This window comes from Phyllobates terribilis, unplaced genomic scaffold, assembly GCF_046119375.1.
Source record: "Phyllobates terribilis strain yellow unplaced genomic scaffold, ASM4611937v1 Scaffold_1__5_contigs__length_1240528914, whole genome shotgun sequence".
Lineage (NCBI taxonomy): Eukaryota > Metazoa > Chordata > Amphibia > Anura > Dendrobatidae > Phyllobates > Phyllobates terribilis.
Window position 1 is genome coordinate 831,115,039 of NW_027362761.1, and position 72,089 is coordinate 831,187,127.

Consider the following 72,089-nt stretch of genomic DNA (forward strand, 5'->3'; position numbering starts at 1 on the left):
ACAGACTCTGCAGTCTGCACTCCTGATACAGACTCTGCCTGCTGCACTCCTGATACAGACTCTGCCATCTGCATTCCTGATACAGACTCTGCCTGCTGCACTCCTGATACAGACTCTGCCTGCTGCACTCCTGATGCAGACTCTGCCTGTTGCATTCTGATACAGACTCTGCTTGCTGCATTCTGATACAGACTCTGCTTGCTGCACTCTGATACAGACTCTGCTTGCTGCACTCCTGATACACACTCTGTCTGCTGCACTCCTGATACACACTCTGCCTGCTGCATTCCTGATACACACTCTGCTTGCAGCACTCCTTATACACTCTTTGCCTGCAGCAATTTGATAAAGACTCCGTCTGCTGCACTCCTGATGCCGACTCTGCCTGCTGCACTCCTGATACAGACTCTGCCTATTGCACTCCTGATAGAGACTCTGACTGCTGCTCTCCTGATACACACTCTGCCTGCTGCACTCTGATATAGACTCTGCCTACTGCACTCTGATACAGACTCTGCCTGCTGCACTCCTGATACAGACTCTGCCTGCTGCACTCCTGATACAGACTCTGCACTCTGCACTCCTGATACAGACTCTGCCTGCTGCACTCCTGATGCAGACTCTGCCATCTGCACTCCTGATACAGACTCTGCCTGCTGCACTCCTGATACAGACTCTGCCTGTTGCATTCTGACACAGACTGCTTGCTGCATTCTGATACAGACTCTGCTTGCTGCACTCTGATACAGACTCTGCTTGCTGCACTCCTGATACACACTCTGTCTGCTGCACTCCTGATACACGCTCTGCCTGCTGCATTCCTGATACACACTCTGCTTGCAGCACTCCTTATACACTCTTTGCCTGCAGCAATTTGATAAAGGCTCCGTCTGCTGCACTCCTGATGCAGACCCTGTGTGCTGCACTCCTGATACAGACTCTGCCTATTGCACTCCTGATAGAGACTCTGACTGCTGCTCTCCTGATACACACTCTGCCTTCTGCACTCCTGATACAGACTCTGCCATCTGCACTCCTGATACAGACTCTGCCATCTGCACTCCTGATACAGACTCTGCCTGCTGCACTCCTGATACAGACTCTGCCTGCTGCACTCCTGATACAGACTCTGCCTGCTGCACTCCTGATACAGACTCTGCCTGCTGCACTCCTGATACAGACTCTGCTTGCTGCACTCCTGATACAGACTCTGCCTATTGCACTCCTGATAGAGACTCTGACTGCTGCTCTCCTGATACACACTCTGCCTGTAGCACTCTGATACAGACTCTGCCTCCTGCACTCTGATACAAACTCTGCCAGCTGCACTCCTGATACAGACTCTGCCTGCTGCTCTCCTGTTACAGACTCTGCCTGCTGCACTCTGATACAAACTCTGCCTGCTGCACTCTGCTAGAATCTGCCTACTGCACTCTGCTAGACTCTGCCTGCTGCACTCTGATAGAGACTCTGCCTACTGCACTCTGATACAGACTCTGCCTGCTGCACTCCTGATACAGACTCTGCCTGCTGCACTCCTGATACAGACTCTGCCTGCTGCACTCCTGATACAGACTCTGCACTCTGCACTCCTGATGCAGACTCTGCCTGCTGCACTCCTGATACAGACTCTGCCATCTGCACTCCTGATACAGACTCTGCCTGCTGCACTCCTGATACAGACTCTGCCTGCTGCACTCCTGATACAGACTCTGCCTGCTGCACTCCTGATGCAGACTCTGCCTGTTGCATTCTGATACAGACTCTGCTTGCTGCATTCTGATACAGACTCTGCTTGCTGCACTCTGATACAGACTCTGCTTGCTGCACTCCTGATACACACTCTGTCTGCTGCACTCCTGATACATACTCTGCCTGCTGCATTCCTGATACACACTCTGCTTGCAGCACTCTTTATACACTCTTTGCCTGCAGCAATTTGATAAAGACTCCGTCTGCTGCACTCCTGATGCAGACTCTGTGTGCTGCACTCCTGATACAGACTCTGCCTATTGCACTCCTGATAGAGACTCTGACTGCTGCTCGCCTGATACACACTCTGCCTTCTGCACTCCTGATACACACTCTGCCATCTGCACTCCTGATACAGACTCTGCCATCTGCACTCCTGATACAGACTCTGCCTGCTGCACTCCTGATACAGACTCTGCCTGCTGCACTCCTGATACAGACTCTGCCTGCTGCACTCCTGATACAGACTCTGCCTGCTGCACTCCTGGTACAGACTCTGCTTGCTGCACTCCTGAGACAGACTCTGCCTGCTGCACTCCTGATACAGACTCTGCCTGCTGCACTCCTGATACAAACTCTGCTTGCTGCACTCCTGATACAGACTCTGCCTGCTGCACTCTGATACAAACTCTGCCTGCTGCACTCTGATACAAACTCTGCCTGCTGCACTCCTGATACAGACTCTGCCTGCTGCACTCCTGATACAGACTCTGCCTGCTGCACTCCTGATACAGACTCTGCCTGCTGCACTCTGATACAGACTCTGCTTGCTGCACTCTTGATACACACTCTGCCTGCTGCACTCCTGATACAGACTCTGCCTGCTGTACTCCTGATACACAATCTGCTTGCTGCACTCCTGATACACACTTTGCTTGCAGCACTCTGATAAAGACTCCGCCTGCTGCACTCCTGATGCAGAATCTGCGTGCTGCACTCCTGATACAGACTCTGCCTATTGCACTCCTGATACAGACTCTGACTGCTGTTCTCCTGATACACACTCTGCCTGCAGCACTCTGATACAGACTCTGCCTCCTGCACTCTGATACAAACTCTGTCAGTTGCACTCCTGATACAGACTCTGCCTGCTACACTCCTGTTACAGACTCTGCCTGCTGCACTCTGATACAAACTCTGCCTGCTGCACTCTGCTAGACTCTGCCTGCTGCACTCTGATATAGACTCTGCCTACTGCACTCTGATACAGACTCTGCCTGCTGCACTCCTGATACAGACTCTGCCTGCTGCACTCCTGATACAGACTCTGCCTGCTGCACTCCTGATACAGACTCTGCCTGCTGCACTCCTGATACAGACTCTGCCTGCTGCACTCCTGATACAGACTCTGCCATCTGCACTCCTGATAGAGACTCTGCCTGCTGCACTCCTGATACAGACTCTGCCTGCTGCACTCCTGATGCAGACTCTGCCTGTTGCATTCTGATACAGACTCTGCTTGCTGCATTCTGATACAGACTCTGCTTGCTGCACTCTGATACAGACTCTGCTTGCTGCACTCCTGATACACACTCTGTCTGCTGCACTCCTGATACACACTCTGCCTGCTGCATTCCTGATACACACTCTGCTTGCAGCACTCCTTATACACTCTTTGCCTGCAGCAATTTGATAAAGACTCCGTCTGCTGCACTCCTGATGCCGACTCTGCCTGCTGCACTCCTGATACAGACTCTGCCTATTGCACTCCTGATAGAGACTCTGACTGCTGCTCTCCTGATACACACTCTGCCTGCTGCACTCTGATATAGACTCTGCCTACTGCACTCTGATACAGACTCTGCCTGCTGCACTCCTGATACAGACTCTGCCTGCTGCACTCCTGATACAGACTCTGCCTGCTGCACTCCTGATACAGACTCTGCACTCTGCACTCCTGATAAAGACTCTGCCTGCTGCACTCCTGATGCAGACTCTGCCATCTGCATTCCTGATACAGACTCTGCCTGCTGCACTCCTGATACAGACTCTGCCTGTTGCATTCTGATACAGACTCTGCTTGCTGCATTCTGATACAGACTCTGCTTGCTGCACTCTGATACAGACTCTGCTTGCTGCACTCCTGATACACACTCTGTCTGCTGCACTCCTGATGCACACTCTGCCTGCTGCATTCCTGATACACACTCTGCTTGCAGCACTCCTTATACACTCTTTGCCTGCAGCAATTTGATAAAGGCTCCGTCTGCTGCACTCCTGATGCAGACCCTGTGTGCTGCACTCCTGATACAGACTCTGCCTATTGCACTCCTGATAGAGACTCTGACTGCTGCTCTCCTGATACACACTCTGCCTTCTGCACTCCTGATACAGACTCTGCCATCTGCACTCCTGATACAGACTCTGCCATCTGCACTCCTGATACAGACTCTGCCTGCTGCACTCCTGATACAGACTCTGCCTGCTGCACTCCTGATACAGACTCTGCCTGCTGCACTCCTGATACAGACTCTGCCTGCTGCACTCCTGATACAGACTATGTTTGCTGCACTCCTGATACAGACTCTGCCTATTGCACTCCTGATAGAGACTCTGACTGCTGCTCTCCTGATACAGACTCTGCCTGCTGCACTCCTGTTACAGACTCTGCCTGCTGCACTCTGATACAAACTCTGCCTGCTGCTCTCTGCTAGACTCTGCCTGCTGCACTCTGCTAGACTCTGCCTGCTGCACTCTGATATAGACTCTGCCTACTGCACTCTGATACAGACTCTGCCTGCTGCACTCCTGATACAGACTCTGCCGGCTGCACTCCTGATACAGACTCTGCCTGCTGCACTCCTGATACAGACTCTGCCATCTGCACTCCTGATGCAGACTCTGCCTACTGCACTCCTGATACAGACTCTGCCATCTGCACTCCTGATACAGACTCTGCCTGCTGCACTCCTGATACAGACTCTGCCTGCTGCACTCCTGATGCAGACTCTGCCTGTTGCATTCTGATACAGACTCTGCTTGCTGCATTCTGATACAGACTCTGCTTGCTGCACTCTGATACAGACTCTGCTTGCTGCACTCCTGATACACACTCTGTCTGCTGCATTCCTGATACATACTCTGCCTGCTGCATTCCTGATACACACTCTGCTTGCAGCCCTCCTTATACACTCTTTGCCTGCAGCAATTTGATAAAGACTCCGTCTGCTGCACTCCTGATGCAGACTCTGTGTGCTGCACTCCTGATACAGACTCTGCCTATTGCACTCCTGATAGAGACTCTGACTGCTGCTCTCCTGATACACACTCTGCCTTCTGCACTCCTGATACAGACTCTGCCATCTGCACTCCTGATACAGACTCTGCCATCTGCACTCCTGATACAGACTCTGCCTGCTGCACTCCTGATACAGACTCTGCCTGCTGCACTCCTGATACAGACTCTGCCTGCTGCACTCCTGATACAGACTCTGCTTGCTGCACTCCTGATACAGACTCTGCCTGCTGCACTCCTGATACAGACTCTGCCTGCTGCACTCCTGATACAAACTCTGCTTGCTGCACTCCTGATACAGACTCTGCCTGCTGCACTCTGATACAAACTCTGCCTGCTGCACTCTGATACAAACTCTGCCTGCTGCACTCCTGATACAGACTCTGCCTGCTGCACTCCTGATGCAGACTCTGCCATCTGCACTCCTGATACAGACTCTGCCTGCTGCACTCCTGATACAGACTCTGCCTGTTGCATTCTGATACAGACTCTGCTTGCTGCATTCTGATACAGACTCTGCTTGCTGCACTCTGATACAGACTCTGCTTGCTGCACTCCTGATACACACTCTGTCTGCTGCACTCCTGATGCACACTCTGCCTGCTGCATTCCTGATACACACTCTGCTTGCCGCACTCCTTATACACTCTTTGCCTGCAGCAATTTGATAAAGGCTCCGTCTGCTGCACTCCTGATGCAGACCCTGTGTGCTGCACTCCTGATGCAGACTCTGCCTGTTGCATTCTGATACAGACTCTGCTTGCTGCATTCTGATACAGACTCTGCTTGCTGCACTCTGATACAGACTCTGCTTGCTGCACTCCTGATACACACTCTGTCTGCTGAATTCCTGATACATACTCTGCCTGCTGCATTCCTGATACACACTCTGCTTGCAGCACTCCTTATACACTCTTTGCCTGCAGCAATTTGATAAAGACTCCGTCTGCTGCACTCCTGATGCAGACTCTGTGTGCTGCACTCCTGATACAGACTCTGCCTATTGCACTCCTGATAGAGACTCTGACTGCTGCTCTCCTGATACACACTCTGCCTTCTGCACTCCTGATACAGACTCTGCCATCTGCACTCCTGATACAGACTCTGCCATCTGCACTCCTGATACAGACTCTGCCTGCTGCACTCCTGATACAGACTCTGCCTGCTGCACTCCTGATACAGACTCTGCCTGCTGCACTCCTGATACAGACTCTGCCTGCTGCACTCCTGATACAGACTCTGCTTGCTGCACTCCTGATACAGACTCTGCCTGCTGCACTCCTGATACAGTCTCTGCCTGCTGCACTCCTGATACAAACTCTGCTTGCTGCACTCCTGATACAGACTCTGCCTGCTGCACTCTGATACAAACTCTACCTGCTGCACTCTGATACAAACTCTGCCTGCTGCACTCCTGATACGGACTCTGCCTGCTGCACTCCTGATACAGACTCTGCCTGCTGCACTCCTGATACAGACTCTGCCTGCTGCACTCTGATACAGACTCTGCTTGCTGCACTCTTGATACACACTCTGCCTGCTGCACTCCTGATACAGACTCTGCCTGCTGTACTCCTGATACACAATCTGCTTGCTGCACTCCTGATACACACTTTGCTTGCAGCACTCTGATAAAGACTCCGCCTGCTGCACTCCTGATGCAGAATCTGCATGCTGCACTCCTGATACAGACTCTGCCTATTGCACTCCTGATACAGACTCTGACTGCTGTTCTCCTGATACACACTCTGCCTGCAGCACTCTGATACAGACTCTGCCTCCTGCACTCTGATACAAACTCTGCCAGCTGCACTCCTGATACAGACTCTGCCTGCTGCACTCCTGTTACAGACTCTGCCTGCTGCACTCTGATACAAACTCTGCCTGCTGCACTCTGCTAGACTCTGCCTGCTGCACTCTGATATAGACTCTGCCTACTGCACTCTGATACAGACTCTGCCTGCTGCACTCCTGATACAGACTCTGCCTGCTGCACTCCTGATACAGACTCTGCCTGCTGCACTCCTGATACAGACTCTGCACTCTGCACTCCTGATACAGACACTGCCTGCTGCACTCCTGATACAGACTCTGCCATCTGCACTCCTGATACAGACTCTGCCTGCTGCACTCCTGATACAGACTCTGCCTGCTGCACTCCTGATGCAGACTCTGCCTGTTGCATTCTGATACAGACTCTGCTTGCTGCATTCTGATACAGACTCTGCTTGCTGCACTCTGATACAGACTCTGCTTGCTGCACTCCTGATACACACTCTGTCTGCTGCACTCCTGATACACACTCTGCCTGCTGCATTCCTGATACACACTCTGCTTGCAGCACTCCTTATACACTCTTTGCCTGCAGCAATTTGATAAAGACTCCGTCTGCTGCACTCCTGATGCCGACTCTGCCTGCTGCACTCCTGATACAGACTCTGCCTATTGCACTCCTGATAGAGACTCTGACTGCTGCTCTCCTGATACACACTCTGCCTGCTGCACTCTGATACAGACTCTGCCTGCTGCACTCCTGATACAGACTCTGCCAGCTGCACTCATGATACAGACTCTGTCTGCTACTGTCCTGATACAGACTCTGCTTGCAGCACTCCTGATATAGACCCTGTTTGCAGCACTCCCGATACCGACTCTGACTGCTGCACTCCCGATACAGACTCTGCCTGCTGCACTCTGATACAGAGTCTTCCTGCTGCACTCCCTATACAGACTCTTCCTGCTGCACTCTGATACAGACTCTGCCTGCTGCACTCTGATACACACTCGGTGTCAGGCAAAATGTATTTTTATCCTAGTTTTAAAAATGTTGAAAGGACAGCCAGAGATGTCTTAAATCTCCACCCCCTGTTCACTTGGAAGGGACCTTCATAGAACTCTACTCTCGCTTCCCCCAAACAAGGAATTTTTATAACCGCCATAAACCTCAGCCGAGAGCAAGCATACTGGTCTACACTGGATTTCCCCTCCAAAGTCCTATTGTGTAACCAGACAAATTTTAATGTCGAGTTTAATAACGCACATGACTGTCACAAACAAATGGACCACATTTTTGGGATGCTCACCTTTTTCCAGTTATGATGGTGTATCTTTCATAACTGGGAAACCACCACAAACCTAGAAAATGGGTCCTGAGCTTCTGAACGTCATAGAAATATCATATTTGATATCAATCTTCGTGAATATTGGTGACGGCAAACATGATGTATCCATCTTGGATGAGGGCCCCCCCATACCAAGATATGAAAGATGAAGGATTTTTATGTCTTGTGCAGCTGGGTGGGTTCACAAAACCGAGCCCCCATGTGAGGTAAACAACATGGGTGTGTCCTATTGTTTTGCCTCCTTACTAAAAACCAAAACGTCCATTTTGGCGTATTCCAATCCAGGGACGTCAGACGTAAGCACTCCTCGCTGCGTGGAAGAATCACACCTAATTTTCGGGGAGCCGTCCCCCCCACAGAATCTGAGACCATCACCTCATGGTGCAGGTTTTACTATTATTTACCCCTTTTATTTTAATAACTGTTTTATGCATATATGTAAATTGTCTCTTTTATAATATCTTTTATATCTTTTGTAAACACTGCCAACTTTCGGGAGTAAATTATTATTATTTACCAGCTTTGTTCTTTTTGTCCTATGTCGAGCAAACACGTTCCTCACCCGCTAATTCATGTTACCTAACGGGTACCCGATCCACCTGTTAAGAGATCGGTGGTGGCAGCATACAGTGTATTTATGTGATATTGTGGTTGAGGGTGGCTGGATTGAGGGATATATACATTCCTGGAAGGAACTGGTGGTATATATATGTCCTGTTACATCACGTGCCACAATAGTCAACATAAATGAGAGCAGCTGAGCCCTGTTGCTTATCCTCTGTCAATACCATGTTTGACCAGCAGGATAAGGGGGCTGCAAGGTCTGACCAAATTGTCCTGACACTCGGCCTTCAGCACTCTCATACAGACTCTGCCTGCTGCACACTGATACAGACTCTGCTTGCTGCACTCCTGATACAGACTCTGCCTGGTTCTCTCTGATACAAACTCTGTCTGCTGAACTCCTGATACACACTCGGCCTGCTGCACTCCTGATACAGTCTCTGCCTGCTCCACTCTGATACAGACTCTGGCTGCTGCACTCTGATACAGACTCTGCCTGCTGCACTCTAATACAGACTCTGCCTGCTGCACTCTGCTGCTGCACTCCTTATACAGACTCTGCCTGCTGCACTCCTTATACAGACTCTGCCTGCTTCTCTCTGATACAGACTCTGCCTGGTGCACTCTGATACAGACTCTGCACCATCTAGTCTGTCATACCGGGTCCTGCTGCTGCGCGTCCGTTGGTCTGTCCTGGAGTGGCACCTGGCTTTCATCGGGAACCAAGTCTAACCTCACCATCAGAGGCTCTAGTGAACAGTCCGGTGCTCGCTTAGTCATGCCCCTCCAGGCCCTCTGGGGACCATGGCACAGTGGTTTCACAAACCACGTCCGTGACAGTGCACCCTCGCAGGCAGGGTCCTCTCTCCTGTTGTACCAGTCAGTGACCCCTTTTGACATGTAAAGCGCAACTGAATAAATGTCGCTGTCACTGTAATAATAATTATAGTACTTGTACCCTGGGTCAATTGATGGCACTTGCCTGGTGTCTACACCTAATTTGATGTGTTTTGGCAGCTTTTGGTCCCATTTCTAGGTGTTGTATATGCATTTTTTTGGTCCCCCCATTGACTCCTATGGGTCTCGGAAATTTTCGACGAACATTCGGCGAATAAATTCGGCGAATATCAATTTGTTTGGCAAACTTTTCCGAATCGAACATTGAAATGTTCGCTCATGCCTAGTTATGACAGCATGTTTGAGTTACCATATTTTTCAGACTATAAGACTCACTGGACCATAAGATGCACCTAGGAAAATAGGAAAAAAAAATTGAAGTAAAAGGGTCAAGTTGCACTGTTATGGGAGAGGGAATCTGCTGCTGACACTTTTATAGGGGTAACTATCGGCCGGTGAGTCCGACCGGAAACTATCGGCCGGTGAGTCTGACGTCCGTTGTGGGCAAAATTTTTGAAGGCTTTATTAATGAGGCAATCATGGAGCATCTTGATGCTAATAATCTATTAACCCCGAACCAACATGGATTCATGAGGAATCGCTCCTGCCAAACAAACCTGATTGACTTCTACGAGGAGGTTAGCTCTCGAGTAGATCAGGGGGAACCAGTGGATGTCGTGTATCTCGACTTCTCAAAAGCGTTCGATAGCGTGCCACATAATAGGTTGGTATACAAAATGAGAATGATGGGGCTGGGCGAAAATGTCTGCAAGTGGGCAGCTAACTGGCTAAAGGATAGAAGGCAGAGGGTGGTTATAAATGGAATATACTCAGATTGGGTAAGCGTCACTAGTGGGGTACCACAGGGGTCTGTACTAGGCCCAATGTTATTTAATATCTTTATTAACGACATAGTCAACGGGATAAATAGTAAAATATCAATATTTGCAGATGACACAAAGTTATGTAAAACAATTAATACAAAAGAGGATAGTGAAGACCTACAGAGGGATTTGGATAAGCTGGGTAGGTGGAGCATTAAATGGCAAATGAGGTTTAACGAGGAGAAATGTAAGGTCATACATATGGGAAGGAAAAATGGAAGTCACCAGTACTCACTGAATGGGAAATCATTGGGGAATTCAGAGATGGAGAAGGACTTGGGCATCTTGATTGATAGCAAACTAAATTGGAGTGCCCAAAGTCAGGCCGCTGCTGTAAGGGCAAACAGGGTAATGGGATGTATCAGAAGAGGTATAGCTGTAAAGGATGAGAACATTGTTCTTCCACTGTACAAAGCACTGGTCAGACCACACTTGGAATACTGTGCTCAGTTATGGGCCCCAATATATAGAAAGGATATAAATGAGCTTGAAAAGGTACAAAGGAGGGCAACAAAATTAATAAGGGGAATGGAGGGACTGCAATACCCAGAGAGGTTGGCAAAACTAGGACTATTCAGCCTGGAAAAGAGAAGGTTGAGGGGGGACATAATAAATGTGTACAAATATGTTAGGGGACAGTATAGAGACCTTGCCCGGGATTTGTTCAAAAGGAGGGATATTACGGTAACAAGAGGGCATTCACTAAGACTGGAAGAGAAAAGGTTTCAGCACCAGCATAGGAAGGGGTTCTTTACGGTAAGAGCAGTGAGAATATGGAATTCACTGAGTGAGGAGACGGTAATGTCGGATTCACTAAACCAGTTCAAGCGGGGACTGGATGCTTTTCTAGATACCAGGCAGATTTCTGCATATACTTAAAAATAGAATAAAATAGTAGGTTGATACAGGGATTTATTCTGACTGCTGGTTTCAGAGTCGGGAGGGAATTTTTCCTCAGGTGAAGATTGGCTAAATCATTTGAGGTTTTTGCCCTCCTCTGGATCAACTTTAGCAATTACAGAACTAACAGGTCGAACTTGATGGACGCAAGTCTTTATTCGGCTTTACTAACTATGTAACTATGTAACTATGTAATGTCCCCCAATTCTTTACTAATATCACCCCTTTTCCTGTTATACGTGGCCTTTATCCCCATCCTGGCATACGTGGTACCCTCATCCCCATCCTGGTATGCATGGCACCCCAATCCCCTTACTGGTATGCATGGCACCCCTAATCCCCACCCTGGTATGCATGGCACCCCTCATCCCCATCCTGGTATGCATGGCACCCCTCATCCCCATCCTTTTATGCATGGTACCCCTCATCCCCATCCTGATATACATGGCACCCCTCATCCTGGTATACATGGCACCCCACAACCTGGTATGCATGGAGACCCCCATCCTGGTATGCATGGCACCCCTCATCCTCATCCTGGTATGCATGGCACCCCTCATCCTGGTATGCATGGCACCACTCATCCTGGTAGGCATGGCACCCCTCATCCTGGTATGCATGGCACCCCTCATCCATGTATGCATGGCACCCCTCATCCCTCAAACTAGTATGCATGGCACCCCTCATCCTGGTATGCATTTCACCCTTCATCTCTCATCCTGGTATGCATGGCACCCTTCATCCCTCATCCTGGTATGCATTGCAGCCCTCATCCTGGTATGCATGGCACCCCTCATCCTGGTATGCATGGCACCCCCATCCTAGTATGCATGTCATCCCCATCCCCATCACGCTGCACACAAAAAATAAAGGATCCTATTCACCTCCCCTCTGCTCCAGTGCTGCATTCTCTTCTGCTGGCAGCAGATCTCACCATGTGAGCAGCTCATGATGTCACTGCCATGTTCCTTTCACACGGTAAGATGAGCTGCCGGAATAGTCACTGCTCACCACGCCGGGACTATTGGCGCGGGGAGTAGTCACTATTCATTCTCCTTAATAGCGGGCGCAGACTGTAGCCGCTGCCACAGGCTCCTGCAGCTGTTCGGCGATCATGTGTCCGCTAATAAAGAGCATGAATATTCACTACGCTCCACTCCCATGGGCGTGGAGTGAATATTCATGCTCTTTAATAACGGGCACACGTGACCGCCGAGCTGCTGCAGGAGCCGCGGCTGATGATGACACTGTGCGCCCGTTATTAAGGATAATGAATAGTCACTATTCCCTACGCCCATGGGAGTGGGGAGCAGTGAATATTAATTTTCTTTAGCAGCAGACACAGTGTAGGCTGCAGCAGGTGGCTCCTGTGCTCTGCGCCTCTGCCGCTGCCACTCCCCCCACAACAGCAACAGTATAGTACATTCAGACAGTAAGATGCACCCCCCACTTTCCTCAAAAATTTTGGTCCGAAAAATACGGTAGATGGGAAATATTCCGGAAGAAAGAGAGAGATTAAATATTTTAGTCAATTTGGCAGTGACATCTGGGAAAAGGGACTGAAGAAGATGCGAGGGAACAAGGTCATTTTTGCAGGTTGTAGGGCGAGAAGAAGTGAGGAGCCTAGTAACTAATTCTTCTGTGACAGGTTCAAAGGTGGATAGTGGACTTGTGGTGCGGGAAAGAAGGGGATCCAAGCTGTGAGCGAATTGCATGAAAATGTCCTGATGGATATGGTTGATTTTTTTTTGGAAATAAGTGACCAGATTGGAAGTGCCGAGGTTGTTGACGGGGGCCTGTACTTTATGGCTAAGGAGGGAGTTTAAAATTTTGAATGAGGGTGGAAAAGTAGGTTTATTTAACCAAATGGAGAGCAGAGTTTTAAGTTTTGAGCATGAACTGATATTGGATGAAGTGGATATTGATGAAAGTGATTTTCTCCACTGACTGTCGGCACACCTAGAGCACCGCTGGAGAAAACATTTGCAGTGTGTGCCAGGGTTGCCGTCATCTTTGTCAGATTGTTCTGCATGTAGCATGTGCTGCTTCATCCAGGGCACTTTACAATGTCTTCTTATAATATGACAATGTTAAGTCTGGACAGGAGAGGGAGGAGATTAGAGCACGACTTTAGATTGTTCATAAGCTGCTAGATAATGATGGCACATAGATTTCTGTATGTGCAGTAAGTGGGAATGTCCTTAGTGGGGCAACAGTTCTTGACAGAGAAAGAAAAGAAGATTATGCTCAGAGAGCAGGAGAGGGGAGTTAGCATAGTCGTACACTAAGCAAAGTCTTCATGCGTAAATGAACTAGTAAGCTGTTAAAGGCCTAGAGAGGAGGTTACAGAAATAAGATGAGTAGCAGATGCAAAGAGTGGACCACTGGGGATGTTAAAGTCCCTTATGATGAGAGTGGGAATGTCACAGGATTGAAAGTGTGGAAGCCAGGTTGCAAAGTGATCCAGGAACTGGTTGGGTTTGCCAGGAGGGCGATACACAACCACCACTCACAGGGAGAAGCGTTTGAGGACTCTAACGATATGGACTTCTAAGGAAGGAAACATAAATTAGAATACTGGGCGATAACATGCACACTGTGATGAAAGGAGCAGAAAAACACCTCAATCCTTGTCTGCTCTCAGGTTTGGGGGTATGTGAAAATGTAGCCCACCATACTGCTGGATTCAGGTTTCAGTCAATCTTTTGTATTCTCCATATGACATACTGTATAATTAGGAGCTGAGGGCAAATGGAATGCTTAGGTAAAGAATATTGTTAATTATTTAGATCATATACAGTAGATGGATAATTGCACCTGCGTCTCTAGTTAAAATTAATTATGTATGAGGATTACTAGTTAAGTAAACCTATATATATCAATTATGCATTTGCTAAATAGTTCAATGCAACAGTTTTGCATGTTCATGCATTTATGGCATTTTAGCATACATTATACGCCACAAAATATGAAAAATTACAATAAGTACTTATGGACATGCAGTCAGTGCTTTCTTTATATACCACTTTTTGGGGGAACACAATTTGTAAATCATGTTCATTTAGAATTGGGCATTCAAATTAACATTTTTTATTCAGAAAATATTAATATTAATCAGAAAATATTGCTCTGAATGGTTGGACTTTCATGCTCTTGTTAAAGATCTTACCTCACGTGTTTATAACATGTCATAAATGCGTTGACAGATTTTATGCATAGACATGAAATTGGCTAGAAATTTGAGCAAGTGCCTAACTTTAACAGGCAGTAGAAGGGGAAATTCCGCACATCCTTCAGTAGGTAAGATAAAAAAGTTATTTTATTGTAGATCCATTAAAAAATGACAAAAACTGATGCATTTGGAGTGGTGAACCGCTCTTAATCATAGCATAAAGCTAAACTTTAACAGCTTGCCAGGCCATGAATTTAAAGGATCAAATGGTACAAAGCCATTTTTCTAGACCCAGAACATCTTTGGGATGAGGAATCACATATCAAGGTTCTTTTCCATGCAGGGATTGAAATATTTGTCCCTATATATCAGTGAAATTTAAAAATCCAGTTGTTGGTAGGTCTTTTCCACTTTGTCAATTTATCAATGATCAAAATGTTATTTACGCTATGGTATGCTCATTTCCCAAGGTGCAGTATATGTAGGCCAGACCCCTCAAGACTTGACAAAACAAATACAGAAACACTTTTCTACTATTTCTTTATCAAAATTCAAAATGAGACCTTCAGAAAGGGGATAAAACCATTACCATGTTGGCTCCACATTTTCTAAATGCTTATGATGGCAAACTACATAGAGTTGAGGTATTTGGATTGTTTCAGTTGAAGATTTGGAACACAATTTCTAAATGATGTTTATTTAAAAAACAGAGCTGTAATGTAATTGATTGGAGAAGGGCCCAAAGTAAAATATTTTGGTGTACGCCAAATCCTACACCTGGGACATGGACTCCACATGACCCACATTCTCATACACATAAAAGAGAGTTGGGCAGCATGGTGGCTCAGTGGTTACCACTGCTGCTTTGCAGAGCTTGGATCCTGGGTTCAAATCCCACCAAGGAAAATCTATGCATGTAGTCCATTCCAAAAACATACTCATAGGTAATTTAGATTGTGATGATAGTGCTTTTAAAGTTCTGATTAATTAATTGTCTGTGAGCAAATATAAGTCTCAGAGTAATAGAAACAACCCAGCCATTGACTTGCTTGAACTTTTAAAGGTAGAGCCTCATGCATATGTGGCATACTCTCCACCTTTCTGGACAGCCATCAGGTGACTACAATTTCTAAAAGTGGTGAAATCTTAGATATGAGCAATGTATACAGTACCCATATAAATCATGATTAACAGGAGTAAAACTGGAAAATGCTTCACAGGGAGAGTAGGTGGTAAAAGCCCCATAGAATCTCAAAGTGGTGGAGGCTCCTATGCATGTGGCCCACATATCTTCTCTATATTGGGATTTGTGAGAAGATCCTAAAAAGTCAGATTTTTTAGAAGATCCTCATTACAATGAATGTTACCATTTGCAATAAAAAATAAATAGCCTCTTTTAAACTTGACTTGCTAATTCAACTGAGCAAGTCCCCAAAATGACAGATGAAGAGATCACATGAAAGTGAGAACCAAAGTTTAGAATTAATTATTAAAAGCAATTTCCACCGTTTTAATGTTAATGGACATATACAATGAGTATGCAAAAAGTTTGCTTCCTACACTTCGTCCATTTCGAAGAGTTACAATGACCAAAGCCAAGCATAAATAAAGGAGGACAATGATGTTTATGAATGATGATAAACTGTATATTTTTGTAATTGAGATGAAGTACAACAGACCATCACTGATAAACCTAAGTCCCAATCCCAATGACTTTTAAATACAAGATACACAGTGGTCATTTATAAACCTGTACAAATAACAAGTGGCTCCCTTATAAATCTTACTAGATGTGTATATTAAAGGCTTCCTCCCTCATTATGGTGGTGGCTCCTGTGCATGTGGCCCATGTGGCCGCCTTTTATCTTGCTTTGTTACAATGGGCATTTATTTGTACTATAGACATCTCCTTGCTTTTAAAATTGTGACTAAGAGTGGCTCAATTCTCTGGATCACAAAAAAGGTCCAAAACAGAACATTCTCTGTCATTCTGTGATATCACTATGCCCTAATAGAAAAAAATAGACAGGTGTTGTCTTTGTGAGACAACCACTTTAACATCCAAATGATAGTGGATAACTTACTGATCACTGGTTATCAAATCACGGCGACTCTCGGCAATCCCGAGAACGACTCTTAGAACCCTGGAACTGGTCTTTGCAGAGTCCCATCTTGAATGAAGCAGTACTTGACACCCACTCCATTTGCTTTCTATGCAAGGGAGTACTCGGCTATTTCATGCAGTCCCACAGACAACAAATGAAGCTGAAGTTCAGTGTGTGCACTTCTGCTCCATTCAACATGCAGGCATCCAGAGCATGTTATCAGCATCACTGGGAGTCTGATCACTGGTACCCCAGTGATAAGTAACCTATTTACTATCCTATGTGTAGAGAATAATTTTCAAATCTGGAAATATCCCTTTAAGTAAAGTCAGAATTACTGTACATATTAATGATAGTTTAACTCACTTAGTGGACCCATAATCTCATGAATGAAAAAACTTTCCCCTTGTTTAGGAAAATGGCGCCAGAGTGAAATCCACTTTTAAAGCAATTTTGTAAGATTAGAAGAAAGGTATGTTTTCATTATAGACAAAATGCCACTCTTGTCCATGGGCGGTGTCTCATTTTGCATTTGCTTAAATGACACTGAGCTGCAACACCAGACAAACACAATTGACAAAAGTGCTATTCTATTGTTTTTCTCTCACACAACCACCATGAAAGGTAACCTTAGTTTTTTTTTTCATAAATCAATGGAACATATGAAAATAAGCAACTTTGTAATATATCTTATCAGAGAAATCTGCCTTCTCCGTCAGGACTGATTTTTCATTTTCAAAATTCTCAATTCCCAGGTACAATCTGTATTCAATGAAGATAGATTGTTACATTACTGAGATAGGAGATGACAGTTGGTGCTGATAAGATTCTATGAAGATGGGAGGGGATGAGGGAGGATCTCTGCCTCTAGCGATCATTAGCAACTGCTATCTGCTATCTCAGTAATGTAAAAATCTACCTTCGCTGAATACAGATTTTACCTGGAAACTGAGAATTTTGAAAATGAAAAATCAGTTTTGGGGTGGAAGAAGCAGATTTCTCTGACAAGCTGTATTACAAATATGCTTATTTCATGTGTATTTTTGATTTATGAAATAAAAATTAAAACTGCAGTTACGCTTTAAGTTTTAGAGTGTAGAGCCAATATACATTAGTGAAGCAGAAGCAAATAATAATCTTGTAATTAAAATTCATATATGTGTATTTTGTGTTTTATCTTTAAAGCTTCTTATAATCTTAAGTTTATGTCTTCTAGAAGATGCAGGCGGATGTGCCGGGTAGTTTAATAACTTTGTTAATACAAGAAATTTGCTGTCTTTTCTGGTCTGTATTTCCTATGCAAATGAATGCTGAAAATTCATCTCAAGGTTAATGTGATGACTTATTGGTGAAGTGGAGGATAAAATAAAAAAATTGAAGGAGGAACATTTAAGTAAATAATTCAGATAACAATGTGTGCATGATAATAAGTTAAGTATTCCTCTATAATCACAGGTTTCCAAGAATTTTTATGAGATAATATTGAAGTATGTAATATCATGGGATTTAAAGCACTGCTGCGAATATTTTGCATTTGTAGCTATGACTTTTATATTTATAGTTTTTAAGACCTTTTCATTTTTATTGAGCCTTGATTTTAAAAAGCTATCATGTTTTGATGTATGTTGCACACTTGACACAATATATCCATAGTATAATAGCCTTCTCTTTTTTGACACAAAAGTATTGAAAAAGTAACCGTCATTTAGATTTTAATCTAATTCATCAGTAATATACTTGAAAATAAGCAACTTTGTAATATATCATATAAGAGAAATCTGTTTCTTTCTCCTTTAGGACGGATTTTCACATTTTTTAAATTCTCAATTCTTGGGTAAAATCTGTGTTCCGTGAAGACAGATTTTTACATTAATAAGATAGGAGATATCAATTACAACTATTAAGATTCTATGTGGATGGGAGGGTGGAAGAGGAAGAAGGAGCTTTGCCTTTGGCGTTTATCTTTTCCCCCTCCTACCTTCTGTATAGAATCTTATCAGTAGCACCTTCCATATCATATCTGACTAATGTAAAAATTGGTCTTCACGAAAAACAGATTTTAACTATGAATTAAGAATTTTAAAAATGAATAATCTGTCCTGGTGGACAAATAAGCAGATTTCTCTGATAAGTTAGTTATATTACAAAGTTGCTTATTTTCATGAGTACTATTGATTTAAATTAAATTGACAGTTACTCTTTAACATTTCATAGATTTTTCTAGCTAACACGGCACTACGTTGTTTTTTTTTCCTGTAGACCAAAACATGAATGAAAAGTATTGATAAACTGTAGATTAAACCAGCTCACCCTAATTTCAGCTCTCCAAAGTTCCTTACCATGGAGACACCGCTCTTGCTTGTGGCGGTATGCAAACACAGAAAATGAACTTGAAGTCTTCAGCCAGTTTAGATAAAAATAATTACAATATCCTTTTATCAACATATTAACATTGTTCCAGGTAAAAATCCAATTCCATCAATGCATTATCCTACGCATTTCAGACATAACTTAGTCCTAGTCATCCATGACTATGATAATGCATTGATGGAATTGGATTTTTATCTAAACCAGAAGGATTCAAGATAATTTTTTTGTGTTTGAAACATATTGAGCCTCAAATAGGTTAAAAAAACAAGAACAAAACAACAAACAAGCCCATAAGCAATATAACCTAAAAAACAAAATCACCTCAGAAAGGCAGTTAAAGGTGGCCCACTTCTGAATAATCATGTGTCTGGAGTTATTTCTGGAAAGATTTATTACCTTGCTCAAGAACAATGTGGAGGGCACCATTAGTAAAAGCAATCAGTCCCATCACAAGGTGCAACCAACTTAGAAAAAGAGAAACATAAGTGTAAACAAATAAGAAAAGATAGGAGTTATAGGCATGGTGCACACTTCAATAAATATATTTTTTAATTACATGATTGATTAAACATAAATAAAGACCACAAAGAAATATTTTCAAAATTGAAATATGCCACAAGACACACACACACAAAGTGGTCACTTAAATGGGGTACACCCTAAAATTTCCTACTAATAATAAAACACAAAATGAAAGGAGCAATTTATGCATGCCAAAAATTATATGAACCCCGTTAATCATTAGACAGACAATTTATACCAAGAAAAAAGGCTCTATTATCAAATAATATTTTAATAGTCAAGTTACCAATATAGAGAAAGATTGTGCAACCAAAACAAAGGTGTAACCTGAGAATAAGGCACAGCATACATGGAACCCACAAATGGGAGATTTGCTGAAAGGTAACAGTACAGCTAAAACTCCACCTAAATCCCCATTCACTTTAGTGGTTTCATTAGCGGTGGTGTGTTGTAATCAAAGTTACATATTTATACAATTTGTGGTCAGTAATTAGCGAATCAAAATGTACCTAATTACATATGCAAAAAATACCCGAAAAAAATAAATATACATGTAAATCGGTGTTCTTATAGTGGACCTGAGTGTGCGTTTTAACATATACAGTCATGGCCAAAAGTTTTGAGAATGACACCAAAATTATATTTTCACATGATCTGCTGGCCTCTGGTTTTTATTAGTGTTTGTCTGATGTTTATATCACATACAGAAATATAATTGCAATCATATTATGAGTACCAATAGGTTATATTGACAGTTAGAATGAGTTAATGCAGCAAGTCAATATTTGCAGTGTTGTCCCTTCTTCTTCAAGACCTCTGTAATTCTCCCTGGCATGCTCTCAATCAACTTTTGGACCAAATCCTGACTGATAGCAGTCCATTCTTGCATAATCAATGCTTGCATTTTGCCAGAATTTGTTGGTTTTTGTTTGTCCACCCGTCTCTTGATGATTGACCACAAGTTCTCAATGGGATTAAGATCTCAGGAGTTTCCAGGCAATGGACCCAAAATCTCTATGTTTTGTTCCATGAGCCATTTAGTTATCACCTTTGCTTTATGGCAAGGTGCTCCATCATGCTGGAAAAGGCATTGTTGGGCGCCAAACTGCTCTTGGACGGTTGGGAGAAGTTGCTCTTGGAGGACATTCTGGTACCATTCTTTATTCATGGCTGTGTTTTTAGGCAAGAATGTGAGTGAGCCGATTCCCTTGGCTGAGAAGCAACCCCACACATGAATGGTTTCAGGATGCTTTACAGTTGGCATGAGACAAGACTGGTGGTAGCGCTCACCTCTTCTTCTCCGAATAAGCTGTTTTCCAGATGTCCCAAACAATCGAAAAGGGGATTCATCAGAGAAAATGACCTTGCCCCAGTCCTCAGCAGTCCACTCCCTGTACCTTTTGCAGAATATCAGTCGGTCCCTGATGTTTTTTCTGGAGAGAAGTGGCTTCTTTGCTGCCCTCCTTGAAACCAGCTCTTGCTCAAAGAGTCTCCGCCTCACAGTGCATGCAGAAGCACTCACACCAGCCTGCTGCCATTCCTGAGCAAGCTCGGCACTGCTGGTAGTCCGATCCCGCAGCTGAAACAGTTTTAAGATACAGTCCTGGCGCTTGCTGGTCTTTCTTGGGCGCCCTGGAGCCTTTTTGACAACAATGGAAGCTCTCTCGTTGAAGTTCTTTATGATGCGATAGATTGTTGACTGAGGTGCAATCTTTGTAGCTGCGATACTCTTCCCTGTTAGGCCATTTTTGTGCAGTGCAATGATGGCTGCACGTGTTTCTTTAGAGATAACCATGGTTAACTGAAGAGAAACAATGATACCAAGAACCAGCCTCCTTTTAAAGTGTCCAGTGATGTCATTCTTACTTAATCATGACTGATTGATCGCCAGCCCTGTCCTCATCAACACCCACACCTGTGTTAATGGATCAATCACTAAAATGGTGTTAGCTGCTCCTTTTAAGGCAGGACTGCAATGATGTTGAAATGTGTTTTGGGGGTTAAAGTTCATTTTCTGGGCAAATATTGACTTTGCAAGTACAGTAATTGCTGTTAAGCTGATCACTCTTTGACATTCAGGAGTATATGCAAATTGCCATTACAAAAAATGAAGCAGTAAACTTTGGAAAAATTACTATTTGTCTCATTCTCAATACTTTTGGCCATGACTGTATAAGCATGTGTTCCAACAGACGTGAAAATAAAGAAAAAAATGTGTCATATCCGGTATCTCACTGCAGAAACAAGAGCACATGTGCCCACAACATAATGAAGCCAATAGTAACATAGTAACATAGTAACATAGTTTGTAAAGCCGAATAAAGACTTGCGTCCATCAAGTTCGACCTGTTAGTTCTGTAATTGCTAAAGTTGATCCAGAGGAGGGCAAAAACCCCAAATGATTTAGCCAATCTTCACCTGAGGAAAAATTCCCTCCCGACTCTGAAACCAGCAGTCAGAATAAATCCCTGTATCAACCTACTATTTTATTTTATTTTTAAGTATACGCTGAAATCTGCCTGGTATCTAGAAGTGCATCCAGTCCCCGCTTGAACTGGTGTAGTGAATCCGACATTACCGTCTTCTCACTCAGTGAATTCCATATTCTCACTGCTCTTACCGTAAAGAACCCCTTCCTATGCTGGTGCTGAAACCTTTTCTCTTCCAGTCTTAGTGAATGCCCTCTTGTTACCGTAATATCCCTCCTTTTGAACAAATCCCTGGCAAGATCTCTATTCTGTCCCCTAACATATTTGTACACATTTATTATGTCCCCCCTCAACCTTCTCTTTTCCAGGTTGAATAGTCCTAGTTTTGCCAACCTCTCTGGGTATTGCAGTCCCTCCATTCCCTTTATTAATTTTGTTGCCCTTCTTTGTACCTTTTCAAGCTCATTTATATCCTTTCTATATATTGGGGCCCATAACTGAGCACAGTATTCCAAGTGTGGTCTGACCAGTGCTTTGTACAGTGGAAGAACAATGTTCTCATCCTTTGCAGCTATACCTCTTCTGATACATCCCATTACCCTGTTTGCCCTTACAGCAGCGGCCTGACTTTGGGCACTCCAATTTAGTTTGCTATCAATCAAGATGCCCAAGTCCTTCTCCATCTCTGAATTCCCCAATGATTTCCCATTCAGTGAGTACTGGTGACTTCCATTTTTCCTTCCCATATGTATGACCTTACATTTCTCCTCGTTAAACCTCATTTGCCATTTAATGCTACCCAGCTTATCCAAATCCCTCTGTAGGTCTGCACTGTCCTCTTTTGTATTAATTGTTTTACATAACTTTGTGTCATCTGCAAATATTGATATTTTACTATTTATCCCGTTGACTATGTCGTTAATAAAGATATTAAATAACATTGGGCCTAGTACAGACCCCTGTGGTACCCCACTAGTGATGCTTACCCATTCTGAGTATATTCCATTTATAACTACCCTCTGCCTTCTATCATTTAGCCAGTTAGCTACCCACTTGCAAACATTTTCCCCCAGCCCCATCATTCTCATTTTGTATACCAACCTATTATGTGGCACGCTATCGAACGCTTTTGAGAAGTCGAGATACACGACATCCACTGGTTCCCCCTGATCTACTCGAGAGCTAACCTCCTAGTAGAAGTCAATCAGGTTTGTTTGGCAGGAGCGATTCCTCATGAATCCATGTTGGTTCGGGATTAAAAGATTATTAGCATCAAGATGCTCTGTAATTGCCTCTTTAATGAAGCTTTCAAAAATTTTGCCCACAACGGACGTCAGACTCACCGGCCGATAGTTTCCGGCGTCACTTTTCGCTCCCTTTTTGAATATTGGCACTACATTCGCCTGTGGCCAATCAAGTGGCACAGACCCAGTCTCAACAGAGTCCTTAAATATAAGATATAATGGTCTGTCTATCACATTACTTAGTTCCCTTAGTACCCGTGGGTGTATGCCATCAGGTCCTGGTGATTTGTTTATGTTAATGTTACTGAGGTGTTTCTGTACCTCAACTTGGGTTAGATTAGTCATACTTAATGGAGGATTAAGCTTGTCACTTCTCATTTCTCCTGTTAGTTCTATTTCCTTTGTGAAAGTTGTCGAAAAAAAATTATTTAATAGATTAGCTTTATCCTCATCTTTCTCTATGATTTTGCCTTCATCACTTTTTATCGGTCCAATATTATCCGATTTAATCCTTTTACTATTTATATATGTAAAGAACAGTTTGGATTTGATCTACTTTCCCTAGCAATACGTCTCTCTGTTTCCTCCTTCACTATTTTTATTTGTTTTTTACAGGTTCTAGTTTTTTCCTTGTAACACATTAGTGCCTCCTTACTGTTTTCCTGTTTTAATCTCTTGAATGCCTCTTTTTTGCTATTTAACGCCCCTTTTACGTTCTTGTTCAACCATATTGGTTTCCTCTTATTTCGGGCCCTTTTATTCCCATACGGTATATACCTCTCGCTCTGAGTATTCAGAATTCTTTTGAAGGTTTCCCATTTACTATTCGTATCCCTTTGATTAAGAACTTTGTCCCAGTCTATAAGTTGAAGGTTTTCTTTCAGCTGATCAAACTTCGCCCTCCTAAAGTCTAATGTTTTTGTTGTTCCCTTATTGATAACCCTACTGAAGGGCATTTTGAAATTGATAATATTATGATCGCTATTACCTAGGTGCCCCCCTATCTGTACCTAGTATGTTAGCGAAGCACATTTAACATAATAAAGTCCATCAGAATTAACCTATTTATAAACAGTATGCATAATCAAATACCTATAGTGACATGTAAGCACAAAGAATCAGATATGGAGCAGCACATATGATTTGGTATGTTTATGATGTGCATTCCAACAAATTGTGCAACAAAAACCTAAAGAGATGAACTGGAATATAAGTTGGTATGCATGCAGCGTGTTGGCACATGTTCACTCTGGCCACTACCAGAACCAGCTTCCTAGGAAAGTCCAGTAAGGACGTACAGCCCGTTTTAGTTTTTAGAGTTGTAGCTGAGAGAGGCCAGGGGGAGGAGAGTTGAGTCCACTTTGGAAGCAGGAGTGAACAGGATCTAGAGAGTTTAACAGTTCCAGCAGCGCCGAGCCCAGAGTCTTTGTTCCTGGGGAGGTCATGACATCAGGAAGTGTGGAACAAGTCCATCAACCAAGTGAGGGCCCATAGCCTCCCCATGTAGCAGCCCATCTCCCGAAAGCCAGATCATCCATCTAAACAGGTAAGTGACTCGTAATAACTGCTTTATACCTTTTGTACCCATGCTTTAGCGCTTGCAACTCTGACCACTGTGTATGTTTAACGCTTATGTAAATAGTGTACTGTTTAGTGTGCCCTTACGGCGATTAAACATATAATTTAACCTTGGGCTGTTCTTTTAACTCGATCCACAAATCTTATGCCTGTTGTTCGGTCCAACGAACATGCTACTGGGCTTGTTTCTGGACTGATATAGTCCATTATATCAAATACAAACTGATGGCAGCTCTCCCAGGCCGATTAGGCTCTGCTTCACTGGAGTTAGTGAACGGAGCCTCTCATCCTGTCAGGGTTGTGGGAAAGTGTGCTGCCACATCAGTGACTGAGTGGCCACCTCTACTCACTCCCTGGTGCCTTCCTGTGCCCGTGTGAACAGAGGATGTCTGTGCATAATGTACTAACCTGATCTTGCGCGTCCCTCAGGTGGGTGCGGAGCGTCACGTAGGTGCAGAGGGCAGGTCCGTACCACGTGCTCCATCTGACGTAACTGACGTCAGGCGGGAGGTGGGGTGTGGATCCATCACGAGCGGCAGCAAACACAGCGAGATTCTGCGGGGTCTCCCTGCTGCCGTTTCTTCACATCGGTGGCAGCGGTGGGATTCTGCGGGGTCCCTCTGCTGCCATTACTTCACATTGGTGGCAAGCGGTGTGGGATCGAGATAATAGTGTGTGTGAGTGTGAAACGCATACTCACAGACTTTAAAGACTGCCAGAAGTAGCTTTTGCTGCTGGGGTCTTAAGATCAGCTCAGCACTAGACAGTCAGAGTGCAAATACTGTAAGGTGTGTGGGTGCATCAGGTTGCAGTTCCTTGTCAGTGACCATAGAGTGCAAGGATGGCCAGTGGCACCAGAGGCAAAACTAAGGAGATGTCCAATGCTACGAGTGGTGTTGAGGTGGTGGAAGACGATGTCGCTCTTAGAGAAGGGGAGTCCCGCCCAGGCACCCCAGGGAGAGAGTCTCTAGCGATTGGTCCTGCAGTGGGCCACCCACACCAGTCCATCCCCCAGCCAGGCAGGATCTGACCCCTTCATACAAGTCGCCCTGGCACATCTCCAGGTGGGGGACAGGTTACACCTACGAGACCCTTCTAGCAGCATATCGCGAGGCAGCAGCAGAACGTCAATGGGAGTGTGAGCACCAGGAAAAAGTGCTTCAGCTCCAGCTCCAACTGCTGGCCCCAGACAGTCGCAAGTCCCTGGAGATCCGAGTCCCAACGCTATGGGCGGAGGCCTTTCCCCTGCTGGACAAAGGAGGGGACTAGGACATTTTCTTATTGGCATTTGAAAGAACCTACCAGCAGTACCATCTGCCTGAGGACCAGTGGGTCCGGTTTTTGGAAAATCTTTGGGTGCCTGCCCAGTGAGTCCACCCTGAGCTATGAGGACATCAAGCAGGCCCTGGTCTGGCAATACAACCTGACCCCTGAGTCATACTGGAAGAAGCTCCGGAGTTTGCAGTGGGGTCCTGCAGACAGCTGGGTCGATCACCTGCGAGCCTTACTGAGAGACGTTGATCAATGGACCATGGGACTGGAGCTCACCACCATCCAGCAGCTGAAGGAGCTCATCGCGACTGAGCAGTTTCTGTGGAACTGCCCGGAGGACATCCCGGTAGGGGAACCCCGACTGTGTCACCTTTGCAGACAGCCGGGCCACTTCAAAGCCATGTGTCCCCAGCACCAGAAGGGCCCGTACCCATCCCAGAAACCGTCCACTCTCTTGTGTGTGAGTGAGGATGGTGGGAGATCCCTTGACAACCTTCAGACTGTCACCAAAGGCCACGCCAGGGCCATGGGACTGAGAGACACCAGCGCTGAGATGACCCTTGTGCGGCTGAACTGGTGTCACCCCAGGATTTGATACATTGTAAAGTCCCAAGTGTATTTGGACTGGGGCGCCGGGAGGGGAGTGCGGGAGGTGGGGGTAACTCCGAACATTCCCGCGAGTGTTTTACTTGGTAGAGACTTGGGGCGGCTAGTGTCCCACTATGTGGCCACTGAACCCCCAAGGCCTAACTCTCCAGACAATGTCATGTCCACCCCTATTGCTGCTAATGTTATTAACAAGCCTACTGATAGGGATGTGGAGGTGGGTGATGTACTGTGTCCCTCTCCCCTGGGGGGGGGGATTAATCAAGTCGGCTGTGATAAGGCCCTAGAGTGTGGCCAGCCTTCAGGCTGGAAGAGTTTGTCCTGTGAGGTTGTCACATAGGGAACAGACAGGGGGCAAACAGCTGCGGAGGAGGAGCATGCCATGGAGGGAGGGGCAGTCCCAGGAGAGGTAGAGCTCCCAGGTAAGGCCGCATGGCAGGGTTCTCCCACAACCGGGATGTCAGAGGGCTAGAGTAGTCCGTTTAGACCGGAGGCTTGGTCAGAAGCGGAGAAGAAGAAGGCGCTACCCATAGTCACAGTGGCCGTGGCTGCTGTCAGGCGCGGTGGTGGCACCCGGGCCCCAGGGGCACCTCAGAAGTCCAACGGCTTCTCCACTTCCAACCAAGTGGCTGCCGGGTCAGATGGAGGCCAGGAAACAGGTCCTGGGGAACTGACAGAAGACATGGTCATCTAAAAAGCTGCAGGACATTGTAGGTTTCTAATCTTCGTCAGAAAAATCTCTTTCAAATGTGTAAGCCATGAAGCAAGCGTCTGGTTTCAGGCAGCATTAGAGACTGACAACAGCCTGAAAGCTCTTAAGGAACAGGTGGCACAGCCTCCCTCGGATCTGGGACCCAGGGCGGTTGTATGGGGTAACGGTCCAGCGAGGTTCACCGGAGGTGTGGCCCAGGGACCGACTGTTAGTGGTACCCTATCCGTTCAGGGCGGAGTTGTTGCGGATGGCCCATGAGATTCCGATGGCTGGACATTTAGGGATCAATAGGACCAAGGCCAGGTTAGCCCAGCATTTCTACTGGCCAAGGATGGGAGCCGAGGTGACTTCCTACTGCCTGTCATGTGACACCTATCAGAGGGTGGGGAAGGTGGGGTGGCGCCCCAAAGCCCCACTGGTAACTCTGCCCATCATCGAAAAGCCTTTCAGAAGGGTGGCTGTGGATTTTATGGCCCAGTGGCCACTCCCAAAAGCTCCGGGGAACGCTTCATACTGACGGTTGTAGACTATGCCACCCGGTACCAGGAAGCAGTAGCCTTGTCATCTATTCGGGCCGACAAGGTGGCCACCGCCTTACTGGGGATCTTCTCCCGAGTGGGTTTTCCCCAGGAAATGCTCACCGACCGGGGAAACCAGTTCATGTCACAGCTGATGGAGTCCCTCTGTAAGCAAATACAGGTGCAACATCTGGTGACCAGCCCATACCACCCACAGACCAACGGCCTGTGTGAACGGTTCAATGGCACCCTGAAGCAGATGCTTAAGATGTTGGTTGACTCCAATGGGCATGACTGGGAGCGGTACCCTCCCACACCTGCTATTTGCCTACCGGGAGGTTCCACAGGCCTCAACGGGGTTCTCCCCCTTTGAGCTCCTGCACGACCAGCGTGCACAGGGCCCTCTGGCTCTGCTGAAGGAGGTCTGGGAAGAGGACTTAGCCACCCCTGGAGTGTTGATCATCGAATAGGTTGTGCGCTTTCGTGACAAAATGCAGGCCTTGGCACAGCTGGTGCACAACAATATGACGCAAGCCCAGGCCGAGCAGAAGCGATGGTACGACCAGTAGGCTTGTGAGAGGACCTACCAGATGGGTCAAAAGGTGTGGGTACTAGTCCCCATACCCCAGGACAAGCTTCAGGCAGCCTGGGAAGGCCCATACCTCATGCACCAGCAGCTCAATGCCGTGACGTACCTGGTCACCCTGGACCTCGCCCAGGGAAGGCAGAAGGCCACCACGTGAACATGATGAAGGCACATCATGAGCAGGAGGCCTGCGCCCTTCCATGTGCAACCTGCTAGAGGGGGGAGAGGCGGAGACCCCCCAGACATGCTCGCCCAGGCCAGGGCAGGCGGGACCATCGAGGACGTGGAGGTTTGTCACCAGCTGTTGTCGGACCAACAATCCCAGCTATGGGCAACCTTGCACCCCTTCCGGGATTTGTTCAGCAACAAGCCTGGAAGGACAGAGTCGGCCATTCATCACATGGACACCAGGGATCACCCCCCAATCTGGAGTTCAGCATATCGGGTCTCCCTGGAAGTACAGCAGCACATGCATCAGGAGATTGACGAGATGCTAAAGCTGGGAGTCATCCAACCCTCCAGCAGTGCTTCGGTTTTGTCTGTGGTTCTCATCCCAAAGAAGGACCTGACAACCCGGTTTTGCATGGACTACAGGGGGCTCAATGCTGTCACAGTCACCGATGCGTACCCAATGCCGCGCATCGATGACCTGCTCGATCAGTTGCCAAGTACCTGACCATCATAGATCTAAGCCAGGGTTATTGGCAGATTCCCCTGACCCCCGAGGCATGGGAACGCTCTGCTTTTATCACCCCATTTGGACTGTACGAGTCCACGGTGATGCCATTCAGCATGAAGAATGCCCCTGCCACTTTTCAGCGGTTGGTCAACAGGCAACTCAAGCGACTCGAAGGGTACGCGGCCGCGTACCTAGATGACATTGCCATCTTCAGTCCCACCTGGGATGATCACCTAGAGCATCTGGTGCAGGTGCTCGGGGGATCGAACGGGCAGGCTTGACTATTAAGCCGGAAAAGTGCCAGCTGGGTATGAGTGAGGTCCACTACCTGGGACACTGGGTAGGTGGGGGAGCTCTGAAGTTTGAGCCCGGGAAGGTGGATGCCATCGCATCCTGGCCCACCCCCAGGACAAAGAAACAGGTGATGTCCTTCCTGGGCACGGCCGGGTACTGTAGGAGGTTCGTCCCTCACTATAGTAGCCTGGCAAGGCCCTGACGAACCTCACCAACAAGAAGCTGCCCTCCGCATTCGATTGGACAAACGACTGCGAGACAGCTTTTTGGGTGCTGAAGATCGCCCTTTATAGCTTTCCGGTACTACAGGCAGCTGACTTCACGCGGCCGTTTGTAGCACAGACCGACACCAGTGACTTTGGCCTCGGTGCGGTGCTCAGACAGGTCAACACTACAGGCCATGAACACCCCGTTTTGTAACTGAGCCGGAAGCTCCTGCCGAGGGAGGTGGCCTATTCCACGATGGCGAAGGAATGTCTGGCAATTGTGTGTGCCCTGCAGCATCAACAGCCATACTTGTAAGAATGCCTATTCACTGTGGAAACAGACTACAATCCCCTCAGCTGGTTACACACCGTGTCCGGAACGAATGGGAGGTTTCTGCCCTGGAGCTTCGCGCTCCAGCAGTAGCACTTCGCCATTCGCCACAAAAAGGGAAGTGAACATGGCAATGCCGACGGCTTATCCCGACAAGGGGAAATTGCAGACGGGCACGCGGGGGTTGGTGCTACCCCTTAGCAAACTCTAAAGGGGGGAGGTGTGAAGAATATTCAAGACAAACCCATGTCAATTACTGTGTCCTGCTGGCAGGTTCTAGAGAGATCTTCAATGCACAGTGTAATCCGAATCTCTTGAATACACTGCAGCTTGCAAAGGAGAGAGCAGAGAAGCAAGGAGTGCTGTGTAGCTGCCAGCTACACAGCATGTCCCTTCCCCCGACAGCATGTGCTTCTTTGATCAAGAAACACAATTCAACAGTAGTTATGGGAAAACGATACTCCCGAGTGATAAACCAACCAGATTTTTGTAAACTGAAAGGAATGGAGAATCACACCAGCCCTTTCTCCACCAACCAGCAAGCAATGATAGGGAGATATGCAGCACAGCATTTCAGAAGCCGCTAGGGCCACTGTGTTTTGTCTCCACGCGTAGCAGGGTCCCGGCTGGGTCCGATGACACCAGAACCAGCTCCCTAGGACAGTCCAGTAAGGAAGTACAGTCCGTTTTAGTTTTTAGAGTTGTAGCTGAGAGAGGCCAGGGGGAGGAGAGTTGAGTCCAGCTTGGAGGCAGGAGTGGGCAAGATCCAGAGGGTTTAACAGTCTCAGCAGCCCCAAGCCCAGAGTCTTTGTTCCTGAGGAGGTTGTGACATCAGGACATGTGGGACAAGTCCATCAACCAAGTGAGGGCCCACAGCCTCCCCATGTGGCAGCACATCCCTCGAAAGCCAGATCATCCATCTAAACCGGTAACTGCTTTATACCTTTTGTACCCTTGCTTTTGCGCTTGCAACTCTGACCACTGTGTATGTATAACCCTTATGTATATAGAGTACTTTTTAGTGTGCCCTTATGGTGATTAAATATATAATTTAACCTTGGGCTGTTCTTTTATCTTGATTCATGAACCTTATGCCTGTTGTTCTGTCCAGCGAACACTCTACCGGTCTGGTTTCTAGCCCGATATAGTCCGTTATATCAAATAGAAACTGGTGGCAGCTCTCTCAGGCCGACTAGGCTCTGCTTCACTGGAGTTAGTGACTGAGTGGGCCACCTCTACTCACTCCCTGATGCCTTCCTGTGCCCGTGTGGAAAGGGGGAGTCTGTGTATAACGTACCAACCTGACCTTACGCGTCCCTCAGGGGGGTGCGGAACGTCACTTAGGTGCAGAGGGCAGGTCCGTACCACGTGCTCCGTCTGACATAACTGACATCAGGCGGGAGGCGGGGTGTGGATCCATCACGAGCGGCGGCAACAGTGAGATTTTGCGGCATCTCCCTGCTGCCATTTCTTCACATTGGTGGCAGCGGTGGGATTCTGCGAGGTCTCTCTGCTGACATTTCTTCACATAAGGTTTTAATACTAGAGGTTAGGACCATACTGAATAGGGTCATCTTGACGAGTTGGGATGGCTTTTACTTTTTTTTATCAAAATTATGATAACTAAGCACTAGTGATGAGCAAGCACTAAAATGCTCGGGTACTCGTTGCTTGGGTTGAGCAAATTGGAATGCTAGAGTGCTCGATCCGAGTAACGAGCCCAATATAAGTCTACTGGAAACTCGAGCATTTTTCCGGTGGCCCCCCCCGGCGGTTTGAAGATGGCCTAAAAATTGCCCAAATGGGAACAGTGCTCAAATGACATGGAAGCATCTCTGACTCCCAGGTCAATGCTGTCAACAATGTTGTCAAAGATATTACGCCACTTTTATGGACTTACAATAAAACATACAAAATTGAAACGAATATGGATTTTCCTGGGAAATATGTTAAGGAACATACTGTCCAGGATAATGACTTGTATATAAAGCAAAATAAATAACCAAAAACAAAAATGCTTCTCCACACATTGGGCTATTGACGCGCCCCCTGGGCCGCACGGGGAACCCGGAACCGGGCCTTTTGTGGGATGCTGGGGGTTGTAGTCTCCGCGTGGTGGCGACCCGGTCCCATGGCTCAGGGTGGTCAAACCAGTGGCAGTCTTTTATGGGGTTTTTATGGTTTAATGTCCGACTACGCCACCCGTGGATTGCGGTCTGGATGTACCGCCGCTGCGAGGCAGTCCACTGAGTCTGGTGTGGTGTGCGCAGCTAAAGATGGGATAACTCCCCACGGGAAGAGTATGGCCTCAGGGCAGGGAATGTGGATGATGGGAGTGATGGTGCACGGGCGTCCCAGTACTAGTAGTGCTGATGCAGTGAGACAGCACAGAGACAAGGTGTTGCAGTTCAGGTTCTTTACTCACAGTTCTCATCCAGGTCACTTGTGCACAGATAGGACCGCCCGAGCCGTGCTGCGTCCACCAGGCAGGGAGCTCGATCAACCCCCAGGCAATTTCGGAGTGTGGCACAGGACTCCCTTCTATCCTTTCGTCAGCCGTGCCCCACCAGTGACACTACTTCTGTCCAGCTGCCTCGGGTCTTCTCCTGGGAGGACTGGGTGTCCACTTCCCTGACCCTATGTGGTGTGCCTTTCTAGTAGGTGTAGTGAGGGGTCGCACCAGTAAATAGTCACGACCGCCGGTTCTTGGTTAAGGATTAGTCACCTCCACCAACTTGGGATCCGGTACCCTGTTCTGCCAACCCGTCACCCGCAATCTCCTGGGTCCTTAGGGTTCCTTCTGCCTTCGTGTCTCTGGGCCTCTCTTGGTGTTCTGTTCCTTTCTGTTTCTGTTCCTTTCTGTTCCCTTCTTCTGGCTCTGGCCTTCACTCTAGGCCTGCCTCGTGGAGCTGGGCCCAGACTGAGCCACAGCTCCCTGTCAGCCCTCTCTGGCTGAGCTCCTTCTCTCACTCCTCCTGACTGAACTTCTCCTCTCTTCCAGTGCTGGCTGGGCCTCACAGGCTAGGCCCGCCTCCGGAGCCGAGCTCCACAGAGGCCCTGCTCTGTCACTTCCTCTCTCAGACTGAACACTGTTCTTAGATGGTGCCCACCTTATATACCTCCCTCTCTGTGTATGAGCCCAGGTGACTTGCAACCAATGGGCTCCTACCTATGCCCAGAAACCCAACCCCTATCTGCTCCTACATCACTGGGTTTTCCTCCCCCCTCCCCACTCCAGCCAGGGACATGTTCTGTCGTGCCTGCATTACTGTACTAATGGGAGCACCGTTGAGCTGTCCCCCGGAAATGGGGTGTGTGTGATGCATGCAGCTAACTGAGTCCCGGTCCACACACCATCCTTACCCGGGAGTGGGATATCACACCTCTGGTTGAAATGCAATACCTCTGTAGCGACCGAACCCTCGGGGCGCTACACTATGTTCACATGTAGCGTTTTTGATGCGGTTTTTGCACTTTTGCATTGCTTTCAACCGTGACAAATGCATTCACCGGGAAATGTCATTTTAATATTTTACAACCTTATCTGGCCATGTGGTGTGTGAAACATCATCAGGCTCATCCTGTTTCATTTATGAAGCAGGGATTGTGAAAGTCACAAACACTATTTTTACAGCCTTACTATTCTTAAACGGCCAGCAGTCGGCTATGTTTTGTTGTTCCCATTATTAAAAAGTGGGACTCCTATACTGTTATTGTGTATGCAGTGACTGCAAGGGCTGCCAAAAATTTAGACGCATGCCAATACCTCTCTGAAGAGACATAGAGGAGGGTCTCAGTAAAAAAAATGTTCCCATTATAAAGGAGTTGGTCTCCTATAGTTGTAATGCCCATGAAGTGACTGCAAGGGCTGCCAAAATTTTGGAAAAACCCCACTAACAATTTAAAGACACACAGAGCTGGGCCACAGTAACGAGCACGACATGTTATAGTTATAGGGTTATAGGGTATGCAGTGAGTCTAACGGCTGCCAAAATTTAGGAAAAACCCCGCTAACAATTTAAATACACATAGAGCTGGGACACAGTAATGACATGTTCCCATTAGAAAGGATAGGGTCTGCTATACAGCTATAGCGTATGCAGTGAGTCCAACGGCTGCCAAAATTTAGGAAAAAAGCCACTAACAATTTAAACACACATAGAGCTTGGCTACAGTAACAACATGTTCCCATTAGAAAGGAGATGGTCTGCTATACAGTTATAGGGTATGCAATAAGTACAAGGGCTGCCAAAATTTAGGAAAAACCCCACTAACACTTTAAAGACATATAGAGCGTGGAGAAAAGGGAATATTCATTCTCTTTAGTAGCGGGCACGGAGGAGCGCTGAGCAGCAGCTCCTGCTGACAGTGCCCGCTACTAAACAAAATGCATATTCACGCTTCTGCATGCCCATAGTCCCGGCATGGAGAACAGTGAATGTGCCGGCAGCTGCAGCAGCTCACCTCGGCGTCTGAGAGCGCATGCTGCTCTGATGCCGACATGAGCTGCTGGCAGACAAGATGCAGCGCTGGAGCAGATGTGAGGAAGGAAGGTGAGTATAAGTGTTTATTTTTTTTATGTGTATAGTGATTGGGAAACACATACCAGGATTGGGGGATTTGGAGGCCAAACATACCAGGATTGGGAGATGAGGGGGCCACACATACCAGGATTGGAGGATGAGGGGGCCACAAATTCCAGGATTGGGGGATGAGTGGTGCCATGCATACAAGGATTGGGGGATGAGGGGGCCATGCATACTAGAATTGGGGGATGAGGGTGCCATACATATCAGGATTGGGGGAAGAGGGGGCCATGCATACCAGGATTGGGGGATGAGGTGGCCCACACATGCCAGGATTGGGAGATGAGGGGCCCACACATACCAAGATTGGGGGATGAGGGGGCCACACATACCAGGATTGGGAGATGAGGGGGCCACACATACCAGGAATGGGGGATGAGGAGGCCATGCATACTAGAATTGGGGGATGAGGGTGCCATACATACCAGGATTGGGGGAAGAGGGGGCCATGCATACCAGGATTGGGGGATGAGGGGGCCCACACATACCAGGATTGGGAGATGAGGGGCCCACACATACCAAGATTGGGGGATGAGGGGGCCACACATACCAGGATTGGGAGATGAGGGGGCCACACATGCCAGGATTGGGAGATGAGGGGGCCACACATTCCAGGAATGGGGGATGAGGAGGCCACACATACCAGGATTTGGGGATGAGTTGGCCACGCATACCAGGATTGGGGGAATGAGGGGGCCACACATACTAGGATTGGGGGATGAGGGGACCATACATATCAGGATTGGTGGATGTGGGGGCCATGCATACCACGATTGGAGGATGAGGAGGCCACACATACCAAGATTGGGGGATGAGGGGTCCATGCATACCAGGATTGGGGGGATGAGGGGACCATGCATACCAGGATTGGGGGATGAGGGGGCCATGCATACCAGGATTGGGGAGATGAGGGGGCCATGCATACCAGGATTGGGGGATGAGGATGCCATGCATACCAGAATTGGAGGATGGGGAGGCCCATACATTCCTGGATTGGGGGGATCAGGGAGCCATGCATACCAGGATTGGGGGGATGAGGGGGCCATGCATACCAGGATTGATGATGAGGTGGCCATGCATATCATGATTGTGTGATGAGTAGGACATACGCTCCAGGACTGGGGGATGAGGGGTGTCATGCATACCATGGTTGGGGTGATGAGGGGTGTCATGCGTACCAGGATTGGGGGATGAGGGGTGCCATACGTACCAGGATTGGGGGATGAGGGGTGCCATACGTAACAGGATTGGGGGATGAGGGGTGACATACATACCAGGATGGGGAAATTTACCAGTAGCTGCTGCATTTCCCACCCTAGGCTTACACTCGAGTCAATACCTTTTCCCAGTTTTTTGTGGTAAGATTAGAGGCCTTGGCTTATACTCGGGTCGGCTTATTTAAAATATATGGTATTTTAAAATCAGTGAGTACGTGTTGCCCATAATACTGCAGGACTGTGGGGTGCATTATACTATATGGGGGCTGCATTTTACCCTATGGGGTGTGTAATATACTGCATGGAGGACTATGGGGAGTGCATTATATTCTATGGAGGACCATGGGAAGTTCATTATACTATATGGAGGATTATGGGTGGCGTATTATACTATATGGAAGGCTATGTGGGGCCATTATAATATTTTGAGGGCTAAGTGGGGGGCCATTATACTGTATGAAAGAAATTATATTGTGTGAAGGTTTGTGTGAGGTCCATCATACTGTTTGAAGGGCTAGTGCGGGCCATTATACTGTATGGAGGGCTGTGTGGGAGTCACAATTGGGGGATTATACTGTGTTAGGGTCACCATACTTTGCCTTGGGAGTGGAAGTGGGGTACAATAGGGTCATTTTACTGTGCATGTGGAGGCTAATGTGGAGAAATGCACCATAGGGGTATCATACTGTGTTTGGGGGGCACTTTTATTGGCATCATACTTTATGGGGCAATGAAAGAGGATTCTAGGACTTCAGCAGGAGGAAAATTAGCAAGTAAAGGCTGGAAAGTTGTGAGATCTGCTCTTCTGTGACACACACAAATATTTGTTTACTTTTTTTGGAGAAGGGGCCCAATTAGAGCTTCTGCTATGGGACCCCATGATTTCTATGTACGCACCTTCCCGTGCCTCAGGGCCTGTGCGATGGGAGGGTCTGAGAAAACTGTCCTAGATCTTTGACAGTGTTCCCCTGCCTCTGCTGGATTGCATTTGTGTCTCTCTCACTTGTACTCCTTGGTTGTCCAACGAACTGTGACCTCTGCCGCCAGCGTTTTCAGATTGGAATTTTTTGAATAACAAGGGCCTTCTCGTACTGCACCATTTTATTAGGCCTATCTTGCAAGGGAATAAGAGACAGAAAGTTCTCCTTGTAGTATGGGTCTAGAAGTGTCACCAACCAGTAATGACTGTCACCCAAAATTTGGATAACGCGAGGGTCACGGGAAAGGCAGTGTAACATAAACTCAGCCATGTGTGCCAGACTGCAAAGAGGCAAGACTTCCCTGTCCTCACCAAGAGGACGACTGACCATGCTCTCCTCCTCATCCTCCTCCTCTTCCTCCTCCTCCCTGTCCTCGGGCAATCCAAGCTGAACAGACGGTATGACAGTTGTGCAGGTAGTACTGTCTATAGCGCAGGAAACTAGCTCCTGTTCTTCCTCCTCCTCCTCTTCCTCATTGTCACCCAATCCACGTTGGGATGAGATGAAGCTGGGCTGTGTGTAATCACCATGTATGGTTCCTTGCTCCATCTCATCGTGCTCCACCTGCAATGCATCCTCTTTAATTGTGAACAGAGAGCGTTTCAGAAGTCAGAGAAGCGGGATGGTGATGCTAATTTTGGCGTCATCGCCACTCACCATCTTGGTGGAGTCCTCAAAGTTTTGGAGGATGGTACATATGTCTGACATCCATGTCCACTCCTGAGGTCAACAACTTCCCTCTTCTGCTCAGAGATCCTTCCCAACATTTGCAATGTAGAGTTCCAATGCTTGGGGACATCACAGATCAGTTGGTGAGCTGGATGCTGCAAATGCTGCTGAAGCACGGCAAGGGCGGGGGAAGCTGTAGCTGACTTTCTAAAATGGGCACACATGCATTGTATTTTGCCAAGCAGATCCGTCAGATCTGGGTAGGTTTTGAGAACCGCTGAACCATGAGGTTAAGCACATGGGCCAGGCATGATACGTGTGTGAGCTCGCATCGCTTCAGAGCCGCCACCAGGTTCTGGCCATTGTCACACATGACCATGCCTGGCTGTAGGTTCAGCGGTGTCACCCACAGATCTGCCTGCTCTTTCAGAGCTGTCCACAACTCTTCAGCATTGTGCGGTTTGTCACCTAAGCATATTAGCTTCAGCACAGCCTGTTGCCACTTGGACAAGGCAGTGCTGCAGTGCAACTGATGTGGTCATTTCAGAGATGGAGGCTGAAAAGGAGGAGGCGTAGGAGGTGCAGGAGCTGTAGAATGTGGGGGCAACCCTGATTGATGTGTTCCATCCCAAAGTCAATTGTGTCCCCCTATCTGCAGAGTCTTTAAAAAACAACCAGACTAGGGAAAACCTAACAGTTGTACTGGCAGCTTCCGTTGTGTTGGTGTTACGAGGAACTCTTTCCCGCCTTGTGTCTGCGGCCACCACACTGCTTCTTCCTGCCTGTTGTGATGCAACACCTTCCTCCCCCTGTGTGCTGCTGTCCTCGCTCTGTATGTCCCCCTGCCAGGTTTGGTCAGTTACTATATTATCCACCACCTCGTCTTCCACTTTCGCACTCTGGTCCTCCTCCTGACTTTCTGGCAATTGTGTCTTATCATCATCATCATCCACCTCTTGCGACAATAATTGCACTTTTCCACCGTCACCTTTCGTGTGACCATGGCTGCTTCAATATTTGGGCATCTCTTCTTGACTTTCTTGAAGCTGGCTGGGCGAGAGGCTTGAATCTACAAATGGAAAAGTGAACAGCTCTTTGGAGTGTCCAAGTGTGGGATCAGTTTTCCCCGGGCACTCGGCATGGTGGGAGGAAGGAGGATCAGAGTGAGGAATATGCGGTCCAGATTCACGGCTACTGAGACTTGACCGTGTGGAAGACAGGGTGGTGGTGGTGGTGGTGGCAAAGTGACTGGAAGTATTATCTGCTATCCAACCAACATCCTTTTGACACTGCTCTGGGTTCAATAGTGGTGTACTGTGATCCCCTAGTAATTGGGACGGGAAGGTTGAGCGACTAGATGTGAGTGTTTGTTGTGGTGCAATTTCAACTTGATCACTGCCTCATCCTCGGCTTCGGCCTCTGCATGCACCATCACGTCCACTTCCCCGTCCCTTGCCACGCACCTTTCCCATTTTAAATGGAGGACAATATTTTACATGTTCACGAGAAATGTCTGATTTTGGAGCGCAGTTATATGTTATATGTCTGACAGAGAACCACAGTTTTAAATAGCAGGCCTGTAATTTACTAATACTATTCTACACAGAGACCTAGTGTGAATAGCTTGACCGACACACTGCAACGAAATGAAAATGGAAGAAATGGCTGATTTTGGAACACTGTTGCAGGTGATATGTCTGATAGAGAACCACAGTTTTAAATAGCAGGCCTGTAATTTACTAATACTATTCTTCACAGACATCTAGTGTGAATAGCTTTACCGAAACACTGCAACAGAATGGAAAAGGAGGCCAATAATTTCCACGTTCAGTTCAAATACGCTGCCTGCCTAACACTGATTATATGCAGCTGGATTAGTCCTCAAAAGGACTGTTAGTTGAGATGGATATATATATATATATATATATATATATATATATATACAGTACAGACCAAAAGTTTGCACACACCTCATTTAAAGATTTTTCTGTATTTTCATGACTTTGAAAATTGTACATTCACACTGAGGGCATCAAAACTATGAATTAACACATGTGGAATTATATACTTTACAAAAAACTGTGAAACAACTGAAAATAGGTCTTATATTCTAGGTTCTTCAAAATAGCCACCTTTTGCTTTGATGACTGCTTTGCCCACTCTTGGCATTCTCTTGATGAGCTTCAAGAGGTAGTCACTGGAAATTGTCTTCCAACAATCTTGAAGGAGTTCCCAGAGATACTTAGCACTTGTTGGCCCTTTTGCCTTCACTCTGCGGTCCAGCTCAAACCAAACCATCTCGATTGGGTTCAGGTCTGGTGACTGTGGGAGCCAGGTCATCTGGCGTAGCACCCCATCACTCTCTTTCTTGATCAAATAGCCCTTACACAGCCTGGAGGTGTGTTTTGGGGTCATTGTCCTGTTGAAAAATAAATGATGGTCCAACTAAACGCAAACCGGATGGAATAGCATGCCGCTGCAAGATGCTGTGGTAGCCATGCTGGTTCAGTATGCCTTCAATTTTGAATAAATCCCCAACAGTGTCACCAGCAAAGCACCCCACACCATCACACCTTCTCCTCCATGCTTCACGGTGGGAACCAGGCATGTAGAGTCCATCCGTTCACCTTTTCTGCGTCGCACAAAGACACGGTGGTTGGAACCAAAGATCTCAAATTTGTACTCATCAGACCAAAGCACAGTTTTCTACTGGTCTAATGTCCATTCCTTGTGTTCTTTAGCCCAAACAAGTCTCTTCTGCTTGTTGCCTGACCTTAGCAGTGGTTTCCTAGCAGCTATTTTACCATGAAGGCCTGCTGCACAAAGTCTCCTCTAAACAGTTGTTGTAGAGATGTGTCTGCTGCTAGAACTCTGTGTGGCATTTGTAGTGCCGGCGTCCCTGCCCTCTGCCAGGCAGGGACGCTGTTCCCCTCACCGCTCTGCTCCGTGCCCGGCGTCCCTCTCCCGCTCTGCTGGCAGCGCGCGCTCCTTCCCGGCCACTGTGCTTAGGGCGCGCGCTCTCCCTCCCTCTTAAAGGGGCCGCGCGCGCCGTCCTAAGGAGTCCCCGGCCAATGGCCGGAGGACTTTACCATATATAAGGCACCTCCTCCAAAATGGAGGTGCCCGAGCAATGTTGTTTGCACCTGTGTCTCACCTGTGCTTCAGCCCTCAGGTCCCGTTGCCAGTTACCTGCCAGTTACCTGCCAGATTCCTGCCTGATTACTTGCTACCTGCCTGCTAGTCTGAGGTCCGACGGTCTGCCTTACTAATCCTCTCAGTCTGTCTAAGGACCAGCCTGCCCGCTCACCTGGGAGCGCACATCAGCTACCTGCCTGCTTGCCTGAGGTCCGACGGTCTGCCTTCCAACTCCTGTCAGTCTGTCTATGGACCAGCTTGCCCGCTCACCTGGGAGCGCTCATCTGCTACCTGCCTGCTAGCCTACCTGGAGGCTCCGCTGTCACGTGCTGTGACCACCTGCCTGTCCAGTGACTCCTGCCCGCTCACCTGGGAGCGCTCATCTGCTACCTGTCTGCTTGCCTACCCGGAGGCTCTGCCGTCACGTGCTGTGACCACCCGCCTGTCCAGAGACTTCTGCCCGCTCACCTGGGAGCGCTCATCTGTCGCCTGTCCGCTGGTCTTCCTGGAGGCTCCGCCGTCACATGCTGTGACCACCCGTTCATCCAGAGACTCTCGCCTGCTCACCTGGGAGCTCACGTCTATCTTCAGCCGCCACAGGTCGTACCAACCCTATACCTAGAGACTGCCCCGGTCACTTGCCGTGACCTCCAGCCCGTTCACTCAGAGACTGTCCCGTTCACTCAGAGACTGTCCCGTTCACCTGCTGAGACTTCCAGCCCGTCTTCCCTGGTCGCCACCCGCTCCCTTACAAGGACCGCCCCCTTGTATAGTAGCTCAGAGGTTCCGCCTCCCAGACCCGTTACAGTTTGCTCGGGCCATGGAACCCGGTGGCACCCAAGCTCCCTCGCTCTCGGACCTGTGTCATGAACTGTCCCGTCAAAGGTCCCAACAGGAGTCCATTCTGGGTCACCTGCGGAATGTCAATACTCGCCTGGACACTCTGACTGCTCCACCAGCAACCTCCGCCAGTGCCATGTCTCGCAATCCGGCAGCTCCACTGCCCACTAATACCATGGTATCTTACCCCGGACCCCGGCTTTCTGCACCTCCTCGCTTCGGAGGCGACTCCGCCCAGGCTCGGGGCTTCATAAATCAGTGCACCCTGCACTTTGAACTGTTATCTCACCAGTTTAACTCCGACCGGGCCAAAATTGCATTCATCATGTCCCATCTCACCGGGGAGGCCCTGGCCTGGCTAAATCCTCTATGGGAGAGAGGAGACCCCCTGGTATCCAACTTGCCTGCTTTTCTCACGGCTTTCCGGAAAGTCTTCGACGAACCCGGACGGAAGACCTCATCCGCATCATCTCTGCTACGCCTCCGTCAGGAAAGTCTCACCGTGGGCCAATATGCCATACGGTTCCGTACCCTTGCCTCGGAGCTGGCCTGGGATAACGACGCTCTGGTTTCCGTCTTCTGGGAGGGTCTTTCCGGCCGTATTAAAGATGAGCTTGCCGGTCGGGACATTCCTACCACTCTCGATGATTTAATAACTCTTGCCACCCGGATTGACCTACGGTTCCAGGAGCGTGCCAGAGAGGTCACCCGTGAGAGGAGATTACCACGTCTAGCTCCTACTTTTCAGAAACCCGTCACTCCTTCTGTCTCTTACCAGGTACACTCTCCTGAGCCTATGCAGGTCGACCAGACCAAGATGGTCAAGACCCGTCAGGAGTTACGCCGTGCCGAGGGGACCTGCTTCTACTGTGGCAGTAAGGAGCACCGGATCCGTGCCTGCCCGGAGAAGTCGGGAAATGCCTGTGTCTAGGTTCGCTCAGAGAGGTCCACCTAGACAAGAATAAATCCTCTCCATCCCTGCTGTTGTCAGTTTCAATCGTCTACGGGGAGAACCGTTATTTCGAACTAGCCCAACTTGACTCTGGAGCAGCCGGGAATCTTATCTCACAGTCCCTGGTAGAGAAATACCGCATCCCCACCAAACCTCTGGCTGTACCCTTGTCTGTTGCTGCCGTGGATGGGGGGCTCTTACCACGCCCCATCCAACTCATCACCGAATCCATTACTCTGCAGGTGGGAATGCTGCATTCTGAAAGTATCTCCTTCCATGTTCTGCCTGGACTCTCTCACGCCCTCCTGCTAGGTCTACCTTGGCTCCAGAGACATGCACCCGTTCTTGACTGGCAGACCGGAGAAGTCCTTCGCTGGGGACAGGGCTGCCATAAGACCTGTCTGGTTCCCGTCCATCCCGTCCGTCCTTCTCCTACCCCAGCTAATCTACCTGGACTTCCGATCCCTTATTGGTCTTATGCTGATGTCTTTAATAAAAAGGAAGCAGAGACACTACCCCCTCATAGACCATACGACTGCCCTATCGACTTGTTACCTGGTACTTCTCCTCCCCGTGGGCGTATTTATCCATTATCCGCTGCTGAGACCCGCTCGATGTCCGAATATATTGAGGAGAATCTGGCCAGGGGATTCATCCGGAAATCTACCTCCCCGGCGGGAGCAGGCTTCTTTTTCGTCAAAAAGAAGGACGGCTCTCTCCGTCCCTGTATAGACTATAGAGGCCTTAACCAGATCACGGTGAAGAATAAGTACCCCCTTCCGCTCATTCCGGAATTATTTGATCGTCTGAGGGGGGCTAGAATCTTCACCAAACTGGACCTCCGTGGGGCGTACAACCTGGTTCGTATCCGTCAGGGGGATGAATGGAAGACGGCATTCAACACCCGGGACGGCCACTATGAATATCTGGTAATGCCCTTTGGCCTCTGTAACGCTCCTGCCGTCTTTCAAGAGTTGGTCAATGACATCTTCCGGGACCTTCTCTACTCCTGCGTAGTGGTGTACCTGGACGACATCTTGGTCTTCTCTCCGGATCTCCAGACTCACCGGAGGGACGTTCGTCAGGTCCTGCTCAGGCTCAGGCAGAACCATCTCTACGCCAAATATGAGAAGTGCCTCTTTGAGCAGACCTCGCTTCCGTTTCTGGGCTACATTATCTCTCAGACCGGCCTACAAATGGATCCTGAGAAACTGTCTGCCATCGAGAAATGGCCCCGACCGGAGGGGTTGAAGGCCATTCAGCGATTCCTGGGCTTCGCCAACTACTACCGCCTCTTCATACCACACTTCTCTTCCCGGACTGCCCCAATTTCCGCGCTCACCCGTAAGGGTACTAATCCCAAAGAGTGGCCGCCCGAAGCAGAGGAGGCCTTTCTTTCCATAAAACAGGCCTTCTCTTCCGCCCCGGTGCTGCATCGCCCGGACGGCAACAAGCAGTTCTTCCTGGAAGTTGACGCCTCCTCCTCTGGAGCCGGAGCGGTACTTACTCAAAAATCATCTTCCGGGAGAATGGTAACTTGTGGCTTCTTCTCCAAACTCTTCTCCTCTTCTGAGCGCAACTATTCCATAGGAGACCGAGAGTTATTGGCCATCAAGCTGGCGTTGGAGGAGTGGCGTTACCTACTCGAGGGGGCTCTTCATCCGGTAATAATTTACACTGACCACAAGAACTTGGCTTACCTCCAGCATGCCCAGAGACTTAACCCGCGCCAAGCCCGGTGGTCCTTGTTTTTTGCTCGTATTGATTTTGTTCTTCATTTTCGCCCGGCTGACAAAAACGTCAAAGCAGACGCCTTGTCCCGATCCTTTCTGGTGTCCGATCTCGAGGAGGAACCTAAACATATCATCGATCCCGCCAGAGTAATGCAGGTGGCTCCCGTGAGTCTAAATCGTCTCCCTCCCGGTAAGACGTTTGTTTCAGTACCTGATCGGGAGAAGATCCTACACTGGGGCCATTCGTCTAAGCTAGCTGGCCACGCCGGTCAGAAAAAGACCCTCCAGCTTATTGCCCGGCACTATTGGTGGCCTACCCTGCACAAGGACGTAATAGACTTTGTTTCTGCCTGTGTGTCCTGCGCCTGCAACAAAGTCCCGAGACATCTGCCAGCCGGACGCCTCCTTCCGCTTCCTGTGCCTGCTGCCCCCTGGCAGCATATTGCTATGGACTTCATAACTGATCTCCCCGTCTCTGTCGGTTGTACGGTCATTTGGGTGGTCGCTGACCGCTTTTCCAAGATGGCTCACTTTATTCCCCTGCCAGGCCTCCCGTCTGCACCCGAGCTGGCTAAAGACTTTATCCGCCATATCTTCCGTCTTCATGGCCTGCCCCTCCACATCGTGTCGGATCGTGGGGTACAGTTCACCTCACGTTTCTGGAGAGCCACTTGTAAACTACTAGACGTCACCCTGGACTTCTCCTCCGCTTACCACCCACAGTCCAATGGTCAAGTGGAGCGGATCAATCAGAACTTGACCAGTTACCTCCGGCACTTCGTTAATGCCCACCATTCTGACTGGGTGGATCTCCTACCATGGGCCGAGTTCTCTTATAATAATCACGAGAGCGAATCCTCCTCCAAATCCCCGTTTTTTGTAGTTTTCGGTCAGCATCCTCGGATTCCTTTTCCTGTCTCCACCTCTGTGGACAACCCGGCCGCGGAATCTCTCGTTAGCAAATTTTCCTCCATATGGGAGAGTACCCGGTCCGCACTCCTTCTGTCATCCGAGCGTATGAAAAGACACGCTGACAAAAAACGCCTGGATCCTCCACAATTTCGTCCAGGAGATAAGGTCTGGCTCTCATCTAAATATGTTCGACTCAAGATACCTTCTTACAAGTTAGGGCCTCGGTTCATCGGTCCTCTGGAGGTCATCAGTCAGATCAACCCGGTGGCCTATAAATTGAAACTCCCGGCCAACTTACGGATCCCTAACTCCTTCCATGTATCTCTCCTCAAACCCGTGGTGCTTAACTCTTTTTCCAAGTCTACAGGTACGCCTCCTGCTCCGGTTTCCGCTGAGGACGAGTTTGAGGTAGAGAACATTCTTGCTACCAAAAGGGTAAGAGGGAAGACCTTTTTTCTGGTAGATTGGAAGGGGTTTGGTCCTGAGGAGAGAACGTGGGAGCCACGGGAGAACATCCATGCCCCTCTCATCCTTGCTAAATTTCTGTCTGGCCTAAAAAAGGGGGGGCCTAAAGGGGGGGGTACTGTAGTGCCGGCGTCCCTGCCCTCTGCTAGGCAGGGACGCTGTTCCCCTCACCGCTCTGCTCCGTGCCCGGCGTCCCTCTCCCGCTCTGCTGGCAGCGCGTGCTCCTTCCCGGCCACTGTGCTTAGGGCGCGCGCGCGCGCTCTCCCTCCCTCTTAAAGGGGCCGCGCGCGCTGTCCTAAGGAGTCCCCGGCCAATGGCCGGAGGACTTTACCATATATAAGGCACCTCCTCCAAAATGGAGGTGCCCGAGCAATGTTGTTTGCACCTGTGTCTCACCTGTGCTTCAGCCCTCAGGTCCCGTTGCCAGTTACCTGCCAGTTACCTGCCAGATTCCTGCCTGATTACTTGCTACCTGCCTGCTAGTCTGAGGTCCGACGGTCTGCCTTACTAATCCTCTCAGTCTGTCTAAGGACCAGCCTGCCCGCTCACCTGGGAGCGCACATCAGCTACCTGCCTGCTTGCCTGAGGTCCGACGGTCTGCCTTCCAACTCCTGTCAGTCTGTCTATGGACCAGCTTGCCCGCTCACCTGGGAGCGCTCATCTGCTACCTGCCTGCTAGCCTACCTGGAGGCTCCGCCGTCACGTGCTGTGACCACCTGCCTGTCCAGTGACTCCTGCCCGCTCACCTGGGAGCGCTCATCTGCTACCTGTCTGCTTGCCTACCCGGAGGCTCTGCCGTCACGTGCTGTGACCACCCGCCTGTCCAGAGACTTCTGCCCGCTCACCTGGGAGCGCTCATCTGTCGCCTGTCCGCTGGTCTTCCTGGAGGCTCCGCCGTCACATGCTGTGACCACCCGTTCATCCAGAGACTCTCGCCTGCTCACCTGGGAGCTCACGTCTATCTTCAGCCGCCACAGGTCGTACCAACCCTATACCTAGAGACTGCCCCGGTCACTTGCCGTGACCTCCAGCCCGTTCACTCAGAGACTGTCCCGTTCACTCAGAGACTGTCCCGTTCACCTGCTGAGACTTCCAGCCCGTCTTCCCTGGTCGCCACCCGCTCCCTTACAAGGACCGCCCCCTTGTATAGTAGCTCAGAGGTTCCGCCTCCCAGACCCGTTACAGCATTGACCTGGTCTCTAATCTGAGCTGCTGTTAACCTGCGATTTCTGAGGCTGGCGACTCGGATAAACTTATCCTCAGAAGCAGATGTGACTCTTGGTCTTCCTTTCCTGGGGCGGTCCTCATGTGAGCCAGTTTCTTTGCAGCGCTTGATGGTTTTTGCAACTGCACTTGGGGACACTTTCAAAGATTTCCCTATTTTTCGGACTGACTGACCTTCATTTCTTTAAGTAATGATGGCCACTCGTTTTTCTTTACTTAGTTGCTTTTTTGTTTCCATAATTCAAATTCTAACAGTCTATTCAGTAGGACTATCAGCTGTGCATCCACCAGACTTCTGCACAACACAACTGATGGTCCTAACCCCATTTATAAGGCAAGAAATCCCACTTATTAAACCTGACAGGGCACACCTGTGAAGTGCAAACCATTTCCGGTGACTACCTCTTGAAGCTCATCAAGAGAATGCCAAGAGTGTGCAAAGCAGTCATCAAAGCAAAAGGTTGCTACTTTGAAGAACCTAGAATATAAGACATATTTTCAGTTGTTTCACACTTTTTTGTTAAGTATATAATTCCACATGTGTTAATTCATAGTTTTGATGCCTTCAGTGTGAATGTTCAATTTTCATAGAATACAGAAAAATCTTTAAATGAGAAGGTGTGTCCAAACTTTTGGTCTGTACTGTATATATATATATATATATATATATATATATATATATATATATATATATATATATATATTGTGGAATACCTATACTAACAGGACGTTCAATGGACCCTCTTGCGCTATATGCACTGCAGTCTGCCACATACCCTGTCTCCCTGCCTAACTGCCATCACCACTGAATATATGGCTTTTACATTATTTTGATCAAAATTTATGTTAACTAAATACCCTTTATTATTTATCATTATTTTTATACACTGTGCGATTTATCTATTTGCTTTTAGGTATTTGTGTATTTTGCTTTTGGCTCTGTTTTTTTTCACCACTGAATATATGCAGCTGGATAAGTCCTCAGAAGGACTGTTAGTTCAGATGGATATATATATATATATATATATATATATATATATATATACTGCTCAAAAAAATAAAGGGTACACTTAACAGAATATAACTCCAAGTAAATCAAACTTCTGTGAAATCAAACTGTCCACTTAGGAAGCAACACTGATTGACAGTCAATTTCATATGCTGTTGTGCAAATGGAATAGACAATAGATGGAAATTATTGGCAATTATCAAGATACACTCAATAGAGGAGTGGTTTTGCAGGTGGGGACCGCAGACCACATCTCAGTACCAATGCTTCCTGGCTGATGTTTTGGTCACTTTTGAATGTTGGTTGTGCTTTCACACTCGTGGTAGCATGAGACGGACTCTACAACCCACAGAAGTTGCTCACGTTGTGCTGCTCATCCAGGATGGCACATCAATGCGAGCTGTGGCAAGAAGGTTTCCTGTGTCTGTCAGCGTAGTGTCCAGAGGCTGGAGGCGCTACCAGGAGACAGGCCAGTACACCAGGAGATGTGGAGGGGGCCATAGGAGGGCAACAACCCAGCAGCAGGACTGCTACCTCCGCCTTTGTGCAAGGAGGAACAGGAGGAGCACTGCCAGAGCCCTGCAAAATGACCTCCAGCAGGCCACAAATGTGCATGTGTCTGCACAAATGGTTAGAAACCGACTCCATGACGGTGGTATGAGGGTCCGACGTCCACACATGGGGGTTGTGCTCACAGCCCAACACCGTGCAGGACGCTTGGCATTTGCCACAGAACACCAGGATTGGCAAAGTCGTCACTGGCGCCCTGTGCTCTTTACAGATGAAAGCAGGTTCACACTGAGCACATGTGACAGACGTGAAAGAGTCTGGAGACGCCATGGAGACCGATCTGCTGCCTGCAACATCCTTCAGCATGACCGGTTTGGCACTGGGTCAGTAATGGTGTGGGGTGGCATTTCTTTGGAGGGCCGCAAAGCCCTCCATATGCTCGCCAGAGGTAGCCTGACTGACATTAGGTACTGAGATGACATCCTCAGACCCCTTGGCCATGGGTTCCTCCTAATGCAGGACAATGCCTGACCTCATGTGGCTGGAGTGTGTCAGCAGTTCCAGCAAGATGAAGGCATTGAAGCTATGGACTGGCCCGCCTGTTCCCCAGACCTGAATCCGAGTGAGCACATCTGGGATATCATGTCTCGCTCTATCCACCAACGTCACGTTGCACCACAGACTGTCCAGGAGTTGGCGGATGCTTTAGTCCAGGTCTGGGAGGAGATCCCACAGGAGACCATCCGCAACCTCATCAGGAGCAAGCCCAGGTGTTGTAGGGAGGTCATACAGGCATGTGGAGGCCACACACAATACTGACCCTCATTTTGACTTGTTTTAAGGACATTACATCAAAGTTGGATCAGCCTGTAGTGTGTTTTTCCACTTTAATTTTGGGGGTGAATCCAAATCCAGGCCTCCATTGGTTAATAAATTTGATCTCCATTGATGATTTTTGTGTGATTTTATTGTCAGCACATTCAACTTTGTACAGAACAAAGTATTCAATGAAAATATTTCATTCATTCAGATCTAGGATGTGTTATTTGAGTGTTCCTTTTATTTTTTTGAGCAGTGAATATATATATATATATATATATATATGAATATATATATATATATATATATATATATATATGTTGTGGAATACCTATATTAACTATAAACAAGCAATTCTCTCACTGACTCAGCAGCACCTCTCCCTACTCTGCCTGTTTCCGGGGTAGACTGTGATGAGCATAGTGGCGCCAGGTCTTATATAGACTCGATGACACTGTGCGGCCAGCCAATCACTGTAATGCCACAATCAAGATGGATGCGTGGCAAGCAATCCCTGCATGTTCATTGGCTCTCTAAAGAGCGCCAAACATGCAGGGAGGGGACCTGAGTTTCTGCCTGAGCAACCCAGAAATACTCGCCGAGCTTGTCGAGCACCATAATGCTCGGGCGAGTACCGAGCAGTGGCGAGCTCGTTCGCTTATTGCTACTATGCACCCTATTTTATTTTAATGCACTATTGCTATTTATTCATTTACTGCAGGGTATTTACTTATTTTGATTTTATCTAAGGTTTTGTCTGTTTAGTGGCCAGTGTGAACATCTTTATCTTACATTTTAAATGTATTTGTGCATTCCAACAGATGTGAAAATAAAGAAAACGCGTCACATCTGGAATATAAGTGCAAAAACAACAGCACTTGCACCCCCTAGATAGTGAAGCCAATAGTATAATGTAGCGCATCTAAAATGATATAGCTAGGCAAGCACTCCAATAAAGAGAGAAAAACAATTCTGATAGTTTTAAAAAAATGTGCATCCACTTTACTCTATAAAAAAACATCATTGAAATAAAGTGAGTACATGAAGTAAAGATTGCATATGTCCTTTGAAATTACTTGTATGTAAGCACATAGGATAAAAAAACAAAGTTCAAAAAATACTCTCACATCTAAAAATATATTTGCATAAACACATTATATACAAGACTGTAAATGAAAATAACAGCAAAAAGTACAAATGCATGTGCAAATAAGTAATATTGTGAAAAATATTAAAAAATACTCCATATATACACAAAGTGAGGATAATAAAAAAACATGCATGCAAAACAAAATCTAGAAATACCCAGATCAGATGAGCAGACACAATGCATAAACTTAATCTGAATCTGTCACCAGGTTTTGGGCATCTAATCTGAGAGCAGCTTCCAGAGACAGAGGCACTGATTCCAGCGCAGTCTAATTTACTGGGCTGCTTAGTGTAGATTTGACGAATTCACTGTTTTATCAGCAGGAGATTTTCACTAGAGGATTACTAAACCTGCTGCCATGTAGTTTTCTATATTCATGAGCTCCATATAACCCTGCTACTTTTAATGTTTACATCTTTCTGCCTGTGCACAGAGTACACAGATAACTGCCAAACAGTGGTGTGAGTGGGCTTATACAGAGCTCAGCATTCAGACAACTGGTAGATCTGCAGCAGATGAAACAGCGATATATCTCTGGAATACAACACACAGCCCAGTGATATATCTCTGGAAGCAGGGTCGGTGTCCCAACAACATTTTGCTCTCAGATGGTGTACCAAAAACCTGGTGGCAGATTACCTATAACTCTCAAGCATTCTGGATGCAGCGCAATGGTCATGATTTGGGGGAGCTGTCCCAATGTCTCGGGAGGTCAGGGCTACGTATTGACTTTCATAAATTCTGTACGGTGTCTCATGCAGGCTTTATTGCGTGCGTTACTGAGTTCATTGCTCAGTATTTACTGTACTTGAATGTTCATTGTATTCTTCTTCTTTAAAAGCATATTGTATTGGTACTTAGAACTGCATCTCTATATAGCAGTTAATTTCTATATACCTGTATTCTAGGTGTAAAATAAAAGTCAGAGATTTTTTCTTTCTATAAAATTACTTACAAAACAATGATGAAAAACAATTACAATAATGACATTTTTAATGTATCTTTAAAAAAAGCAAAAATAACATCATGAATCAACAAATAATAGACATATTTAGTGTCCCTGTAATCATAACAATCTGTAAAATACAGTGAAGTTATGTTTTATGGTGATCGCTAAATGGCGCAAAAAATGGCGTTATTGATTTTTTTTCCTCCATTAAACCCATAAACCCATATTCATGAAATCACATCTACATTGCATGGACAGTTAGACATAAATGCTGCATTTTTGTGTGCTGACTTTTTTTTAGTGCAGAAAATCTGCTGCATTTAACTTCCAAGCAAAATGGATGCGATTTCATGAAAACTCTGCACACTATGCATCTAAAGACACTACTGATCTGTGCAGTTTAGGTGCTTTTTGTCTCTAGACTTCTATATCTAAAAAAGCATGTAAAAATGCATATAAAAAACAGAGTTGCTTTTTTAAGTGCAGAATCAAAGCTTTTCCGTAGCATAAAAGAACACATTAAAAACACTGCTTTAAATGCTTTAAATCTACATATGAAATAATACGTAAAAATGCATAAAAAATGCAGTAAAAATGCAATAACCAAAGAAGATTGTTATTGCTTAATTTGGTCCAGACACATGCAGAAAACATGCAGATAAAAAGGAGCATTAAAATGCAGCATTTATGCTACATGTGAACTTGCCTTATACACATGTTTGGCAAAATGGCACTTAAAGAAAGGACAGCTCGTCTCACAAAAAAGCAAGACCTAATATAGGGAAGCCTATGTAAAAATAAAAAGAAGTTATGGCTGCCATAACTATGAATGAATGAACAAAAAATAAATCCATTGGTCCCAACTAGTGATGAGCGAGCATGCTCGTTATTCTAGATTTACGAGCATGCTCGAGTGTTTTCCAAGTATCTTCAGTGTGCTCGGGTGTTATGTTAGAGTCACGCCGTGCACATGACTTGCGACTGTTTGACAGCTTTTATACATGTGAGGAATGCCTATTTCTTAGGCATTCATCACATGTATTAAAGCTGTCAAACAGTCACAAATCATGCGCACGGGATGACTAAAACATAACACCCGAGCACGCTGAAGATACTCAGCGAGCACCCACGCATGCTCTCTGAAAGTGTTAACAGAACATACTCCCTCATTACTAGTCCCAACGATCCCGGATGCAAATAACAAACTGATGGGCACTTCCAAATCAGAAAACTGGTGTGTACAGTTGCGAACTAAGAGTAGTCATTTCTATACATAACAAACAAATAAAGTTGCACTATGCAGTGCTAAAGCACATAATCATGAAATATATGAAATTTGAATAGCATTACTGCTCTAGATAATACCAAAAAATGGAGATGCTTAGCACATAATTTGGCTAATTAATGCAAACCCAAAAGCCAACGATAAGGCGATCTCCAGTTGCTGGGAACCAATCTAATGTTAATCCTCTCCTAGGCTAAAGCCTGCATTTATGGGTAGGTAGGATCCTGCAGCAATTAAAACTGCCACAGGCTGGAGGGTGGAGAGCACAGTCAGAGAGCCAATATACTGTACAAATAACAAAAGACTGACTGGCACTTCCAAATCAGAAAACTGGTGTGTACAGGTGCAAACTAAGAGTAACCATCTCTATGCATAACAAATAAAGCTGCACTCTAGTGCTAAAGCATTTAAACATGAAATATATGAAATTTGAATAGCATTAATGATCATAAATGCAGGCTTTAGCCTAGGAGAGGATCCACATTAAATAGGTTCCCAGCAAACCGAAGATTGCCTGGTTGTTGGCTGATGGGCTTGCATGAATTGACCAAATTATGTGCCAAACATCTCCATTTTTTCTTATTATCTAGAGCAGTAATACTATTCATATTTCATATATTTCATGTTTACATGCTTTAGCACTACAGAGTGCAACTTTATTTATTTGTTTGCAAAGATCCCGGCTACAGCAGGACAATCCTGGATTTGGGTCTATGGACCTGCTATCCCGGGCGGTCTGCTAAATGTCCTTTGCTGCCACCATGTCACCATTCTACCTCTGACATTGTCACATGCCAAAGTAGCAAAAAATGGTAAATGGGTGTGGCTAGGAGGGAGTGTTTAGGGGTATGACCAAAAATTATGCCCCGGTTTGCTAAGCATCCATATTTTATTCCATTTCCTCTTCTGTAAACATTGAGAGGTATGCCTATAAGATCAGTATTACATATGCATTGAAGTAGTATTTTTAAATGTTTTTAATATGTCTCTTTGTGTTTTTTATTTGTGTTTAATCAATCATATGATAAAGAAGTATATTGATTCAAGAGTGCACCTTGACTATTTTCTTTTTTTAACTCAAATGTTTCTCTTATGGGGGGGGGTTGCTGGCACCTATTTATGTTGTTGTTTGGTTTTACTGTTGGTGCCCTCCACATTGTATTTGAAATGGTTCTGCTTACCTCATTTGGTATGTGTAATAAATAAATATAGTTTGGGTTTTCCAGGAAATGGCACACTTTGCTTGGTTTACAATTTTGTAACCCTAAGAATAATACATCATGGCATTGGATATCGATTTGTTTTTAGTTGAACTAACACTGTGAATGGGGATTCTATGCACCTCATTCAATTAATACAGGAATATATTGTTACTCCAAGTATGCTGATGCTGTCATGTAATGTTGAGTCATTGTACTGCACATGTTAGTGTTATCAGAGCAGTCTCTTTCCTTTTGCACTATTACAATCAAACTGATTTCATGCATAATTCATTTCTTATTGATTTTCTTGACTTTACTTTGAAGCATAACTATTTTGTTTTCAACAATGAATTTTATAGATAGGTGATAGGTAAGGCCATGTGTGCATGAAGCGCTCCCACCTACAGCAATTTATTTTGGAGGTGGTGAGAGCCCAACAATATCTACAGACTGGCTTTGTACAAATTGTTGTTTGTATCGCTTCATGGACACTAATTTTTTCTTCAGGTATAGACTTGAGGAAAGGTGCCGTTATTTCATCAATGATCTGAATACTAATGGTTTCAACATACATACTATATAATCTTCTACTGTACTTTTGACTTTCTGGACATCGAGCTTTGGATGCAAAATGAATGTAATTAGACCTTCCTCTTTAATACAGCAAAACAAGGGCAACAGTACTTACTTGCCCAGGTCACAGAAACTAAAATACTATCAGGATACTGCAAACCCACTTAATAAATATGGAGGCAACACAGGTGCAAAATAGTGATGAGCAAATGTGCTCGCCACTGCTCGGTACTCGCCTGAGCATCACTGTGCTTGACAAGCTCAGCGCTCTGCGAGTATTTCCAGGTTGCTTGGGCGGGAACTTGGGTCACCTCCCTGCATGTTTGGCGCTCTTTATAGAGCCAATGAACATGCAGGGATTGCTTGCCATGCACTGTAATGCAGTAGCCATGTTGGTTGTGGGCATTACAGTGATTGGCTGGCCGCACAGCATCGTCAGGTCTATATAAGACCTGGCGCCGGTATGCTTATCACAGTCTACCCAGGGATCAGGCAGAGTAGGGAGTGGTGCTGCTGCGTCAGGGAGAGATTTGCTTGTTTATAGTTAGTATTGGTATTCCACAACATAAATATATATCCAACTGAACTAACAGTCCTTCTGAGGACTAATCCAGCTGCATATATTCAGTGGTGATAGCAGGAATTAAGCAGGCAGGCAGGGTATGTGGCAAACTGCAGTGCATGATACAGCACAAGAGGGTCCATTGAACATTCTATTAGTATAGGTATTCCACAACATACAGTGGTGGCCAAAATTATTGGCACCCCTGCAATTCTGTCAGATAATACTCAGTTTCTTCTTGAAAATGATTGAAATCACAAATTCTTTGGTATTATTCTCTTCATTTAATTTGTCTTCAATGAAAAAACTAAAAAGAATTGTCCTAAAGCCAAATTGGATATAATTCCACACCAAATCTAAAATAGGGGGTGGACAAAAGTATTGGCACTGTTTGAAAAATCATGTGATGCTTCTCTAATTCGTGTAATTAACAGCACCTGTAACTTACCTGTGGCACCTAACAGGTGTTGGCAATAACTAAATCACACTTGCTGCCAGTTAACATGGATTAAAGTTGACTCAACCTCTGTCCTGTGTCCTTGTGTGTACCACATTGAGCATGGAGAAAAGAAAGAAGACCAAAGAACAGTCTGAGGACTTGAGAAACCAAATTGTGAGGAAGCATGAGCAATCTCAAGGCTACAGGTCCATCTCCAAAGACCTGAATGTTCCTGTGTCTTCTGTGCACAGTGTCATCAAGAAGTTTAAAGCCCATGGCACTGTGGCTAACCTCCCTAGATGTGGACGGAAAAGAAAAATTGATGAGAGATTTCAACGCAAGATTGTGCGGATGGTGGATAAAGAACCTCGACTAACATTCAAACAAGTTCAAGCTGCCCTGCAGTCCGAGGGTACAACAGTGTCAACCCGTACTATCCGTCGGCATCTGAATGAAAAGGGACTGTATGGTAGGATACCCAGGAAGACCCCACTTCTTACCCCAAAACATTAAAAAGCCAGGCTGGACTTTGCCAAAACTTACCTGAGAAAGCCTAAAACGTTTTGGAAGAATGTTCTCTGGTCAGATGAGATAAAAGTAGAGCTTTTTGGGAAAAAGCATCAACATAGAGTGTACAGGAAAAAAAAAGAGGCATTCAAATAAAAGAACACGGTCCCTACAGTCAAACATGGTGGAGGTTCCCTGATGTTTTGGGGTTGCTTTGCTGCCTCTGGCACTGGACTGCTTGACCGTGTGCATGGCATTATGAAGTCTGAAGACTACCAACAAATTTTGCAGCATAATGTAGGGCCCAGTGTGAGAAAGCTGGGTCTCCCTCAGAGGTCATGGGTCTTCCAGCAGGACAATGACCCAAACTACACTTCCAAAAGCACTATAAAATGGTTTGAGAGAAAGCACTGGAGACTTCTAAGGTGGCCAGCAATGAGTACAGACGTGAATCCCATAGAACAACCTGTGGAGAGATCTCAAAATGGCAGTTTGGAGAAGGCACCCTTCAAATATCAGGGACCTGGAGCAGTTTGCCAAAGAAGAATGGTCTACAATTCCAGCAGAGCATTGTAAGAAACTGATGGTTACCGGAAGCAGTTGTTCGCAGTTATTTTGGCTAAAGGTTGTGCAACAAAGTATTAGGCTGAGGGTGCCAATACTTTTGTCTGGCCTATTTTTGGAGTTTTGTGTGAAATGATCAATGATTTGATTTTTGCTTCATTCTCTTTTGTGTTTTTTCCTTGCAAGCAAAATAAATGAAGATAATAATACCAAAGAATTTGTGATTGCAATCATTTTCAGGAAGAAACTGAGTATTATCTGACAGAATTGCAGGGGTGCCAATACTTTTGGCCAACACTGTATATATATATATATATATATATATATATATACTGTGTATATATATATATATATATATATCCATCTGAACTAACAGTCCTTCTGAGGACTAATCCAGCTGCATTTAATCAGTGCTAGGCAGGCAGGCAGGCAGTGCATGTGGCAGACTGCAGTGTATGATATAGCACAAGAGGGTCCATTGAACGTCCTGTCTGCTGCTGTATTAATTACAGATATTTGTAGACATAGCCCCAGATATCAGGGGCCAGGGCCAATTTTTTTTTTCTTAATCCTGGTTATTTGCTTAACCCCTTTACCCCCGAGGGTGGTTTGCACGCTAATGACCAGGCCAATTTTCACAATTCTGACCACTGTCACTTTGTGAGGTAATTACTCTGGAACGCTTCAATGGATCCCACTGATTCTGAGATTGTTTTTTTGTGACATTTTGTACTTCATGATAGTGGTAAAATGTCTTTTATATCACTTGCATTTATTTGTGAAAAAATGAAAATTTGCTGAAAATTTTGAAATGTCTACTTTACATCAGAACAATTTTGGAACCAAAATTTTTTTTGCTAGGGAGCTATAAGGGTTAAAAGTTGACCAACGATTTCTAATTTTACAACAAAATTTAAAAAAACATTTTTTAGGGACCATATCACAATTGAAGTGACTTTGAGGGGCCTTTATGAGTGAAAATAGCAAAAAGTGACACCATTCTAAAAACTGCACCCCTCAAGGTGTTCAAAACCACATTCAATAAATTTATTAACCCTTCAGGTGCTTCAAAGGAATTTTTGGAATGTGGAAGAAAAAAATTAACATTTTTTTTTTTTCACAAAAATATCAGTTTAGATCCGAATTTTTTTATTTTTGCAAGGGTATCATTAAAAAATTAACCCCAAAATTTGTTGCTCAATCCCTCCTGAGTAAGCAGATACCGATATGTGGGGGAAAACCACTGTTTGGGCGCACGGCAGGGTTCGGAAGGGAAGGAGTGCCATTTGACTTTTTGAATGTAAAATTTGCTTGAATAATTAGCGGACGCCATGCGTTTGGAGAGCCCCTGATGTGCCTAAACAGTGGAACCCCCCACAAGTGACCCCATTTTGGAAAGTAGACCCCTCATGGAACTTATCTAGATGTGTGGTGAGCACCCTGAACCCCCAGGTGCTTCACAGAAGTTTATAACGTTGAGCCGTAAAAATAAAATTTTCAGATTTTTCCAACAAAAATGTTTTTCAGCCTCCAATTTTGCATTTTCATAAGGGTAACAGGAGAAATTTCACCTTGCAAATTGTTGTGCAATTTCTCCTGAGCACACAAATTCCCCATATCTGGGGGAAAACCCCTGCTTGGGCGCACGGAAGGGAAGGAGCGGCAATTGACTTTTTGAATGTAAAATTTGCTTGAATAATTAGCGGATGCCATGTTGCGTTTGGAGAGCCCCTGATGTGCCTAAACAGTGGAAACCCCCCACAAGTGACTCCATTTTGGAAACTACACCCCTAAAGGATTTTATCAAGGGGTATAGTGAACATTTTGAACCCAGAAGTACGGTACATAATTTGATAACATTAGGTCATCATATTGAATAAGTTGTCAGTAGTCTTGAGTGCAAGTGCTCGCTACTTGATTTTGCATCGGGTACTCAGGTATGCACCAAGTATCGTGTGTGCTCAAGTGACATGCTTGAGTCCCCGCTCGCATGTTTCACGATTATTAGACACCCCAAAAAAAACATGCGGGGATCGCTCGTGCATGGCAGGCAATCCCTGTGAGTTTTTTTTTAACAGCTGCAAAACATATGGGGCGGGGACCCGAGCATGTCATACGAGCAACCGCTATACTCGGTACATACCCGAGCACCTGATGCAAACTCAAGTAGCGAGCACTTTCGCTCAACACTAGTATTGAGCGAGCACTAAAATGCTCGGGTGCTCGAAGCTCGGGCCGAGCTCACCGTGATACTCGGGTGCTCGACCCGAGCAATGAGCCCAATGTTAGTCTATGGGAGACCCGAGCATTTTTGCGGTGGCACCCCCGGCAGTCTGTAGAAAGCCTAAAAAGTGCCCAAAACGATAGTGACAGTGCTCAAAAGACATGGGGACAGCATGGGCATCGCCCCAGGAAGCATGTCTGACCCCCAGGTCACTGCTGTCAGCAACGTGGTCAGAGGTATTAAGCCACTTTTACGGGCTCACAATAAAACGTTCAAAAACGAAACTGAAACGATTTCCCTGTGAAATATGTTAAGGAACTTCCTTTCCATGGTAAAGACTTGTGTATAAGGTAAAATAAATAACCAAAAACAAAAATACTCCTGCACACCTTGGGCTATGTTCACAAGTAGCATTTTTGTATTGCTTTCAACCGTGACAAATGCATTCACCGGGAAATGTCATTTTAACATTTTACAATCTTATCTGGCCATGTGCTGTGTGACACATGCATACAGTGCTGAAAAGACATGGGAACAGCATGGGGAAGACCCCTGGAAGCATCTCTGACACCCAGGTCACTGCCTAAAAGTGTGCCCATCAGAAGTGATCCTTGCCGCATCAGAAGATGCAGACTTACAACTGTCCCCGTGCAAGTCCTTGTCCCAGGGCAGTGTTCAATTGTACCTCCCACATTCATTGCAATGCAAGCGCAAGTATGCAGCCTGCCACCCACCCACCCCCAGGCTGCAATACCATACTGCTTGCTTGCTTGCACTTGAAATTGGGCCTTTTTGGCATGTGGAGGCAGACGCCGGCCACCATGTCATGGCTGCTTCGGCGGCATGGTATCCATACTCAGTCCCCAGCCGCCCGGCGGCCGAGTGTCCACGCTTGGTCCCCAGCCACCAGGGGGCGGCCGGGTATCCATATTCGGTCCCCAGCCGCCCCGCGGCCGGGTGCCCACACACGGTCCCCAGCCGCCTGGGGGGCGGCCGGGTGTCCATAAACTGTCCCCAGCCACCCCTATTTGAAGGACAGCCTAACCACAAACACGTGGACAAGTGAATGTGGCCAGGGATAGTCCATCTGACTGACGCCTTCACACTGGGTTAATATTGTGGAAGCCGGGACACAGTGGGACACTGGGATGCAACACGTCCTCCAGACATAGAGGATTGCGGGTCCTGGGTCAATCAGGCTTCAACACAAAGTTCAGAAGGTAGACAGCAGCAGTGGTCGGCCTCCTACACAACGAGTAAATTATTCATGATCATGAGGCCCTCCATCTCCTTAGCTTTCTGTTCCTTGGAATGCAAGCGCATGTATGTAGTAGCGGCTAGGCCTGAGGTGGTCTGCGTTTTGGCGCATATCCTACCTCCTCTGAGGATTGCTGGATGTTTTCCTGCTACTATCCCAGTTCTATGACTCCCGTTAAAACAAAGCTTCAGGTGATGAATGATGGATGTGGTGGTAGCAAAGGAGAAAGAGCAGGAGGAACAGGGACCATTCACATCAATATCAGGCCAGTCAACCACACATGTCTTGTAGGATATGTTTCTGTACCAAACGGAGCGGTTCAGCTGCACAGTTATAGGGCATGCAGTGAGTGCAATGCCTACCAAAAATTTCGAGGCACTCCAATGCCTTTTGGAAGTGACATGGAGGTCAGAGGGCCTTAACTAAACCGTTTTTTCCATTTATAGCAACTGGGTCTCCTGTACACTGTTGGCCTAAGCAGTGAATGGAAGGCTTTCCAATAATTATGAGGAACTGCAATGCCCCTTGAAACAGACGTGGATTACAGCATACTAAAAACCTTCTACCCATTATTGGGGAGTGGGTCTCCCTTAGTGTTCGCCTATGCATTGAAAAGCAAAAGCTGACTAAAATTAGGAGGAAATGCAATTCCCGTTGGAAGAGTCGTGGAGGTTAGAGGTAATTAAAAACAACATTTCAATGCCCCTTGGAAGGGCAGTGGAGTTCAGAGTGGTTTAACAAGACGGTTTTAATGCCCCTTGGAAGAGACGTGGAGGTCACATTAGCTTAACAAGACGGTTTTAATGCCCCTTGGAAGAGACGTGGAGGTCACCGAAGCTTAACAAGATGGTTTAAATGCCTCGTGGAAGAGACATGGAGGTCACAGTGGAATAAAAAGACAATATCAATGCCCCTTGGAAGAGTGGTGGAGGTCGCAGAAGCTTAACAAGATGGTTTTAATGCCCCTTAGATGCGACGTGGAGGTCAGAGTGGTTTAACAAGACGGTTTTAATGCCCATTGGAAGAGTGGTGGAGGTTACAGTGGAATAAAAAGACAATATCAATGCCCCGTGGAAGAGACGTGGAGGTCACAGTAGCTTAACAAGACGGTTTTAATGCCCCTTGGAAGAATGGTGGAGGTTGCAGTGGAATAAAAAGACAATATCAATGCCCCTTGGAAAAGTGGTGGAGGTCGCAGTAGATTAACAAGACGGTGTTAATGCCCCTTGGAAAGGGGGTGGAGGTCGCAGTAGCTTAACAAGATGGTTTTAATACCCCTTGGAAGAGACGTGGAGGTCGCAGTAGCTTAACAAGATGGTTTTAATGCCCCTTGGAAGAGCGGTGGAGGTCGCAGTAGCTTAACAAGACGGTTTTAATGCCCCTTGGAGGAGACGTGGAGGTCGCAGTAGCTTAACAAGATGGTTTTAATGCTCCTTGAAAGAGTGGTGGAGGTCACAGTAGCTTAACAAGATGGTTTAAATGCCCCTTGGAAGAGACGTGGAGGTCGCAGTGGAATAAAAAGACAATATGAAATGCCCCTTAGAAGAGTAGTGGAGGTCGCAGTGGAATAAAAAGACAATATCAATGTCCCTTGGAAGAGTGGTGGAGGTCGCAGTAGCTTAACAAGACTGTTTTAATGCCCCTTGGAAAAGTGGTGGAGGTCGCAGTAGGTTAACAAGATGGTTTTAATGCCCCTTGGAAGAGACGTGGAAGTTAGAGTGATTTAACAAGATGGTTTTAATGCCCCTTTAAGAAGTGGTGGAGGTCGCAGTAGCTTAACAAGACGGTTTTAATGCCCTTTGGAAGAGACGTGGAGGTCACAGTAGCTTAACAAGACGGTTTAAATGCCCCTTGGAAGAGACGTGGAGGTCACAGTGGAATATAAAGACAATATCAATGCCCCTTGGAAGAATGGTGGAGGTTGCAGTGGAATAAAAAGACAATATCAATGCCCCTTGGAAAAGTGGTGGAGGTCGCAGTAGCTTAACAAGACGGTTTTAATGCCCCTTAGAAGAGACGTGGAGGTCAGAGTGGTCTAACAAGACGTTTTTTTTGCCCCTTGGAGAAGTGGTGGAGGTCGCAGTAGCTTAACAAGACTGTTTAAATGCGCCTTGGAAGAGACGTGGAGGTCACAGTGGACTAAAAAGACAATAACAATGCCCCTTGGAAGAGTGGTGGAGGTCGCAGTAGCTTAACAAGACGGTTTTAATGCCCCTTGGAAAAGTGGTGGTGGTCGCAGTAGCTTAACAAGACGGTTTTAATGCCCCTTGGAAGAGGCGTGGAGGTCAGAGTGGTTTAACAAGACGGTTTTAATGCCCCTTGGAAGAGAGGTGGAGGTTACAGTGGAATAAAAAGACAATATCAATGCCCCTTGGAAGAGACATGGAGGTCGCAGTAGCTTAACAAGATGGTTTTAATGCCCCTTGGAGAAGTGGTGGAGGTCACAGTAGCTTAACAAGACGGTTTTAATGCCCTTTGGAAGAGACGTGAAGGTCACAGTAGCTTAACAAGACGGTTTAAATGCCCCTTGGAAGAGACGTGGAGGTCGCAGTAGCTTAACAAGATGGTTTTAATGCCCCTTGGAAGAGTGGTGGAGGTCACAGTAGCTTAACAAGATGGTTTAAATGCCCCTTGGAAGAGAAGTGGAGGTCACAGTGGAATAAAAGAGAATATCAATACCCCTTGGAAGAGTGGTGGAGGTCGCAGTGGAATAAAAAGACAATATCAATGCCCCTTGGAAGAGTGGTGGAGGTCACAGTAGCCTAACAAGATGGTTTTAATGCCCCTTGGATGAGACGTGGAGGTCAGAGTGGTTTAACAAGATTGTTTTAATGCCCCTTGGAAGAGACGTGAAGGTCACAGTAGCTTAACAAGACAGTTTTAATGCCCCTTGGAAGAGTAGTGGAGGTCACAGTAGCTTAACAAGATTGTTTTAATGCCCATTGGTAGAGTGGTGGAGGTCACAGTAGCTTAACAAGATGGTTTTAATGCCCATTGGAAGAGACGTGGAGGTCACAGTAGCTTAACAAGACAGTTTTAATGCCCCTTGGAACAGTGGTGGAGGTCACTGTAGCTTAATAAGACGGTTTTAAAGCCCCTTGGAAGAGTGGTGGAGGTTGCAGTAGCTTAACAAGATGGTTTTAATGCCCCTTCGAAGAGACGTGGAGTTCAGAGTGGTTTAACAAGACGGTTTTAATGCCCCTTGGAAGAGACGTGGAGGTCAGAGTTGTTTAGCAAGACGGTTTTAAAGCCCATTGGAAGAGACGTGGAGGTCACAGTAGCTTAACAAGATGGTTTTAATGCCCCTTACAAGAGGCATGAAGTACAGCATATTCCAAACATTATTCCCATTATTGGGGAGTGTGTCTCCCATAGTCTTTGCCTATGCCTTCCAAGCAAAAGCTGCCAAAAATTAGGATGGAAGAACTTGCAATGCTGGCAAACAAGAGCCATGCAGTACAGCATATTCAAAACATTATTCCCATTATTGTGGAGTGGGTCTCCCATAGTCTTTCCCTATGCCTTCCAAGCAAAAGCTGCCAAAAATTAGGACGGAGGAACTTGCAATGCTGGCAACCAAGAGCCATGCAGTACAGCATATTCAAAACATTATTCCCATTATTGGGGAGTGGGTCTCCCATAGTCTTTGCCTATGCCTTCCAAGCAAAAGCTGCCAAAAATTAGGACGGAGGAACTTGCAATGCTGGAAAACAAGAGCCATGCAGTACAGCATATTCAAAACATTATTCCCATTATTGCGGAGTGGGTCTCCCATAGTCTTTGCCTATGCCTTCCACAGATACCACAATTCATGATGCACAGATACGGTGGAGAAATATAGGTATAGAACACAGGACCCAGCCTGCCCCCTCATCCTTCACATATGCAAACATGCACATATACAGTACGCAGACATGCACACGCACACAGTACGCTGACACGCACACAGTACGCAGATATGCACACACACACAGTACACAGACATGCACAGCAGGCAGACATGCACACACAAACAGTAGGCAGACATGCACACACGCACAGTAGGCAGGCATGCACACACATGCACATGGTTCACAGATAATAATATGCACACATACAATATGCAGACATGCACATACACAAAAATATATACACAGATAGACACATACAGGCATACGCACATATTTGAACACAAATTCTTAAAAACACATAAAACAGACATAAATATATATACAGTCATACACAGATATGTATTCACACCGCCAGCGCTGTGTGAGTGCTTTCACTTACCAGACATGGCCGCAAGCAGGGGCGACACACAAGCACAATTAAAGGTGCAGTGTCGCTCCAGCCGCGTCATTACTACCAGACACAGCCACACAGCGCACTGTGTGCGGCCATGTCTGGAAAGTGAAAGCACTGACACAGCGCCGGCGGTCCTGCATAGAAGCCAGGGAAGCGGCCAGGGCTCCGACAGTGAGTGGCCCCCCTGATGGTCTAGGGCCTCCGGCACTTGCCCGGATACGCCGAGTGCTGACGCTGGCCCTGCCTCTGACCTCTATGTCTCTTGCAAGGGGCATTGGAGTGCCTCCAAATTTTTCACAGGCATTTCAGTCACTGCATAGGCAAACAGAATTGGAGACCCTCTCCTTTCTAATGGAAATATGTTGTTACTGAGACCCACCTCTGTGTCTTTAAATTGTTATTGTGGTTTTTCCTAAATTTTGGCAGCCGTTGGACTCACTGCATACCCTATAACAGTATAGCAGACCCTCTCCTTTCTAATGGGAACATGTCGTTACGGTGGTCCAGCTCTATGTGTCTTTAAATTGTTAGTAGGGTTTTTCCTAAATTTTGGCAGTCGTTAGACTCACTGCATACCCTATAACTGAATAGCAGACCCTCTCCTTTCTAATGGGAACATGTTGTACTCGTTACTGTGGCCCAGCTCTATGTGTCTTTAAATTGTTAGTGGGGTTTTTCCTAAATTTTGGCAGCCATTGCACTCACTGCATACCCTACAACTGTTTAGCAGACCCTCTCCTTTCTAATGGCAACATATCATTACTGTGGCCCAGCTCTGTGTCTTTAAATTGTAAGTGGGGTTTTTCCCAAATTTTAGCAACCGTTGCAGTCACAGCATGGGCATTACCACTATAGGAGACCCGTTCCTTTATAATGGGAACATTTTTTTTACTGAGACCCTCCTCTGCCTGTTCAAAGGGGTATTGGGTTGTGTCTAAATTTTTGGCAGCCCTTACAGTCACTGCATACACAATATCAGTATAGGAGACCCACTCGTTAATAAGGGGAACAACAAAGCATAGCCGGACTGTCCAACAATAGCAAGGGCCGACTGCTGGCCCTTTAAGAATAGTAAGAGCCACGTCATGGCCCTATAAAGATAGGCTTTGTGACTTTCAGAGTCCCTCCATCATAAATGAAACAGGATGTGTCTGATGATGTCACACACCACATGGCCAGATAAGGTTGTAAAATGTTAAAATGACATTTCCTTGTGAATGCATTTGTCTTGGTTTAAAGCAATGCAAAAGTGCAAAAACGCATCAAAAACGCTACGTGTGAACATAGCCCAAGGTGTGGAGGAGCATTTTTGTTTTTGGTTATTTATTTTGCCTTATATACAAGTCATTACCCTGGAAAGGATGTTACTAAACATATGTCCCAGGAAAATCCATTTTGGTTTCGTTTTTCTATGTTTTATTGTGAGTCTGTAAAAGTGGCGTAATACCTCTGACAACATTGATGACAGCATTGACCTGGGAGTCAGAAATGCTTCCAGGGGTGTTCCCCATGCTGTTCCCATGTCATTTGAGCACTATTTCCTTCAATTTGGGCAATTTTTAGGCCCTACGCAGACCGCCGGCGGGGGCCGCCTGAAAAATGCTCGCGTTTCCCATAGACTTACATTGGGCTCGTTACTCGGACCGAGCACTCGAGCATTCCAATTTGCTCGACTCGAACAATGAGTACCCAAGCATTTTAGTGCTCGCTCATCACTAGTGCAAAATACTGATAAGACAACCACTTACAACCTACCAAATCACGGAGGGGGTGATTGCTTACTATTAGAATTGCACAAAAAAAATTCATGTATAGGGCATTTGTCACAGGCATGTAGTGCACAATGTCTGGCTTACAGCCTATTAGTGACTCCCATACTATTAGATTATTATTATATAATAGTATGGGCATCGCTTATTACACCACATTCCAAATTATTAAGCAAATTGGATTTAAGTGTCATAAAGATGTAATATTTGTTTTTTCAAATAAACTCATGGATGGTATAGTATCTCAAGGCTCTTTGGATCACTGAAATCAAATCAATCTCAAACACCTGTGATAATTAGTTTGTTAGGTGAGCCTAATTAAAGGAAAGCTTCTTCAGATGGACGTTCCACATTATTAAGCAGGCGACAGGTTTAAAGCTATATGGGAAAGAAAAACAATATCTCTGTTGACGAAAAGCATCAAATAGTGCAATGTCTTGGACAAGGTATGAAAACATTACATATTTCACAAAAACTTAAGAGTGATTATCATACTGTGAAGAGTTTTGTGGCTGATACAAAACACAGAAGGGTTTGTGCAGATAAAGGCATAATGAGGAGGCTTTCTGACAGGCAAATTCATCAGATTAAGAGAGCAGATGCTACAATACCATTACAAAGCAGCAAATAGGAAGCTCCTGGTACCTTTAGAGTCCCGCGAACCTCAAGGTGTAGGATGCTTCGGAGGCTTGCAGTTGTGCATAAATCTACTATTCAGCCACCCCTAAACAGTGCTCACAAGCAGAAACAGTTGCAGTGGACCCAGGCACATATCAAGACTAATTCTAAAACACTCTTGTTTACTAATGAGTGTAGTGCAACCCTGGATGGTTTAGATGGATGGAGTACTGAATGGTTGGTGAATGGCCACTAAGTTCCAACAAGGCTGTGACGTCAGCAATGAGGTGGTCGAGAAATGTTTTGGACCAGTCATTGGCTGCTATGGGCATGAAAAGAGAAAAACTTATTGTGTGGCCAGCATCCTCCCCTGACCTCAACCCTATTGCGAGCCTTTGGAGTATCCTCAAACAAAATATCTATGAGGGTGGGAGGCAGGGCATATCAAAACTGCAGATCTGGGTGGCTATTCAGAGATGCTGCAAAGAAATTCAAGCACAAGCTATCCAAAAATTCACAAGTTCAATGGATGCAAGAATTGTGAAGGTGGTAACAAAGAGGGGGCATACAGTACAGACCAAAAGTTTGGACACACCTTCTCATTTAAAGATTTTTCTGTATTTTCAGGACTATGAAAATTGTACATTCACACTGAAGGCATCAAAATTATGAATTAACACATGTGGAATTATATACTTAACAAAAAAGTGTGAAACAACTGAAAATATGTCTTATATTCTAGGTTCTTCAAAGTATCCACCTTTTGCTTTGATGACTGCTTTGCACACTCTTGGCATTCTCTTGATGAGCTTCAAGAGGTAGTCACCGGAAATGGTTTTCACTTCACAGGTGTGCCCTGTCAGGTTTAATAAGTGGGATTTCTTGCCTTATAAATGGGGTTGGGACCATCAGTTGTGTTGTGCAGAAGTCAGGTGGATACACAGCTGATAGTCCTACTGAATAGACTGTTAGAATTTGTATTATGGCAAGAAAAAAGCAGCTAAGTAAAGAAAAACGAGTGGCCATCATTACTTTAAGAAATGAAGGTGAGTCAATCCGAAAAATTGGGCAAACTTTGAAAGTGTCCCCAAGTGCAGTTGCAAAAACCATCAAGCGCTACAAAGAAACTGGCTCACTTGAGGACCGCCCCAGGAAAGGAAGACCAAGAGTCACCTCTGCTTCTGAGGATGTTTATCCGAGTCACCAGGCTCCGAAATCGCAGGTTAACAGCAGCTCAGATTAGAGGCCAGGTCAATGCCACACAGAGTTCTAGCAGCAGACACATCTCTACAACAACTGTTAAGAGGACCAACAAGCAGAAGAGACTTGTTTGGGCTAAAGAACACAAGGAATGGACATTAGACCAGTGGAAATCTGTGCTTTGGTCTGATGAGTCCAAATTTGAGATCTTTGGTTCCAACCACCGTGTCTTTGTGCGACGCAGAAAAGGTGAACGGATGGACTCTACATGCCTGGTTCCCACCGTGAAGCATGGAGGAGGAGGTGTGATGGTGTGGGGGTGCTTTGCTGGTGACACTGTTGGGGATTTATTCAAAATTGAAGGCATACTGAACCAGCATGGCTACCACAGCATCTTGCAGCGGCATGCTATTCCATCTGGTTTGCGTTTAGCTGGACCATCATTTATTTTTCAACAGGACAATGACCCCAAACACACCTCCAGGCTGTGTAAGGGCTATTTGACCAAGAGGGAGAGTGATGGGGTGCTACGCCAGATGACCTGGCCTCCACAGTCACCAGGCCTGAACCTAATCGAGATGGTTTGGGGTGAGCTGGACCGCAGAGTGAAGGCAAAAGGGCCAACAAGTGCTAAGCATCTCTGGGAACTCCTTCAAGATTGTTGGAAGACCATTTCCGGTGACTACTGCTTGACGCTCATCAAGAGAATGCCAAGAGTGTGCAAAGCAGTCATCAAAGCAAAAGGTGGCTACTTTGAAGAACCTAGAATATAAGACATATTTTCAGTTGTTTCACACTTTTTTGTTAAGTGTATAATTCCACATGTGTTAATTCATAGTTTTGATGCCTTCAGTGTGAATATACAATTTTCATAGACATGAAAATACAGAAAAATCTTTAAATGAGAAGGTGTGTCCAAACTTTTGGTCTGTACTGTATGTTAACATGTAACTTGACCTGTTAAGATGTTTTTGATTGAAAAAGCTTTCAATTTCAATAAATGTGACCTCTTAATGCTGCGAATTAAAGAAATGACCTTTTTCAGTTCTTTACAACTAATAGAATGTTTGGAAATTAAGTTTTGCATAATAATTTAGTGCATATTAAGTTTTTTTTAGTTTTGAAAAAAATATTGTTATTATTGAAAGGTTTGTCCAATAAAATTTGATTCATACTCTAATGGTTGATGAGTTGAACATTATACCGACTCATTTGCATTGACCATTTCAGAATATCAGAGAAAAATAGCATTTGCATAATAATTTGGAATGCGGTATAGTCTTAATATGTGAGAGGAAGGGGAAGCAGTTTGGCTGTAAAGGTGTAATCATATAGTGCAGTCATAATATTGTTGTCATATTGCAGATTTTTTTACAAAAATGCTGCCTCGATTCACACCATCTGCTCTTCTCCTTACTGCAATTTCAGGCTCTTCACTATAGGCGGGGACTTGCGGCCGTGTTCAAGGTCACGGTGCATATCTTGACATCATGACCTTACAACACGCAGTGACTTCTGAAGCCTGGCCTTGTCTGGAAATCCTGGCCTATGGTGAAGAGCCTGCAAATGTGGCACTCAATGACGGAAAGAAGAAAACAGGAAGGCAGATGGCGAACAGTGCAATTTCCAGATAGGTGAACGGTGAGATGTTAATCATCCCACGTTCGTATCTACGGGTTGTACACAAGTCTGATGTTCGGAAGACAGGGACAGCCTGTAATTGTGTAATTTAGTGTATCATAGAATTTGTCTAATTATGGATCAGGATAGATAAGGTGATGTTAGAATAGTCGCAAGGGGCCCTGATCCTTGAACCATATGGAACCAGAAATGTTCTAATTTTTCTATTTTACACTGGGCAGATTGCTAAGTGTGGAGGCTTCTGAATATCTAGAGCAGGTTCACACATGATAGATTTTTATAACGCAAATCTACATCATGTATGACTTGCAGATTTGACCCTGCATTACCAGTGCTGAAATCTGCAGTGATGATCAGCAACAGAATTTGACATGAGGATTTGAAAATCCATACCATTTTGGCACGTTTCCTTTTCACAAAGAATACGTCTACAGCATGTAGGATTAAAGGCTTCTGGTAGACTGCCACTTTCCCAAAATAACACATATTATGATTTCATATATTAAGGTGTTCTACAGATTCATTTTAAAAAATATAACAAGTAGTCTCTGGGAAAAATGTATATTACATAGCATATTATATGGATATGCAAATTCCTGCATTCTATCTTATTTTATTTTCTGTTATGTATAGCAGCCTAAATATTAACTGAATGAACTGTTATACATTTATTAATGATAATATTTATGGCCCTGCATAGCTGTAATGTATAATTTAAATTCATAATTATGTAAAGAATATATATTATGTCACAGACATTTCTAGCATTTTTCCACATCGACCAGATTATTCATGACTCCAGTTCAGAATGGCTTGTAACTTTTTAATCATTACTAAGTGCTTCATGTTGTTTAGCTGCAAGATTAAATTGATTCTGAAAATAGGTTTTACAGCTCTTTCCTAATCTGTGGTAGATATACTCATGATAAAAATGAAACACTCAAAACATGCTTTAACAGGTTATGTTATGTTCACAATGTCACTTGTCTGGGAGCTTCATCTGTTAACCTGTCTAGTATATTCCTAAAATGTATTTTTATATTTTACTCTTTGAATATGAGGATTTTTTTCTACTAGACTTTCAACTGATGATTACTATATTCAGATTGTGCACTACTAGCATTATTGCACACTAAGGTATTTAATTGATTTAGATATATAACACTTAAAATATGGATTCATTTTTTAAACCCTAAGAGTTTATGTACTCTTGACTTTTGTTAGAAGGTCCTTCCACAATACGCTGACAAACCCTGCAATCATCAACCCTATCATTGTGGGACATGCTAGCAAGAATGTAATTTCCCTGCAGCATATTATTACATAGTTTCCATTTAAATCAATCCACCTTTGATCCGCAATAAATGGCTTGTCTGAGAATTTTACTGCAAAACAGGGCCATTGCTGTCCATTAGATGTATCTTAAATAGCAGTTTTGCTCCATGTACTTGAATATACGGCCAGACACAGCACAAATTCAAAATACAAATTGTCTCTTCAGAGAGGAAGAGGACTAGAACTCTATTGCCACCTATTGGAAGTAGCAATCCTAAAAGTCAATAATGAACCTTGCCACATGACTTAGGATAAAAGCCAAAGCCTCAGTTTGTAGGCACTGTACTTTGGGGTACTGCCCCTCGTCAGTACAAAGTGTAAAATCTGGTTTGGCTGGGTGAGAGGCGTCTGACCGGGATTCAAGGGGTAACGTTTCTCCTTGCGGAGAGTGACATGTGAAGCCTGACATGCCAAGGTGAGGAGACTTTTAAGCCTTGCAATGCTCCTATAGGAAATATGCAAATTGTCTCTTCAGAGAGGAAGAGGACTAGAACTCTAATGTCACATATTGGAAGTAGCAATTCAATATCGACTCTCTAACTAGCCTTGCCACATGACTTAGGGTAAAAGCGAAAACCAAAATCTCAATTTGTAGACACTTTGTTTCGGGGTACTGCCCCTCATCAGTCCCCTCCCCTTGGCATGTCAGGCTTGACATGTCACACTCCGCAAGGAGAAACATTACCCCTTGGATCCCGGTTTGATGCCTCTCACCCAGCCAAATAAGATCTCACACTTTGCACTGATGAAGGGCAGTACCCTTAAACACAGTGTCTGCAAATTTAGATTTTGGTTTTGGCTTTTATTCTAAGTCATGTGACAAGGCTCATTAGAGGGTCGATATTGACTTTAAGGATTGCTACTTCCAATAGGTGGCACTAGAGGTCTAGTCCTCTTCCTCTTTGAAGAGACAATTTTCATATTTCCCAGAGGAGCATTGCAAGGCTTAAAAGTCTCCTCACCTTAGCATGTCAGGCTTGAGATGTCACTCTCTACAATGAGACATGTTATAGTAAAAATGGTAACATCTGTTTATAGTAAAAGGAAAAAAAAAGATCCTACTTCTTAGGCCATATTTACAAGGCCGATTTTTCCAGCAAAAAAATTCAAGTGGTGTGAGTAGATTAGATCCCTTGTAGCTTTGGATAAATTCACCAAACCAAGTGAACATGTCTTTTGTTAGAAGGTTACACAATAATTTTATGATCGTATAATATTCAGCTGATGCAATACCATGAAGGAGGCATCTGATTTGCTATAAATGTATTCTGTAGCAGGATAACATAACCAAATACAGCCGACATAATTATCCCTCTGTCAGGAGCACCTCTGGCACTCCTGAGTTCAGGCACAGTGTGCGCCTGACAGGCACAGGATATAAAACCACCTATAATATCTAATTATCTCAATTTCAGGGCTCTAGAAGTAATCAGTGTCCTTCATAGAGATGTATTAAAAGAGAGTACACAAAATACTGTAGGGTGAAGGGTGCATATCAGG